The 71,613-nt window shown below is 43.3% G+C and overlaps 3 protein-coding genes across 4 annotated transcripts; 2 read left to right on the top strand and 1 right to left on the bottom strand.

Annotated features, from left to right (window-relative positions):
* Positions 1–15,728: 15,728 nt before the first annotated feature.
* Positions 15,729–36,662, bottom strand: hormad1 (HORMA domain containing 1). 2 transcript variants are annotated; one of them, XM_015949880.3, is made up of 15 exons: positions 36,611–36,662; positions 36,061–36,123; positions 33,069–33,213; positions 32,888–32,951; positions 32,679–32,715; positions 31,242–31,262; positions 31,082–31,108; positions 30,944–31,011; positions 29,755–29,909; positions 27,849–28,006; positions 27,643–27,708; positions 26,116–26,176; positions 19,224–19,276; positions 18,996–19,079; positions 15,729–16,124 (listed from the first exon to the last, which is right to left on the bottom strand). In XM_015949880.3, exons 2-15 carry the CDS (start codon positions 36,091–36,093, stop codon positions 16,029–16,031), a joined length of 1,068 nt encoding a protein of 355 aa, XP_015805366.1. In that variant the 5' UTR covers positions 36,094–36,123; positions 36,611–36,662; the 3' UTR covers positions 15,729–16,028. The 2 variants fall into 2 exon arrangements, with proteins under 2 accessions (XP_015805366.1, XP_015805367.1); XM_015949881.3 differs by having other exon boundaries at positions 29,755–29,906.
* Positions 36,663–36,799: 137 nt separating this feature from the next.
* Positions 36,800–47,929, top strand: ensab (endosulfine alpha b). The gene is made up of 3 exons (XM_015949883.3): positions 36,800–36,989; positions 39,022–39,144; positions 47,743–47,929. The coding sequence occupies exons 1-3, from the start codon at positions 36,933–36,935 to the stop codon at positions 47,911–47,913; spliced, it is 351 nt and encodes a 116-aa protein (XP_015805369.1). The 5' UTR covers positions 36,800–36,932; the 3' UTR covers positions 47,914–47,929.
* A 3,801-nt stretch (positions 47,930–51,730) lies between these two features.
* Positions 51,731–53,604, top strand: mcl1b (MCL1 apoptosis regulator, BCL2 family member b). The gene is made up of 3 exons (XM_015949882.3): positions 51,731–52,343; positions 52,521–52,759; positions 52,902–53,604. Exons 1-3 carry the CDS (start codon positions 51,878–51,880, stop codon positions 53,016–53,018), a joined length of 822 nt encoding a protein of 273 aa, XP_015805368.3. The 5' UTR covers positions 51,731–51,877; the 3' UTR covers positions 53,019–53,604.
* Positions 53,605–71,613: the final 18,009 nt, after the last annotated feature.

Here is a 71,613-nt window from a genome sequence, read left to right as displayed (position 1 = left end):
CCCTTCATATCATTTTTCACTCGCAGTGGAACAATCGATATGTAGAAAAGCACCCCGGTATCATGTATCATTGTGGAATATGTGATATAGATTATGGCCCCTTCATGTTTACAGTATTATTCTTTTGTACTCTTCATTGTTTGCACATAACTTGCACTCACCGAGCGTTTCGTCAGGTTGGGTTCATTTAAAACAGAATTCTGTAGAAATAAGGAGACAAATGCACATTTAACATCAATGCGTAAAAGCTCTTAAACCATTTTCTTCCTTCTCAAAGATTCAAAAGCAATTTGCATACTTTGACCAAAGCATGATCTCTACATCTCTGTGAATTTATCTGGCCGGTTTCACGGTGATACAGAAAAACCAATATCCTCACACTCCAAATTTAGCCTATATATTTTGGACCATGACTATTTGAATAGCCCTTGGTTTGTCAAATCAATATTTTCATATATGGTCAATGGTCCTTTGGAAATCACAAGGGCGACGTAAATATCTTCCATGGAATTTATGTTTTGGTGGAACATTCTATGATGTGAAACCTGAAATGTTCCCATAAAACAGATTTAACCACTATTTTTTGTTTTACTGCATTATATGGCATGCCGTAAACGTGTAAATACACTGTAGGCACAACAGGAGAAGCCGACTCTGTATCAATCCAGAACAGAAATGGCGGACAGCCCTCTCCTCCTCTTTTGTCCTTTTCCATATTTCTGCTTTGCTGTTCTCTCGCTGCGAGCTCAGGTCCAGTTTCATTGCATTATCTGCATGTCCGGCGCATCCCTGAGGGGCCGCAGAATGACCAGTGGCCCTGCTGACCCTCAGAGCTGCTGTCACCCTTCATCACCCCTCTGTCCATCTTGGATGGTGTGGTCACCTAGCAACCAGGGCCAGGGTTCGCCGCTCATGGACCAGAGGCTATTGGGAAATCAATCGATACGCCTCAGCCCAACCCAGAGAGCGGGCTGGCTGGCTTCCCCTCCCCTCCTCCCTTGTTATGGCCAAATGAAGACGATGCAGTTCTCACTTTTCCACACCTCGCTGTATGTGGATATCCTGTTACAGGATAAGAAATGCCTCTGCTTGCCAGGGGGCTCGCGGCTCTCGTCGCTGATGTATTTGTCCTGTCAACCGGACTCCATTTCCACCAATGTTTGGATTGAGAGGCGGAGAGGCAGCAATTAATCAAATTTCAGATGAGGATTTGGTTTCTTTCACGGTATCGACCGTGAAGAAGTGTTGACCGAAGATTACGTCGGTGCACAGTTACAACTGACCCTACTCGTCGTTCTTTCGGCACACTGAAGGAGAGAATAAGTCCAACGTCCTCGCTTGGTTCAAACCGCGTTATTCCCACATGTGAATCTGATTAGAGACCCATCAGACATGAGCACAAAGATCACTTTCATTAGAACAATGATAAATGTTAAAAGGATCAGAAGACCCCCTCGACCTCCTGAAAAAATATGATTTTAGTTTTAAGCTCATAGAGCAATCGAGAAGGTCAGATCTGTTTAGTGGGACCCCTATTTATTATGAAAGGTTCGTCGTTACATCAGGGTGGGGTCGGCGACCTTTGATCCTTTTCAACCACTGTGGGAGGATGGGCCCAATTCGATCACTTTAAACAGTTTAAGACAAAAGGTTTCTGATTGGAGGAGAGGATGCAGAAAAGATGGAGGGCTGCGGAGGAAGGGTAATCGGGAGGAGTTCATCTGTTTTTATGTCAGATTTATTTAACTGAAGAGCTCAGCTCAAACAGCATGGCGGTCCATCCTCAGCTGCATGTTTCAGGAGAGGTTTTGTCTAAAATTGTCACAAAACTTCAAATTTAGTGATTCTGGTGTCAGAATGTCATCTTTTTTTATATTTGCTCATGTTTATGACCAATGAAACGGCAGGTCTCTAAACCAGGCCACACAGGGAAACCCTGAGAGCCTCTGTAGGGGTAAACATTGGAGATCTTTTGAGGTGTAAACTCTGCAGCTGCAGTGCCCCCTCCCACCTGAAACCAGATTACACCATCAGATTTTTTTTTCACTTTTATTATTCTCAGCGCCTGCAACTAAGAAGATGATTCCACGTCTGCTGAGGGGTTTTTGTAGCTCCCCAGATGGTCATGCAGCACGTGGCTGGAGGTGGGGTCTGAAATGACCCCCCAGCTGGACACTGCAGCCAGGTCACTGATCTCTGGGCCTCCCCTGACCCCCGCCTTCTACTTCGCCTTTTTGAGGCCCAGCTGCCGACTCCATAGTCCCATCTTAATGGTGTTGGATTGCCATCCTCTTCACCCCCCTCTAATGCACGCGCGCGCACACACACACACACACACACACACACACACACACACACACACACACACACACACACACACACACACACACACACACACACACACACACACACACACACACACACACACACACACACACGCCAGTGACTGGCCAGGCCACAGGGAGTGTCCAGCTGCCCTCTTCTCCTCCCCTCCATGAATCCACTGGCCTTTCACTGGACAGAGGAGAGCCCCGAGGGGTGGGCTCAGAGTGTAAAAGGGATGCCCCCCCCCCCAGTAAAAAACAGGAAAAGAGACAAATGAGAGTAATAGCCACAAGGATGAGCCACATAGGCATGACACTGACACGGATGAAAGAAAAGAACCTTTTAACCATAAAAGTGGAATAGTCGCCTCTGGAAATCGGAGGCGGCAGCAAATGCATTAGCGAGTGCCAGGGTGTCTCACTCATTGTCCCTGTCTCGTGGAGTTTTGGAGACAGTAGTGGGGGACAGGGTGATGTTAGATGAGCAGAGGGAGGGGTTGTGAGGCCTAAAAGCATTCTCGGTGACACAGAAACACATGCATCCATACCAAAACACTTTTGGGTTGTGTGCCGCTCCCACAGACCGGTACAGTTGGACGACTTGGCATGGGCCCACCCTTAGCAGGGGGAGTTATGCCTCTGCTGGGCTGGAGCCTGGCTGCCTACTGAGAGAGGGGGCTTCTGGGTTCGCTTGCCTGGAGAAATGTCGATAAATCAATAGGACACACGTCACTGCAGGCCCAGAGAAGCCACATGAAACTGTCATTGATCGGCATAAGGTGGAGTGTGTAGGGGGGGGGGAATGGGGGGAGTAAGGGAAATGGGGGGGGGTGTTGGTTTGGGAGGGGTGAGGCTGTGGGGGAGGGACAAGCCTAATACACACAACCAAGGGGTCATCTGTCCCCTTGCATGCTCCCTCATCTGCCTCTTCTCCCAACAATGAGGGCCACTGCAGGGATGAGGTGTCAAAGGTCGCCGTAGTGGCAAGCGGCCCCTGACCAACATTGCAGAGCCACGTGCCCGTCAATAGGTCTCTGTCACAGCTCACAAAACTTTAAAGCCTCAGAAGACAACCACTGCGCTGTCCTTAGTGGCGTAGCTCGCCACAAGCCCGACGTGCTGCTCCATGCTCGGGTTTCACGCTGCTGTCGTTCAAGAAAATCCATCGTGGTTTTATGGCTGTCATTTATTTCTGACATGGAAAGCACAAGAACAGGCTGCCACCGGAGACGTGTGTGTAAGTGTGTGTGCGTGTTGTTCTTGTGGCGTACAGTAATCAAAGAAACCACCATTTCCTCTGCTGGAGAAATGCTGGTAACCACAGCAGCCTAATACAGGCGCACCGACCATAGCAAGAAGCCACAGCTGACTGCCTCTCCTCCCGCTCCTTCTCTTATTCCCTCCTTCCCAATCCTGCTTTTTCAGCAGTCGTTTCGATTGGCGATCAATAAAGCACATGATCAACACAGGCTCCAGATCATGATATCCATCCTCTTCACTTAGTTGGAGCCCATCTCAGCGCCATGGCACCACAAGCCTCTGGTTCAAAAGGGGGGTTGGAAGTTCAATGCCTACCACAGACAGACTGATGGGGCGTCAGGTGTAGTCTGGGTGTCAAGTTCTCCTGACAGTCTGTCTGTCAGCTAACCCCGTCCGCTACTGGTCCTGACTCTTCACTATGCGTCTGCCCTTCTATGGAGTCTCACAATTGCTCATAGTGAGCTAATGGCTGTTGCGTTGATCATCTTAGCTCGACCTCTAAATTGGGGTCAACCAGAAATGGGAAGGGGTCTCTGATGTCGGGGGTGGGGGGGGGGGGGGGGTGGATTAGCAACTGAAGGTGTCGTCTGTGTGTGTTTGGATGAATAAGAATGCGGAAACCCAGGCATGGAGATGTGCACTCACTTTGCTGCAACCTAGTTTGCCTCCGAGCATCCTTCAACCCACATCGGAAAGGGGAGGAGGTCACCAAAATCCCCCTGACACCCCACCCCCTAACCCTGCCCTTGCCCCCTTTTCTCCACCACTGATTCCCAGCGAGCCATTAACCTTTATGTAATTCCTTAAATTGTTAAAGTTACCGCAGGTCTGGAGCGCCCCCCCCCCCCCCCCCATCACCTTTGCATTCGTTTCCCTGACACTTTCATTATCACAATAGGCATATGAAACAGACAGGTGCAAAATGCATGGCAGCCCTCTGTCCTTGCTCGGGCGGTTGCCATGGAAACGGCTGATAGAGTAGGTTATCGATCGCTGTGTCCAGTCCCCCTCCGTTCCCCTACCGCCACCCCCTCCCCCCCTCACTGACTTTTTTTCTGCAGTGATGGGCGTGGATCAATAGCCTGTATATTGTATGATTTTCTCGCCCCTCGTCCTCCATAATAGCAAAAAGGGAGCGAGAATTGGAAAAATGTAAGTGATACTATTTAACTAAAATGTAGAGGAGCAGGAGGAAAATGTGAGTTTGGATGATAAAATAAAGAATACGGATGCACTGATGACGTGTATATAAATACACGAGATAAAGAAAGGAAGAGGTGAAAAAGGCTCGGCATCCCCGAGCCTTTGTTCTGCCTTCCTGTCACACTCACTTCAGAACCACCGCTTCTCTGCTCCCTGGCACTCGTTTTACACTTACACGTCACGGCACATTTACCCACATATGTACGAGTTTATTTCAATTTATCCAAATCTTTCCCCTTTTATTTAAATGGAGCCATCAGAGTGAGCCAATTCAAGCCTTTAAAAATGTGACGATGAATGGAAGGGCCGCTGCGGACCTGGGGGAGCTCGTTTAAATCTCGCCTCAGGGATCCCTCAAGCGAGGGGTCATGGTTGAAGTCATGGAGCAGCGGATTTAAAGGTGGGCACTCCTCAAGGTGTCTCTGTCGCCCCGAGGCACGGTCATCACAATTCCAAGAGAGGTGGAAATAAAAGGGTGCTAAGAACGCAAAGGCTTTTAGACACTTCTGGAGAAATTAGTTGGCCGGCTCACTGATGGTCAACAACCTTGGCTTAGCTACAAACAGCCCACACGCCCCTCTTGTCTATCCTTCTAAACGACTTGATCCCATACATCACAATTCATCCCCACGATTCTCTGAGCACTGTTGATATTAGGCTGACAAATGAAGCTGTAAGGATTCCAGAATCCAAACTCTGTATGTCCGTGTCTTCTCCTCTGTGAGAGTCAGAGACTTGAACACCAAATTTACTAAATAACGGAGGACACAGCAGGGCGGAAGCCCAGCCTATATGTGTCACATTGTTCAATTTTCTCCTTTGTCAAACGACCGATATCATATACAGTCTGTCCCCCTACACACATGTGTCAATACGTTTGGTCTTCACTGAGAGGAATGTGCCCTGAGGCTCCCATATAAAATTAGTGGACTGCTCCCATGTTGGCTCCCTTTCATGCCCCACTTGCAAAGCGACCAACGATGCTGTATCAATAATTCAGCCACAATTTAGATGTAGTTGGGCCACATGTTTCGGGTCAGTGGTAACGAGTGCTGTTGCCGCTGGATACCTGATCTGTCTGATGGGCTTGTTTCAGCTTTTTGTCCAAATGGGCCGTACGACCTTCCACTTTAGCTGGACTAATGTACAAATGCGTGTGAGCCTGTTGAGCTCAGCAAAGATTTAGCTTCCCCAGAAAAGCGTGGGCTGTCATCACATGTCATGGTGGATCTTACAACCTTTAAAGACGTTTGAATTCTTCCCCTCGTACTAATGAGAGATTTTCCATTTAGGTGCTGAAAATAGTGGAAAAGAAGACATTTTTTTCTAACATATGGTCTAATAATCAGTCATGGTAAATACTTATATATATATATATATATATACATATGTGTGTGTGTGTGTTATATATATATATATATATATATATATATATATATATATATATATATATATATATATATATATGTATGCATATGTGTTATATATATATATATATATATATATATATATATATATATATATATATATATATACATATATATATATATATATATATATATATATAACACACACACACATGTGTATATATATATATATATATATATATATATATATATATATATATATATATATATATATATATATATATGTGTGTGTGTGTGTGTGTGTGTGTGTGTGTGTGTGTGTGTGTGTGTGTATGTACAGTCTATGGTATAAAAGACATTATTTTACAATTATTATTCTCATGCTATGCTGTTTATTCTTAGCCTGACCAGCATGCCCCATGCTTCTTTATGGGAAGCATTGGGTCTGGGAACTCTTCTATTCAAATAACCCCACGCCCTGAGAATTCTAACCGAGCCATACTTAACACACACACCGGAACGTTGAGTTTCTAATAAATAACGAAGATGGCACCTGAAGAGGTGTTCGCTGTGGCTCTTTCCTTTGTTCTGAATGATTTGGACACATCTTTAAAACAACAACAAGTATAAGCACTATATATTTATGTAAATATTGGAATAAACAGCATAGAATTAGAATAATAATTGTAAAACCTGTTTTAACCCTGATGGCCGGCTAGAGGTGTGTGTTCATGAATTAGTCTTTGCTTCTAGCCGTAATCATGGAAGTAGGGAGGAGGGCTTAAGGGCAATACATTTTTTCTCCTCTAGATGGTGCACTCTTAGAAAAAAAAACACTAGATTTCTGCTTTAATGTTAGTTTTTGACTTTATTTTTACCAATTGTTGTTTTATGATCCTTATTATCCCAAATTGATGAAAACATTAAATCAGAAGTTATTAGAGCAAAACCACACTGATTAATGTGATGCACATTCATTCATTTTCTTATCTGCTTTTCCTCATCAGGGTTGCTCTAAAGTGGTACTTATCTTCAGCAGTCATCGGACAAGAGCCCGGGGACATCTTGGACAGGTCACAAGTCCAACAAATCGACAAACACGGAGACAAACCACAAGTCACACACCCTCGATGTGATACCACGGCTTTGAAAAGTCAATAACTAATGTTGTTCACAGTGTCACAAACAAAGAAACCCTCAGAACAAATAGAGCTTTACAGAATCAAACTTTACAATATTTATCTCCAGTGAGGTTGCAGCTATATGTGAAGCCCTCGAGTTGATGATAATTTGACACCTCACACCAAAGCTCATCCTAAACAACCACATGTGTTTTTTGAGGTTTCATCTAAGAAATCCACAGCGTCCTCAAACAAGTCCTAGGGGAACTTCTCCCCCGCATGCATCCCACCAACACTGCTAGTTGTCTGCCCTCCTGTCTTAAGCCAGCCTTGGGGTGGTGGAGCAGCTAATCTTGCGCTATAGATGAAATGGAAATCCGCATGTGTATGAGCACACTGGATTGGAGGAAGGGGCTGGGAGAGGAAAGAAGTGGCTGCCCTTGCACCTTGGCTAGATGAAAAACCCTCAGCCTGGAGAGGCAGAGCAGAAGTCAAACTCCTAAGGCCGTAAGAGACAGACAGACAGAGAGACAGAGAGAGAGAGAGAGAGAGAGAGAGAGAGAGAGAGAGAGAGAGAGAGAGAGAGAGAGAGAGAGAGAGAGAGAGAGAGAGAGAGAGAGAGAGAGAGAGAGAGAGAGAGAGAGAGAGAGAGAGAGAGAGAGAGAGAGAGAGAGAGAGAGAGAGAGAGAGAAAACTACAAAACTTTTCATTCCCGCCTCTAGCAGATCATAGTCAGACTTTGGATCCAAAGTTGTTGTATATGAATGTATATTCAGTCTACTAGAAAACTTTTAGGAAGCTGCAAGGCTACAGTGAGCTGGTGTTACAATGAAAACACTTCTCACCATATGGTTCGACTGATAAGCACCCATTTGCCCACAACGGTGGTGTCCGATCTTTGTCCTGGAGGACCAAAGTACACGTTTCAGAGGTTTCTCTAATTTAACATGGCTGGTTTCAATCATCAGGGGCCTCATTTATCAAGCTTGCTTACGCACAAAACGGGGTCGGAAATCTGGGTAAGAAACTTTCCACGCAAACTTTGGGATTTAAAAAAGAAAACTTAGTGGAAAAATGTGCAAACTTTAAGTTGACTAAGGACCTGGCTTACGCACATTTTGGACATGGAGAGCACCTGCAGTGCTGCTGCTGAGAAGGATAAAATTATGAAATCCTGCAGCATTATCACTTGTACTGCTTCGTTTTCACACAGAACAAGACCCCCCCCCCCCCCACACACACACACACACACGCGCGTACACGCACATGCACGCACACGCACGCGCACACACACACACACACACACACACACACACACACACACACAGCCTGAAGCGCAGAATACGGAATGCAGAATATCAGCAGGGGGACAGATTGAGACAGAATGTCATGCGTCTGTGACAGTGTGTGTGTCCTGTCACTGTGACTCGATTGATCATGCGACCTGGCTACTTGGACAGGGGAGATCTACGTTTGGCTGACTGGTTAGCACGTGTGACTTTCACCTGGGAGTCTGGGGATCTAATCCCGATTGGACCATTTTTTTATATCCGCCACAGATCTCTCAGAAGAATTCACAACATTGACGGCTTCAGCAACGTTGTGCCACTCCGTGGATTTTCTCTTATTTGTTTTGCAAAAGCACTTCCTTTCATTTCTTCACCTCACCCACAGGTACCTCAATTTCTGCTTCTGTGAAATTGCGCTTCCTTGATCTGTCTTGATCTATGGTCGCCATGTCATTGGCGGAGCGCTGCAACAGCCGGCTTATGGATATGCATGAGATCCACAAGGCACTTTGCACTGACTATTTATGGCAGTAAGTGGGCGTGGTGAGGGCGGGATGTGACTAAAATGCAGCTGAGAAACATTCTAGTTAGTCTCCGATTTATGAAGCGGAGATTGCGTGCAGCTATGCGTACTCCATGTTTGATAGATCACAAACCTACTTGGCATAAGTACATTTTTTTGCTGAGCTTAAGTACGGTTTTAGTAAGGATTCTATGCAATGTTTGACAAATGAGACACCAGGTGATTAACAGCCTTCTGCAGAGCTTGGTGAGTTACTGAACAGGTGATGTAACCAGTGAATCAGGATTGGACACCACCAATCTACACAATAACCTTTTATACACATTAAAGTCAATTGCTTTTTAATTAATTGTGATTCTTTTCTTTCTGATGTCCACATGAACCAACACAAAGTTGCCGAGCTTATTAAAATGGGGGATTCTCACAAATAAACAATTCTGACTTGAAGTTCCTGCACCAAAAAAAAAAAAAAAAAAAAAAAAACATACGGCGGTGAGTGATGGACCAGAACCTGAGGATCCATAGAACTACGGTTTCATGCAGCAACCTTTTAATCTTAAGCTGACTTTGCAGTGAAGTGATGTCTTTTATTTAACCTTTAGTTCACCAGGTTAGTCCCAATCTAGATCTAGTTTACAGCAGTGATCTGGCACTCATCCAAATTACCATAGGGTTTCCTTTAAAAAGAGGTTTGACTCTACATGGGCTTGCTGGTTAAATAAATCTTTATTGAATTGAATAAGCACTTTAAAAATTACCTTGTGACCATCAACAGTCTTAAGGCCTGGAAAATTGTTTTTTCGAGTGTTGATGTCCTTCCTGTTTTCCCATTTATGCTCTAAGAGATGCTCCCATTCGCTAATTGGTCTTGGGTTATGACTGGTAATACCTAAAGGTGCAATATGTAAGAATGAAGTAAGAAAGACATCCTGTGGTCAAATGTGGTTACTGTAGCCAATTTTTCAAACACGAGTGACTCTCTCACTCTTGTTTCATGAGCTCCAAGGCAGTAACGAATCAGCACCAGAAGATTCTTGATGGGTCAGACACATCAGCCGTTTTTACAAAACAATGCCGTCAATTTGCCACAACAACTTGGTGGCATCAGAGAGCCTGGTCGTTGATGAGTGGTCAGACCGTGCCAATAATGTTGCGCAATCATGTCCTTTTCACCAAAGATTACGTGATGATGGCATAAAGGGGATATGGGGCGGCCTTGTGCTGCCACTGACTTCTGTTTATCTTGGACATAACTTCCTTTTTTTTGCAATCAAAGCCGTGCTTGTTAAGTTTTTTTAACAAGTTGTTCCTAAAGGTGTCTGTCCCTCACAGTCTCTGGTAATCTGACTTCCAGCACTAATGGAGAGAAGCTCCAAGAGCGCTGCAGCGCTACAGATTATTATCTCAGCTGATTCTGTTTACAAAAACAAAACTTACGACCTGTGTTTGCTTTCAATTTCAATATAGTTGATGGTCAAAGCTCGGCAGTAACTCCCCACATGATCATGACACCTCCCTCTGCCGTTTATAGGACAGACAATTACCGCGATATTACTACCAAGTGAGGCAAAATGAAAGCCACTAAATTTGCGCATTGCTATGCCAGCATGGCGTGTTTATAAGACACACTGTTGTGGTAATATTATGCAGATTTGCTGACATGGTGGGCTAGTAAGTTGTTAAGTAGATGAATACATTTCGCGGTAATATTGAGTTGTTGGTCATTTCAAAAGTAGCTTGCTATATTTTTAGAGCCAACTATTTGCTTCTAGTTTACCATTAGCATTGTTAGCTTAATGTTATCCTGTAGCAGATATTAGAGTAAAACAGAAAAGATGCCGTGGCTTCTTAGAAATTCAAGACATAACTTCTGGGTCACTCTTGTTACTGGCTTAGGATTTTTACAAAACAGGCTCTGCTTTCCCGGCCAGTCAAATTACAAATGCAGACGCCGCAGCATTAGCTGGCACAGACTCTGCTACCTGCATGCTCACAAAATGTAAACAAAGACTCATGTCCCTCTTTAGCTTTTTTGAAAAGAGTAAAACTGGCGACCCCCTAAGCTGCATGAGAAGAAATTCTGTTTCAGTGTAACCGTCCAACACCAGAGTGAGATTAGGTATGCAGTTTTTATTTTTTGAGTATAATCTACAATTTCCAAAACCACAGCAAATATGAAAAGGTACATATTTTTCATCTGTTAGTGTTTGGTTAAATGTGCAGAACTTACCACAGGAACTCTTAATTAGTTCCAACCCATCTGAAGGTATTTCATTTAGCTTATTTAAAAGTACGGTAAGTAAGGATTTTATAGTGAAATAATCACCAAACAGTCTAATGTATTAGTCATGTTAGAAGGAAGTCTATGTTGGCAAACCCTGCTGCATCAGCATTTGTAATTCGTCACTGGCCGGCAAAAAGCAGCAATGTTGTAGACAGAATGTTAGCCAGTAAAAGGAGTGGCCCAGAAGTTATTTCTTGTACCTCTGAGAAGCAATGGCATCTTTTTGTTTTACTCTAATATCAGGGAAGAACGGCTAAAGGCTAACACTGAGCTAACAACGTAAACATTCAATTACATACAGTAAAATGTATTTATCTACTTATCAACTTACTGTGTGTGACTCGTCTTTGCTTGTCATCTAGAATCTTATGGCACTGGTCCGTAAGTGGAAATTCACAAAGATGCAGTACCCAAATTTGACCACAAGAAGTAATTTCTTCTTCATGCACCTTTAAATCTTTTCAGTAAGGTAACTTTGGGTTCCCAGTGAAGTGTTTGAGCATTCTGCAAATTCTTCTTAAACATCAAGGTCCTCATAGTCCTCCAACCCCCCCCCCCCCCCCCCCACACACACACACACACACACATGCACACAAAAAACCACCTGCTTTCTTATTGTTTTTCATTATGATCTCAATCCCACCTTACAAATTCACTTGCTTTTGCAGTAAAAACCCCAAACTCATTGCCCAGTTCTGTGTGCTATATTTTCTGTCCTTCTTGTGTGTTTTTTTAAAACTACAGTAAATCCACCCATTTAGATTGATCAATACTGAGAAAGAAATCTGCAGCAGATGCCTGAACAGCTGATGCTAGAGGTCGAGCGTTTATGAGTACACATTGAAGTATGTGTGTTTTTGAAAAAATGTGTGAAAAAAGCACTGAAGTGATCTATGTTTTTCTGCACCTCTGTGTGCTCTGCTGGCACACACTTGATGAGCTCTTGCTTTGAGTGAGTGGAACAACAAGCTTAAGTGATGAGACGGTGCGGTCACATGACCACCGCTGCCATTGTGGGCCCGTGGCTGGCTGGGGGGCTGCGTGGCACCGTGACATATTGTGCAGGTATAAGGCAGTCAGTAGTTATTCATCATCCATAATGTTAACAATTACAGCATGTCGATAACAAACCCGGGAGTAAAATGAGTTTGTGCATTCAGCTACGCCTGCGTGGCAGCGGTTCAAGGTCAATCCCTGCCGTCCCTGACAGGAGGGATGATTCCCAGGCCAAACCGCAAACACACACATCTTCCTTCAAGGTCAAGTGTGCCACTGTTTGGAACAAATAGATACATAAAACACTCAGTCTTGTAGGTGGGTAAAGTAAAAGGCCAGACCTTGGGCTGGGATAAAGTTGGCCAGCTGCTTTTATATCTGGTGCTGTACTTGTATTTCAGCTTGACACTTTATCACCTCACACTTTATCTAGCCTCTCTACTCGCTTTAACACGTGAAGCCCCTTTAACGCAAAATTTTACCATTGATTTTGTCATGTGAGAGTTCACTGGAGTGCAATGTGGAAGGATGACAAATTGTGTTTGTTATTCAGCCTGGTGGCCAGCTGAATTTGGACTCGGCAGCCTCTCCTTTAAGCGGATCTGTCAAACATACCATGACCAAAGCTTCTTTCACCTATGGACGGTTGAAAAAAACTAAAACACAGAGAGTCTTTGTGTTGGAGCAGAGACAGGACAAGGCTTGGGCGCATGGTGAGAGGATACACTTGATTTGGAGTCAGTTAGCAGCACATGCCTATCGTTATGGACAATAGGGCGAGGGCAAGTGTCTCCCTCCCCTTAGCGCTCAGCTCTCCCTCACCCTGTCTCATGGCGTGCTTCCCCCATGAGACACGAGCCGGGGGCTAGGCGCTCTGATGGCCAAGCGTGACATTTAAACCCCTGCCCTGCGGTAGTTTTATGTGGCGTTGTAGAGAAGGGGGTGCACAGAGGTCCATCTGAGCACAGAGAAAGAAAAAAGGGGGTACGGACGGAGGCTCACCCGACATACTCCCTATTGCTTGACATACGTGTACCACTCACCCCTACCCTCCCAAACAGAAATCTTCAGTGTGTGTATGAGGGGGGGCTATTGTGTGCAGGCCTGCTGCTGAAGAAAAGGGTCCTTTGGTGGTAAACAATTCAGCTGTCCACTCTGATCACAATGGGAGCACATCCCATAGCTTTGAGCATCTGTTTCAAGAAGGTGTCGTTCCCCTCGCTGCTTCACTGCTCCATCCAAATGTACACAGAGTGCAACTAAATCCCTGAATCTGCCGGACCACCACCACCTGCTCGCACCCCCCCCCCCCCCCCCCATCATTCTGTACTCTGATCAATATTCTCGACTTCACTGCAGAATGTCTCAAACGGCACGTTGAACAGCCTTGTGTTGTTTGTTCGACAGCGTTGCATTGTGCACGATGCGAAGGCCAACTGTATGAGTTGATTGAGGCATGTATGAGCAAAAAGATGAGTATGAGAGCAAGAACCAGTGGTTATCTATGGAGCCTCACTCCTGCATGCCTAACTGTGGCTGCTTATCGCCCCCTTGTGGTTGTGCAGAATATAGTCCTTTTAAATACAAATGGCTACCTTTTTAATGTCAAGTATACACACCCCTGACAGATGTTTAACTTCAAAACTACAACTAATGTAAGAGAAATTGCCTAATCAGAAAGATTTAGTGACTGATTCTAATTTTTATATTGTGCTGAATTTTACATTTTGGGTGAAATATTTATATTTACGCTGACGTTTCTTTAATTCTGCAAACTGAATTGTTGTAGGTGTATTTAACATAACACCTCATGCTCAGTCAGGCTACAATTAAAACTCTTCTTCATATGATGCCCTAGAAAAAAAATGAGTCAAACTGTCACATTAACATGTCAGCAAGAAAAAAAGAGAAGGAAAACATATTGATATTTTCTAAAGTCTTGGGGGTGTCCCATTTAAAACAACTGATCTCTTGAAATGTGCAGGATATTAAAAAAATCCAGATTAAATTCACTTCCTTATCTTGAATGTACGGAATTCCATAAAATCCAACTCATTGTTTGTTTTCTCTGGTTTTCCTCCAACGCTCCTGCCCACCTAATTCCAAAGGGCTAACAGCAAACGGAACACTCTGCTGGGGAAGCACTAATCAGCTCGGAAACATTTGCTGGCCTTCTGGCAAGGTCACAAGGGTCACGGTCTTTGGGCTGGATGTCCACTCCGTTTCAGGCTCCTCCCCCTCCAACTGTACAGTCCAACCCCCCCTTGGGCCCAATAGGCCCTGCAGGCACAATCATCGCACCACAACTATAGGCTCACAGAAGCTGGCTTTAATCTACACGGAGCCCAGGGATGGATCGAGGCTGTCTGTCCATCAGCCTGTCAGTGTGTCTTGCCTTGAACATACAGAGGAGGCCCCTGAACAGCGTTATCGACTCAGACAGGCTGAACCCAGATCTGCGATTGGTCTGCAGAGGTGTCCGGCCAGTCCCTCCTGCTGTTTGACCAGCTGATTGATCTGTTAACACGGGCTGCTGGATGTGTGTCCCTGAATTTAATTTCTGAATTCATTTCTGGGAGACGTGTTTGTACAGAAATGATGAAGAGCTCCACCATCTAAGGCAGGAATCGAGGGCAGAAGTGAAGTAGAACTGAGATTTCTTTTCTCGCAATCATTGGATTTTTGCTCGACGAAAACACTGATTTACTTTCAGGACAGACTGCTTTGTTATTTGTTACTAAAACAGCTCGAACTTCTTATTTTCCATTCTCAGTGAGCCTTTTTCTTGCAAGCTGATATATTTTAGAATCGTTTTGATTCTGATTGTCCAAAACCTTTAACGTCACCATGTTTCAGCATCTGAGAAGCCTGTCGTTAAGTTAATAGGATGTGCTGAAAAAGGCCACTAAAGTCAGACTGTGATGTTAGGAAACCCTGATTCATTTCACAGCTCATAAAAGAGCACCAATGGGGGTGGGGGGGTCCACCACAGATCTACTAAACATCTCTGCTTTATGCTTTTCTTTTCATAAAAAGACAGGATGTGAAGAAACAAATTGCTGCTCGGAAGCAGGGACTGATTTGATGGAGTCTTTTTCACCCTGCTGGTGTGCTGAAGACATGGGAGGGGGTGCTTGGATATGCATCACAAAGGCTTCCTGCAGTATTGATCTGCAGTGGGTTAAGGCAGTCTATCAACAAATGTCCCTCTCTCTGGGAAAAACAATGGGAGATTAAAAACACACAGCTCGGCGGGCGAGAGGCTGCTGACGGACCTTTATCTGGGTCCAAAGGTCACGGTGTACAGATATAATCCACTTTCACTTAACGGCTTCATTTAACACACCTCTCATGCAAATAGTGACTTTTGGGAATGAACTTTTATTTGTTGTTTTCTTTCACACAGAACATTTAGCAGGTTTGATGAAAGCAAAGAAACACCTGTGTTTTATCGACATTTGAGCTTTACGACCACGAACGGTAACAGCAAACTTCACGTTTTGGAACTACGTCTCATTCAAACGAGCCAAGAGGAACACAACCTAACGCTGCTTCAGCCCAAACTTCACAACAGAGTTTAAATCTCATTAAAAAGACAAACATTTAAAACTTTTAAGGTGACACAACAACAAAATGATGCGTCTGAGGCGACTACGTGAGGTCAGCAGTGATCTTTGGGCTCGCTGAATTTGCGTCTCTTCCAGATAGCAGAGGCAGTTGATGATTCCTGGCTGCAGTGGATGTTGTACTTTGAAACCTGAAAACAGAAGAAGCGCGCTGCTGACATTTAGTGAGCCGTATCATCCCACTCTGAGAAACCAAAGCGATCAAAGCTGACTCATACGTGAAACAAACGGGCTCCTACGCAGTTCAAGAAGAATCCCAAATCCGTGCTCCACACCTTTGTGTTTAATTCAGCTGTTTTATACATTGTCTTAAAACTTGAAGCCTAAATTTTTTTAACGCATTTTCTAAACTTGTTTAACATGAAGGTGTGTTTTAAGCAGGCCACTTTAAGAGAAGCACCATGTAAAGATTTCCTGTTAACTAGCTGCTTTTACAAGTTTATAATTATGTTTAACAGTAGGTCCGCTTCCATTACCGGAACTTCAGGGTAGATTTACAGGAACCTCCTGACACGTGCGTGTCTCCACTTCACCAGGCCGGCCAAACGGCTGTTTTCAGGAACATTCGGAGTACCTGATCAGGGGTAGGTACTCCAAACAGCCCGGTGGAGTAGCTCAGCGGGACCTTTGGTTATCTCACGCTGATTAGTTTTAATTCAGAAGGAAAAACATCAGACATTGTCCAAAACAACTAGCTATAGTAAATTAGAAGATTCGCTGGTGAAACAGAATGGAAGCAAAAGAAAATAAGCGCAAATCCTCTTAAAATCTAACTCCCAGCACCGGACAACAGGGAGGAATTCCCCAACAGCTGTTACTAAACTCCCAACACTGGGAAACAGGGAATATCCCCACGACTTTCTTAATGAGACTTTGTTGTCTCAGAGTGCTGAAAAAAACTGTACTTCTTCTGGTCATTGAACATCACATTTTACATCACACAGCTGCTCTCGTCCTCTGAATGGATTAAATTATGATTTACTTGGATAGAATAAAACTTTTAATGTTATTAATTAGAGATGTAAGAAAAAACCGATATGGCAAAATATCGCAATATTTTTTCCTGCAATATTATATCAATATTCAAAAGCTGTGTATACATTTGTTGGAAGAATTTACATGCAAACATTTGTGTATTTATTTATTTTTTTGGTGCAATTTAAACACCGACTGCTAGTTGGCAGGAGTGTGCAACAGGTTTTGTTTCCACCAATGAAATGTAAATCCCTCTATTATGGTTCAGATACCTCATGTTAACTCATTCACTGCCATTGACGACTAAAGTCGTCATTTTAGATCCAACCGTTCACTGCCAATGATTTGCATTTTTTTACTGTTTGAGCATCGGAACGAGCCCCCGCGCTGAGAGAACAAACATCTCAGCCCTGAAGCCGATCTTCATCCACATACGTCACAGACCACATGATCAGGAAGCAACACATCCATGTGTTTGGAGATCATTTTGGGCCGTTCCTGTAAAAAAAGTGAGGCGCAAACCGGAAAAGCGTCTGCGGATCACAATTCGACAACGGATTATGAAAGAACGGATAACGCTCGAAACACACGGATCCTTCCTGATGTAAGAGGTGAGTCTCCTCTTTGTTTTGGTTGTTTTGGCATCGACATCATGCTAGCGCAACGTTCTGTGACTCTTAAAAAAACAGTAAAAACGGTGAGAAATGCTGGCAGCGAAGGCCGTTAGCTATCAGGAAACGGCTGGCAGTGAGTGAGTTAAACATGTTATGAATCAGTTTGGACTGTTTATTAAATTTTCCTGCAATAATTTCAGTCTAAAAAAAATCGCTAATGTCGTCTGGCTGAATGCATCGCAATATATTTATTTATTTATTTATTTAGGAAGTGGGTCAATACATATTAATGAACATTTCAATAAATGTAAATATGCCAGATTATAGCCTTGGGCTAATTTCCATCTGCAGACCCTCCGGCAGGTTGATGTTAGACACAAAGTAGTGTAAACATACAGAGATAGTATTTACAAGTCATGTGACATATCGTATCTTCTCCCCTGCATCGTAATACTTATTGCATCGCCAGAATTTCACCAATACACATCCCTATTATTAATGTTACTGTGGACACTTGAGGTGCTGATCAGTGACATCACTCACTGCCAAAGCAGTCGCGATGTGCGGACGTCTGTGCAAAGTTCTGAAAGGGCTGAATATGAATGGAGAGACAACAGCTGAGAGGACCGGTACATCGTATCTCTGGGTTAATTTACCCATTCCAGAATTTACCCTGACGTTCCGGCAATGGAAACACAGCTTGTGAGTTAATTTTTATCTTTGTCGGTTTGTTCACTGTTAGCTTTCTGCTCACACACGCCCACACACACATACATATATTTAGCAGAATTTACTTGAACATGTAAAAATGCAGACTGGCTTGTCACATTAAAACCAGTGAAAGGTTTAAAAACAAGGCTGAGGCTAGGGCTGGCCGATATAGAAAAAAAATGTATTGATAACATTTTTTTTATATTGATCGATATCGATAATTATTGAAAAATATTTTAAAAATTGTAGAAAATATATTTTATGTGCAACACTGGCCATTTTATTTTGGTATTTTTTCTCTGCCTCTTCTCGCTGAGACACCTTGCTGCCTCATGCTCTGCCTGGTGAAGTAGCGTGCCCGAGTCTGTGGTTTTGATTGGTTAAGAGTAAGTAGTGAGTCTAAGTATGCAGCAACCTGATAGGTTATAATGAAAAAAGTAAACTTTTTATTGAAGTTTTATCGACCCATTTTTTTTCCTGTCACATCACATGTCTATCGATAGATATATTGAACTATTGAATTATCGTCCATCCTAGCTGAGGCCATTTTAACTCAGGAAGACTCAATACAGATGACATTGGTGACATATTTGTTGTCATAATTTAGCTCTACATGATATTGATAATCAATGTGGTGTTATTGTTAAATAATCACAACATTAGCAGGGGGGACAAAGCGGACACTGTAAGTGATTAACTGACCGTTGAGGACTTGATTATCCGCCCACTCCTGGTCCTCTTCAGCCTGAGCTCCAAATCAGAATTGTTCCCCACCAGATTGTCCGTCTGACAGAAGAAATGATCCATTATGAAAATAATGTCTTTTTCTGCCTATCTGAATATGGAATTCTGATTTTTATTTTTCTCTCAGGATCAGCATCACTCATAGCAGCTTGAACCTGTTCATTGCTCTGTCTGTGCTACACGCACCTCTGCAGCTTCCACACAAGTCTCGTTCCTCTCACTGATGCTCATCTGGATCTCTTTAATTCAGAAGAACAGATACATTCAACTTGTTTCAAAACAAACACAAACACAGGTCCTTCTAAAAAAATTTGCATATTGTGATAAAGTTCATTATTGTCTGTAATGTACTGATAAACATTAGACTTTCACATATATTAGATTCATTACACACAACTGAAGTAGTTCAAGCCTTTTATAGTTTCTAATATTGATACAGCTCATGAAAACCCAAAATTCCTATCTCAAAAAATTAGCATATTAGATCCGACCAATAAAAGAAAAGTGTTTTTAATACAAAAAAAAAAAAAAAGTCAACCTTCAAATAATTATGTTCAGTTATGCACTCAATACTTGGTCGGGAATCCTTTTGCAGAAATGACTGATTCAGTGCGGCGTGGCATGGAGGCAATCAGCCTGTGGCACTGCTGAGGTGTTATGGAGGCCCAGGATGCTTCAATAGCGGCCTTAAGCTCATCCAGAGCGTTGGGTCTTGTGTCTCAACTTTCTCTTCACAATGTCCAACAGATTCTCTATGGGGTTCAGGTCAGGAGAGTTGGCAGGCCAATTGAGCACAGTAATACCATGGTCAGTAAACCATTTACCAGTGGTTTTGGCACTGTGAGCAGGTGCCAGGTCGTGCTGAAAAATGAAATCTTCATCTCCATAAAGCTTTTCAGCAGATGGAAGCATGAAGTGCTCCAAAATCTCCTGATAGTTAGCTGCATTGACCCTGCCCTTGATAAATCACAGTGGACCAACACCAGCAGCTGACTTGGCACCCCAGACCATCACTGACTGTGGGTACTTGACACTAGACTTCAGGCATTTCCCTCTGCCCAGTCTTCCTCTGGACTCTGGCACCTTGATTTCCGAATGACATGCAAAATTTGCTTTCATCCGAAAAAAGTACTTTGGACCACTGAACAACAGTCCAGTGCTGCTTCTCTGTAGCCCAGGTCAGGCGCTTCTGCCGCTGTTTGTGGTTCAAAAGTGGCTTGACCTGGGGAATGCGGCCCCTGTTGCCCATTTACTGCACACGGTGGCTGTGGATGTTTCTACTCCAGATTCAGTCCACTGCTTCCGCAGGTCCCCCAAGGTCTGGAATCGGTCCTTCTCCAGTCTTCCTCAGGGTCCGGTCACCTTTTCTCGTTGTGCAGCGTTTTCTGCCAAGCTTTTTCCTTCCCACAGACTTCCTACTGAGGTGCCTTGATACAACATTTTGGGAATAGCCTATACGTTCAGAAATTTCTTTCAGTGTCTTACCCTCTTGCTTGAGGGTGTCAATGATGATCTTCTGGACAGCAGTCAGGTCAGCAGTCTTACCTATGATTGTGGTTTTGAGTAATGAACCAGGCTGGGAGTTTTTAAAAGCCTCAGGAATCTTTTGCAGGTGTTTAGAGTTAATTAGTTGATTCAGATGATTAGGTTAATAGCTCATTTAGAGAACCTTTTCATGATATGTTAATTTTTTGAGATAGGAATTTTGGGTTTTCATGACCTGTATGCCACAATCGTCAATATTAGAAACAATAAAAGGCTTGCACTACTTCAGTTGTGTGTAATGAATCTAATATATATGAAAGTCTAATGTTTATCAGTACATTAAGACAATAATCAACTTTATCACAATATGATACTTTTTTGAGAAGGATCTGTATACCGTAAATCCTCTAATACAGGCCCGGGCCTGTATTTGACTCAAGCTCATCAAGCTCCAGGCCTTTATTGGAATGAGGGCCAGAATTAGAGGCAGGCCTCTATTTCTATTTGAGCAAAATGAACTAATGGTTCGCTGGAGTTTTTGACAATTAAAAGTGTGCCCACATTTTCAAAGTTAAACACATTTCTTTTAACAATGGTAGTTTCTGCTTCAGCCCTCTCCCCCCTCCCCCTGCGCAGCAGCCGCAAACTCACTGATGCGCCTGCAGCCTCTCGGAGTTCCTGCTGCTCTAAACATTAAAATAATTATTTCATTTTCTGTTCCTCACTTCTGATGACCTTCAATGGTGTCTGTTTGTTGCAACAGCAGGTACAAAAACTAACTTGTTTTTATTTGACTATTTTTCTGTCCTGTCTGTTTATTATCTTCCTGCATCTCCTCTCAATCCTAAAGAAAAACTGCTACCTGGGTTCATATATATTCACCTCATGAGTTACCTTTGAACTGCAGTTCTAAAAGATCTACCGACCGCAAAAACAGCGGAGCGCTTGCTGTTTGGCGGCTGTATCAGTGATCAGTGCGTCGGAGGACAAGGTGATGCGCGCAGCGTCCCGCTCCACAGCATGCAGCGAAACACATCAGGCGCAAATAAAAGACAGAAAACATTAAAGGAAATGAACTGACATGAACGATCGCGTGTTAAATTAGTTTTTGAGGTGGCGACACCTGATTGTTACTGTGGCCGTGCTCAGGAGGCAGATCTACCGACCGCGAAAACAGCGGAGCGCTCCCTGCTGTGATCTGTGCGTCGGAGGACAAGTTGATGCGCCCCGCTCCACAGCGGCGATACACATCAGGCGCAAATAAAAGACAGAAAACATTAAAGGAAATGAACCGACATGAACGATCGCGTGTCAGTACCTACGGTCTGGCACTTGAGTTTTACCCCCAAAAGGAGAATGTGATCATACGATAATTCAATAGGGAGCGTGGTTTCACAGACGCGGAAGTGATAGCGTCGGTGCTCTAGGGAAACCCCCGAGCGTTCGAGCGTCAACGAAGTGACACGGAAATGCCGGGCTTTCCAGAAGTAAGTAAGATAACTTACTATGAGCTGATAGTTCGTTGGATTGATCGGTAGGTTGGAAACTCTGATCGTGAATCTGAAGAAACGATGACTGAGTGGTGAGCTGAAAAGGCGACTTCCGTTTATAGCCGCGGTTTGTGACGTAGGTGTGATGTGAAGGGAATCCCCGCGAGGGGCATGCTGGGAGTCCCTACTTCGTGGATTTTCACCTATCGCGGCCAGGTCTGGAACGCATCTACCGCGATAAACGAGGGATTGCTGTAGTTCATACACCCCCTACTGCTGCTCCCCAGAGTGTTCTGCAGCATAATCAGCACGTTCTCTTTGAACTTGATAGAATTAGCATGGTTAACTGACACCGTGACTCTGTGTGGTAGGAGCGTGATAGAGGATCGTGTCTGTAGCGTTACAAAGCGTTGAAGAAAAGGCCTACAAAAAGGTCTGCGTGAACTTCTACTGCCTCCTGCTGGTTGATTTGGGGACTATAACCCTGCCGCTGGGACGCTCGTACTTGCTTGTTACCACATTCCATCCGGCCACAATAAGAGACCGGCCATTATTTACCTCCGCTGACTCCGACACCGGCCAAAATTGGAGACCCGGCCTTTAATTGAATACCGGCCTGCATTAGAGGATTTACGGTATTTGTCATTTTCATACATGTATAGCAAAATTCATTATAAAGTTTTTCCTCAGATTATTTACCAAAAGCACCAATATAACAACCTTAAGAGTGATTATATTATGATATATATATATATATATATATATATATATATATATATATATATATATATATATATATAATGTCTTCATTGAGAAAAAAACGCTGTTTGTTTTGTGACATAAATATTAATAAAATGAATTTAAATAAAACACTACATCGAGCAGCTGTTTTTTTAAGGGGATGTGCAGAACTTACCCAAGCAAGTTTTAAAATTAAAACTAATGTTAGTGAGGCACAGATGACATACCCACACTTTAACGAGTACACCTCTGTAACCACAAGGTCTATTTGATTACTTTAGTCTCATTATAAAGGTAACTATTGTGATATTTTTTTGGGATGTGTAAATATTAGTTAATGTGTTACTGATGAAGTGTAAATGAACATGGAACACTGTAAAATTGTGTACTGAACTGAACACTAGGTGGCAGCAGAGCACCTTTTATAGAGGTGTAGTGTAGAGTTCAGGTGAAGTTCTGCTGTGAGTTACGAGATGAATGCTGTTTGTGTGCTTGTCCCTCCTGCTGTAATTGTCACGCTGATGGGCAGGAGGTTTGAACCCAAGATGCAGGACACCAAATCACTCAGACAGGAGCAGAAGTAAAGAAGTAAAATTCTTCATTTTTTAAGGTGGAGGTTTAATCCAGCGGTTAAAACACAAAAACTGACGTTCAAAAACAGGAGCAAGGACTCAGGCAAAAACACGGGAGGAAACAGAACAGCTCAGACACATACAATGGACCGACAAACACTGAAGGACAAGACAGGGGTTTTAAACACAGAGGGAGGTGATCAGGGGAACAGGTGACAGGTGTGAGTAGTGAGAGCTGGAGGGAAGGCAGGTGCATACAATAATCTAAATGGTGGAAAGAAACAAGCAGGAGGGCAAATAAACCTATAAAACACAGATAACTAAACTAAAAGACTGAGGGCAAATATAAACAACTAATAACTAGAGGGATAAGGGGAACTAATATAAAATCAAGTGGGGACTAACAGGGAGTGATTAGGAGGACACAAGAGGAGAGCCTAGAGTGGGAACAGGAGGGGGCTGGGGAACAAAGAGACACAGAACATGACAGTAATAATGTTCAAATGAATAAAGTTACTGCCTGCCTTCTTTCTACCAACTACACAACATATAAAACAGTGTAAAAGTTTTTTTTTCTTTCTTTTCCTTATGAATAGCGAAGTTTCATGATGCATTTAATTGTAGTTTTAGTTGTGTTTGGAGCATGTAAAAGAGGTTAATACGGTCTTGTAGTCAAGGCTCTGCAGTTTCTTTAGAGGTGCAGCTTGATGATATTTTTGATATATAGGACAGATTTTATGCTAGGCTCTTTCGCCACCTTATTGGGGGAGTTCGGACTCAAGGGGTTATTTTCTAACGCATTTTTAAATATTAATTCATCGTAATTGACGTGGTCAATTCCCACCTTTAAATATAATAAAAAAAGCAACTGCCTAAAATTAGAGGTGAAGCATAGGAATAACACACACATTAAAAAAAAAGAAAGTTTAAGAAATGGAAAACTGATCACAGACTAAAAACCAAGTTTTAATAGTATGATTTCATGACAGATTTAAATCGAACAAGCAACGGACCGTCACAGAAAGTGGAATTGTGTTCCAGTTTTATGAAGTATCTTTACTTCTACTTGAGTACATTCTGTAGTTACTCTACCTCCTACTAGGGGTTGTATGAACTAGTCGACTTCACTGCTCTGTAGTGACTTTTTATGCCTGTCATCGACTAGTCGCTGTCACGTGATAATGACAAGATGCAGTCCTCGGAAAAGACAGCAGGTGACGAGCCCCTGCGCGTCTGGATCGAGGCGGAGGCGACGCGCTGTGCCAGAGCGTCGGTACTGACACCCGCCGTAAAACGAACATTTAACCAAATTGTGACCTTTTCCCTCTTGCAATTTTACCTTCCCCTCACCCCATCCTGATCTTAACCAGCTTGCGCATGCAAAGCTCTGATCGTTGACGCGCTCCAGACATCTGCGTCCTGAGCACGGCCACAGTAACATTATCAAATCAGGTGTCACCACTCAAAAACAAATGTAACGCGATCGTTCATGTCGCCTCATTTCCTTTTGTTTTCTGTCTTTTATTTTTGCCTGATCTGTTTTGTCCTCCAGTGACGCACTGCGGCCGGCGAGCAGCGCGCATTCCGCTGTTTTTGCGGTCGGTGGATCTTTTAGAACTGCAGTTCAAAGGTAACTCATAAGGTGAATATATATGAACCCAGGTAGCAGTTTTTCTTTAGGACTGAGAGGAGATGCAGGAAGATAATAAACAGGCAGGACAGAAAAATAGTCAAATAAAAACAAGTTTGTTTTTGTACCTGCTGGTTGCAACAAACAGACACCATTGAAGTTAATCAGAAGTGAGGAACAGAAAATGAAATAATTATTTTAATGTTTAGAGCAGCAGGAACTCTGACCCCGGCTTTCCACAGCAGCACGTTACTGCAGCAGCACGTCATAGCTGCTGATAGGAACCGCTGTGGTCAACAGAACCTTTTCCACCAGAGCCGTCAGCAGCGCGAGTCGGCCGCGTCTCAGGAGCAGCATGTCGCGGCCTTTACGCGCCGGTTCTATTTTCTACGCGCGACGCCTCTGAAACGGGTCAAGTTCAACATTTTTGGGGAAGGAAAGACAGGAAATCGGACGCGGAAATGGAGAGAAGATCCAGAGATTTTCAGAATAAAGAACGTACTGCCTTCCAGTTGCTTTACTTTAAAAAAGGTTACTAAATGTGCGGCCCCGTGAGAAGTTATCACATAGCTAGCGGTCTCCTTTGTTTTTCAGGTCCGTATTGGTGATTATAAAACGGACAGAACATAAAACACAAACATTTTGGAGCCATATTGTAGTTTTCTCCTGCTTGTTGTTGTGTTTACTGACGAAATCACTCATGTCACTTCATGCGCAGTCGGTGAAAGCTGCTCCCCTGCTGCTTCGCGTCTCGTGGGAAGGGCCAAGCAGCAGCTTACGCGAGCAAGACGTGCTGCTGACGGCTCCCGTGGAAACCCGGGGTGAGAGGCTGCAGGCGCATCAGTGAGTTTGCGGCCGCTGCGCAGGGGGAGGGGGGAGAGGGCTGAAGCAGAAACTACCGTTGTTAAAAGAGACGTGTTTAACTTTGAAAATGTGGGCGCAATTTTAATTGTCAAAAACTCCAGCGGACCAACCGACCCCCCCCCCCCCCCCCCCCTTCAGGTGTATGACGTCATCAACGACTAGTCGAAGTCAACTCGATTTTCATTACTTGACTGTCGACTTTAAAAAAAATTGAGTCATGCAACCCCTACCTCCTACAGGCTATTTCATTTCTAAATTAACATTTTTTTAGTTCAAATAGTATTCTATATAAATACCTGTGTTGTCCACATCCCTGTTCTGGTTGTCAGGCTTCTCCACATCTTCGGGCACGCGACTCTGAAAGTTAAGAACATACCGTCTGAACTTCACAGTAAGGAGAATGTCAACACAACCCCTTCCTGAACATCTAACTAGAGAATCTGATGGGGTCCTATCAAGGAAATCTTTATACAGACTGGTCATTAAAACGTATTCAACTTAACATGGCTCCCCGATCTTAAAGAACACGTCAACCCCAAATCCAACTTTTTTTGCTGATGAACTATATAAATGAGTGTCTAATCGTGCTGTAGACACGTGTAGTCAATAATTTGGCACTTTAGTGCGTCTTAGTTCAAATGTAAATATTCTGCCTAAAACTGTCAGTGTTGCACCATCGCCAGGTAAAAACTCTGCACCACATTTGAATTTCAATCTGCCTCAGCTATTGGCTAAGAGGTACACTATGACGTTGGCTGGTACATTATGATGTCACAATGCTGTTGTGAGCCTGTTTCTGGCCGTTTCTCAATACTCAAGGATGCTAGTATGTTCTTGTGTACTAGGCAAGTATGTTCTTGGCAAGGACACCAGAAAGTCTGTTCTACAGAGTACGGGAGGACGAGGGCGGCATTTGGAACAGAACCGTACTCAGTTGTGTCCTGGCAACAAGTGCTGCTTCTTGCTACAGTTTAAAAAAAAAAGACCCGACATAAAAATAAAAGTCTCGTTTGTTCCTTAAATAATTAAATTACAACAAAAATGTGTTATTTGTATTATGTTTGGTCCACTTATGATCAAAACTATAAAAATACTAGCATTTCCGGCTCTTTAAAGAATAAAAAAGTTTTTTCATCAGAACAGACCTACGGTGTTTTTATTTTGAGTGGGTAAACTAATTAGCATTTTGAAGGATCGTAAAACCCAAACACACAGCAAAATTTACAGTTTACACACAATTATTTACAATAACAGACAACTATTTTATTTATATTTCTAATATGAAACATTAGTTATTAGCTTTCTCCTCAGACGTTCGTAGTTTAACGGTTTGCGACGCATTGCATTGTGGGAAACTTTGCTGTCCCAAGTCTGCAGAAGGATGCATTGATGCATCCTCGATACAATGAGCGGACCAAGAACACATCCGGGAACTCTGAGCGAACTTGCCATTATGCATGCTTAGGACTGGAACAGTCCTTGGGCCATCGTTGATGTGGTGTGCATATTGAGGAACAGCCTGTGTGTATTTGTTAGCGGCTCCGCCCTCTCGGTCTGCCAGGAAACAGCATTTGTTGCATTTTTCAAACATGAAGTAGGAGTGGAGTAAGTTTCTTTTAGGGGGTGACTTGTTCTTTAAGCATCTGATGGTTTTCACCTGTGACCACATGTGTGTTTGGCAAGAAGAAAGATCCAAACAGATAAAAGCACAGAAACAGGAACTCTCGTAGCATAAAGCACAAGTAATTTGTGTTTCCCTAAGTTTATCTTCAGACTTCACTCTGCATTTTAATAACAGCTTGATGTCTGCGTTGTGTGCAAACCTGTACGAAACCCTGGTCCTCAATCTTCACAACCCATTTCTCCTTCACAGAAGAGATCTCCTCCACCTGTAAGCATTAAAGCAGAGCAGTCAAAACCCTTTCCAAAGGCCTGTTTTAGTTGTGAAATCGCATAAATGTAGGAAAATGTTTTCCATGAATGACATTTCTAACTATCTTACATTCTAGAACTAAATCTAAAATTTGACCTGCTCCAGTCTCCGTTTCTCAGTGGCCATGTCAAACTTAATGCAGTGAAATGGGGTGGCCACCTCGCCCATGGTTAGTCTAACTGGCTCCTGCTCAAAATCCATGGTGTCACCTTCTGCCTCCTTGAAGCCGGGAGGCTGGTAGTCGGGAGGAGTGACTAGAAATAGGGGAAAGAAAATACTCACATAAACTTACAGAGAAAGAAGTCAATAAGATGTCACTTAAAAGTGTGAAGCGGTCCCCACCTCCACCCGAGGGCAGACCGGGAGGTGTAGGATAGAGCTGAGGAAAATAATCAAATAATCGATGCATCGAGATGCGGGCATAAACGGTTTTGCATCATAGAAGAGTACCATAATCAATCATAGCGGAATGTAGTTTTGGATTTTTAACAGTGGCACCAGCGTGTAGAATCCAGATCTGTCAGAATGGGTGTTCTCCACATTTACCAGGTAAGAAACTTTGCTCCGCCTTTATGTGGTACTGCAGGGCTGAGTGCTGGAGTTGTAACCTGAAACCCGATCGGTTCTGTTGAATTTGGGTCGTGAATTATGTTAATTGAGTGGGTTGTCGCGCAGCGCACTCCGCTCGCTCAATCAGTGACAGAGAGAGAGAGAGAGAGAGAGAGAGAGAGAGAGAGAGAGAGAGAGAGAGAGAGAAATTGTCTGCTCACACAAGAGAGAGGATCGGAGGACGCTCCTTCAAACACGCATTATTATTTTCATAATTTCATTATTATTTCTCCTAGAAGCGCTCAGTCAAGCCGAGTGTTGTGATGTCGGGAGATCCGGTCTTAGGGGGGGAGCGGGGTCAGTGACGGTGGCTGCAGCGTAATCATCTGTCTCTTTTATTTAGGGACACAGAAAAGTTAAAAGGAGAGAGAAATAGAAGATGGAAGTTTTTGTTCCACTTTATTCTTTTGTTTCATGATGATAAACTGATGTTAAATTCAGCTTAAAGAGAAACTGGGAGGAAGCTTTGGTTCATTTTAAGTTACAGGATCATGTTTACTGTCTGCTCCTCCAGAGACAGCATGGACATGAGGGTTACATGGTGACGATCCCACAGAACAGGTTAGTGCAGTCACACAGCCGAGCTGGAGGGGGACAGGTGTTGTCCTTCTTTATATTGCAAACTTGTGTGTTACGTGCATTACAGCCAGCGATCCAGCAGCACACACACACCCAGTCCGACAATCATACCCCCCCCCCCCCCCCCCAAAATCACAGATGGTCCAAAAATGTGCCCAATCGCCCAACCTTTTACCAGACCTTTGAAAATAGGGAATTATCTTTCCTCTACTGACTGTTTAATGCAAGCTGAAAAATAAGGTATACAAATGTGGTATAAATACTGTATATATCCAGATTATTATACACTTGGATACAAGAATCCATCCATCCATTTTCTGAACCCGCTTGTCCGCGTAGGGTCGCGGGGGGGCTGGTGCCTATCTCCAGCGGTCAATGGGCAATCAGGCGGGGTACACCCTGGACAGAGAGCCAGTCCATCGCAGGGCAACACAGAGACACACAGGACAAACAATCATGCACACACACACACACACTCACACCTAAGGACAATTTAAACAGAACAATGATCCTAACAGTCATGTTTTTGGACTGTGGGAGGAAGCCAGAGTACCCGGAGAGAACCCACGCATGCACAGGGAGAACATGCAAACATGCAGAAAGATCCCAGGCCGGGAAGCAAACCCAGAACCTTCTTGCTGCAAGGCAACAGCTCTAACCACTGCACCACTGCGCAGCCCTGGATACAAGAACATCATCTATTTGCAAAATCTGAATATATGCATGAAATAAAGTGGTTAGCATGTAATAATTACTTGAGTTGATTAATAATTCAATTAAACTGAAAATAAAACATTCTTTGGGCTTGTCTCACCATCGTCGTAATAAGCCAGCTTCATGTTGAGGCAGACATTATCAGGCAGAGGACCCAGGTTCTGCATCAGCGTGTAGAGCTTCCTCACCAGCAAGATGCTGGCTTTCTTTATGCTTCCACATGACTCCGTTGACACCTTTTGGATGGTGTTGCTGCTGAGGACAAAGTGCACAAAAAAAAAAAAATAAAATAAAAAATCCCAAAAGCTACTGTGGCAAAATATTAGTCATTTCAGATTAAGTGTACCACTTTGTCACATTTATCTTTAATACTCTATTTATTTATTTATTTATTTAGGAAGAGGGGCAATACATATTAATGAACATTTCAATAAATGTAAATATGCCAGATTATAGCCTTGGGCTAATTTCCATCTGCAGACCCTCCGGCAGGTTGATGTTAGACACAAAGTAGTGTAAACATACAAAGATAGTATTTACAAGTCATGTGACAGAGACAAAAACAGTCATCCCATTATACTAACACAAACAAATGTCAAAGAAAGTGGACACAGAGAACAACATAGACAGCAATAACGGAAACACATCAATTGTATTGCACAAACCCCGATACTGCATATGCCCTGACTGTCGTGAGATTACATTCACCCATTACACTAGCAGTTGTTTCCCTTTTAATACTGTACCAAATATTTTCCCGGACAAATAAAAAATATAAGTATTAGACATGATCACATGTTTGTGTGTCCCTCAGCCGCTGTTTTAAGCGACTCTTAAAGATGTTAAGACTGGTACTTTCCCTCACAGATAGTGGAAGACTATTCAGACTATTCTATCTGTTGTGATTATAGTGAAATAAGCTAATTGAAGACTGTCGAGTCCTTCATTTACAAAAACGTCTCAATCTCAACAGAAAGCCAAAATAATTAACTGAGCTGTCCTTGTTGGCGTCAAAATTGTGATTTTTTATTTTTATTTAAAAAATGCAACAAAAAAAATTGTATTGCAATTTTATTTTCTAATTTAACTCGGCTCTAAATGAACATATTAGCAAAAATTTGAACGTAAGGATATCGCCCTACATCTACAGCCTACTAGAAGAAACAAAATGCATCATTCTAGAAATGCAGTTGGGGGCCCAACAAAATCACTTTGAGGGCCGCAAACGGTCTCTGGGTCACACTTTTGACATGCCTTAGCTAGATCATCAAGAGCTAAAACAAAAATACCTTTCAAAATCCAGCTGTGTCCCCTTTGTGGTGTACTGGATTTTAAACTGGTAAAACTCAGTCACTAGCTGTAAGAACAGATAAGTTTAGATAAAGATAATAATGTTACATTTTCTGTGCAACTGCATGAAGAATTACCTTGGGGTTTTCTGGATCGGTATAAATCTGAAATACATATAACAAATGTACAAGAATCACCGTCCTGAACATTTCTTTAGTTTTGTAATTTCACAGAAAAAATAAGAACGTAAAGTTGTGTTTGAATTACTGGCAGTAATCAAAAATGAGTAACACTCACAGATATTATAACTGTCCGCAGCTGGTAGAAAACAAAAACATGAAAACACATTAGTTAGTATAAACAAACACTCTGCATTGATCTGGTTTTATTTAGTGTCAACAAAGAGATTTCTTCAGTTTTTCCTTTTTTGTCAGGCTCAAATGTTTCAGATCAACAAAAACTAATTTAAACATTAGAAAAATAAAATCTGAGTACGATCAAAAAGTGGTTTTGAAATGATGATTTTACTCATTTAAGTTGAGTTTCTTTAAAGCTTAAATCCAGTGTATTTTTTCTCAGAGGGCACCGTCTAGAGGCAGAAAAATGTATCGCACCCAATGACAAATGGGCGGTTCTCATCGCTGCCATCTTGGCTGTGTCACACATCATGTCACATCCAGACAATCCAAAAATGGAAAAAAGAGGTGAAGCTGAGAGTGTGGGAGAAAATGATTCATACCCATAAACCCCATGTAGCTACGAGCTAACCCGAAGTTACGCAGAGCTTAGAGCCACTGGGGGGTAGCTACGAACTACGAGGTTTTTGGGCACTTTTAGCCAGAAAAACACAATTGAGTGACTCAGAAGTAAAGAACACAATAATAACTGAATAAGCTGCTAGTGTTTCTGTGGTCTCCAGAGAGAGCTCCACAGCTAGCCAGAACAACTACAGCCTCGCATGGCAAGTCGGGCGGCAGTGGAGCTTGGCTTTCCCCGGAGCAGCCAGCCACCTGCGTTTAGCAGCTGTTCCCAGCCAGGAGACGGGACAATCCATGCACCCACATTGCTCAGCTGCCTCCAGAAGGCTGGAGGGGCAGATTTGCAGATCTCTGATCACAGGACCGTTGCGGATGAAGGAACAGCGCGAGGGAGAGCCGGCAGACTTGCGGTAACAGAACACGGTAACCATCCCTTCTGCAGCGGCGACCTCATGGATCTTTGACCGCGCTGGGCCAGAGGAGCCTGGAAACCTTCCCTAGCCTCGGCCAGCTTACCTAGCTCAGTCACATTAACAACACGTTTGTACTTTAGAATGAGGCATGATGTGAGAAGATCTTTTAGTCTACTTTACGTTGTCAAACTGATGCCTTTATTTCTTAATACTCCAAGCCTGCTAAAGATCAGACCAGGCTTTGGCCAGTGAAACTGACCTCTGTTTTCTAAAAAAAAATTAATTTAATTGTTATTTAATTCAAAACAAAACAAGGAATTTAATTATCTTTTCACATAAGGCCAGGTTGGTTTGCAGAATTTGCCTACATGGCATCGCCATTAAAGAACGCCACTTTTTAAATATCTACTGTGATTTTCTTTGTTAGATTGACATTTGGTGATCTGAAACATTTCAGTGACATAACAAGCAAAAACCCAAAAAACTATGTAAGATGAAAACTTTGTCAAAGCACTGATTTCACAAATGATCTCACTGATAAAAAAAGGTTAAACGTGACTTACATATTTCTTCTGAACGGCGTCAAAACAACCCTGCATCCTAGAAGTTTTATCCAAACATTAATTAATTTGCCTCCAACATCTTTTAACATGTAGTGATTAACTAGTCCAGTAAGACAAGAATCATTAGATCTGTTGGCAATTATCTTTTTTCTTATTTGGCAAACATGCACCAGTTTATTTACTCTTAAATGAACTATAGTGTAGTTTACCACTGAAGTATCCGAGAAGAAGCAGGACAGTCACGCTCTCCTTTGAGGATCATCACCTGCTCATCTGCCATAGGATTCAAGAAAAGTGGGAATTTTCCTAATAAATATTTCCAAATAGTACATGGAAACAATATGTTTCCAGTTGTGTGTGAAGATCCAGATGTGTTGCTTGTAATCTAACCTTCAACATATTTGGTCCCATAGGCTCGCTTTGGGAAAATGCCCCTGAGGTATGTGATGCCAGAAACTGCAATGGCCAGAAGCTTCTTTACAAAAATGAGGGATTGTTGCTCGGTTACGACCTCGTTAGGCAACAGCTGAGTAACCTGCATTGGTAAAACAAACAAATCAGAGACAGTTCTGCTCATTTGTGTTGTTTAAAAAGCTCATTTTATGTGTGTGTACAGTCTTGTCATTTCAGACTCAGTTATTGGAAATCCTACTCTACGTTGTTTCTGCACTTCTGTACCGATTCTGTTTGATTATTTAAATTCAGCTTTTCTTCTCTTCTACCATTTATGTTTGAAATGATCCAGAACGCTTTGTTTGGTGCATGCATTTGTAACATTAAAAACACTGAAACAAACAGAAATATGGTGATTATAAATAATAGCAATACTAGGAGTTACTCCCACAATGAGCTTAAATATAAATAATAAATATATAAATTAATTATTAACTTGCTTTGTGCCCACCACTCCACCTTTGCAGTGGTCTCTAGTATAAATGAATGCCTTGTGAGTTGATCTGTGAGGGAAAAAACCTCAGGCGCTCCTGTTTCAGGAACAAGAAGCAGGGTTTCCCCCAGCGCTATATAAGCCCAGGCTTTGCTTGGCCACCCGCCAGGCTAAGCGTCATGCCCCGCCCCCCTCCCCGACCCTACCGTGTCTGCTGACACGAACGGCGCAACAAAACTAGAGCCCTCCATCAGCTGATACTGGTGAGAAACAGCAGTGGAAGGTGTGCAACCCCACCCCACCCCACCCCTGCTCTCACAGAGGAGCGCTGCACTGATCCAAACTCCAAAGAGTAGCAGTCCACATGTTCCTGCGTGTAGCTTCCACTGTTGCTAATTTTCCTTTCGTAGTCACTCCCGTCACTAGTTATTTGCATCAATCCCTGGGTAGTCAATTGCAGATGGGAGTCGTAGGCATTCAAGTAGTGCTTGAAGACTGTTGAAGGCGGAATTTGGTCATAAGAGTCTTCCAAAAGCTGTCGCAGAGCCAGTCACACTGGACAGCCACAGACTTTAGCCGTTTTTACAAAACGATGCTGTCAATTTGCCACAACGCCATGGCGGCATGAGGGAGCATTAGGTTGTTTATAAGGTGTCAGTAGTGGCAGTAATGTGACATAATCATGTCCTTTTCATAAAAGATTAGGTGATGGTGGCATAAAGAGGGTATGGGTCGGTCTCTGCACTGCTGCGGACTTACGGGACAGACACTTGTTTGCCCGGCTTCAGATGAAACAAGGACAAAGGGGAGGAGCATGTGTGCTAACATTTTAATCACTGACTGTGGTCATCCTGGATTTACAAACAGAGGCTCAAAGAGACTCTCTCCTCTGGTCCCACCCAGTGGAGAGTGTTTGCTGCAGTAAGGTCATGGAAAAAGATTGTTGGCAACAATCAGTTGAGCTAGTGAAATGTCAGAGTTGTGAACTTTTTACTAAACTGCTGCAGGACATAGTTAACTGAGAAAATTAGCCTTAAGAAATAGGATTAGTAATCTGGAATTTAGACCAACTCATGAAAAAACACAAGAGAAACACACCAACAAAACCATACACAACAGTTAGAAGCAGACTAGTACACCCAAAAGCAAGATACCAGCTGGACTTAAATGTGGAGTTGTTTACGAAATCCCATGCAAACTCTGCAATAAAACATACATAGGAGAAACCGGACGCCAAATCAACACACAAACAATAGAACATAGAAAGGAGTGCGAGAAAGAAACAAGTCGAAGACACACAAGAGCAGCAAAACAAGAAGCAGAAAGTACAATAAAGAAGTCAGTCGTAACAGATCACTGCACAAGAGAAAACCATGCAATGGACTGGGACAACACAAGGATCATAAACTCCGAACAACAAGAACAAAAGATGGATAAAAGAAGCTATAGAGATAAGGAGATGCGGATGTGGGACCATGAACAGAGATGATGGAGCCTACACATTGGATCGTGCATGGGGCTGCATCATCGAAGAGGGGAGAGCGGGCAGCTGAGGGCGACAACGTCCTCTGCTGCCCACGGGTAAAACGGAGTAGGAAGTGACGCCACCATCCGTGTCAGCTCTGAGGATGTTTTGCAGTCGGCCAACAAAACGTTAGCAAGGTAAAGAAAACCCTTTCCTGTGTTTTAAAAATAACCAAAAATGGAATTAGAAACTAAACACAGTAAGAACACACCAAAGATATCTTGTTCATGCTGTCATTATGGGATGTTGGTTGTAAAATTTGGAGGTTTTATTTTCCATTATGGAATAAGGCTGCAACATAAAATGTGAAAAAGTGATGCTATGTGAATACTTTCTGGATGCACTGGTGTGATGGACAACTACAATTCATAACAAATTATCTGTGAAATATCTCTTGATTTGTCTTAACCTTGAGGCCAAAATGGTTAATTTGATATTAATCATTCCATGCATTTTGAGATGATCTACTTTAAATAATCCTCTCTAAATGAAAAACATTCACATACATGTAAATCTAAAATGCGATTCATACATCTAACTTTGCTGTGAGCCTAGGTGTGTTAGGACCACGAACAAATTCATTATGAATTTCATTATAATTATTATATTGGGGCAGCAGTAGCTCAAAAGATTGAGCGGGTTGTCCAGTAATCGGAAGGTTGCAGGTTCAATCCCGGCTCCGGACAGAGAATTCTGCTGTTGTGACCTTGGGCAAGACATTTAGCCCACCTTGCCTGCTGGTGGTGATCGGAGGGACCGGTGGCGCCTGTGCTCATCAGCCTCGCCTCTGTCAGTGCGCCCCAGGGCAGCTGTGGCTACATCGTAGCTCATCACCATCAGTGTGTGAATGTGTGTGTGAATGGATGAATGATACACTGTAGTGTAAAGCGCTTTGGTGGTCTTACTCTGAGAGGCGCTATACACGTGCAGGTCATTTATCATGTATTAAATATATTATTCAGTATTTTTACCTGTGATGACTTCACTTGCTGAGTGCATGCCATGGCCTTGGTAGATGATGAAAAACACAAAACCTGCAAAAACATAAAAACAATGTATTTATGTGGGGAAGTACGCTGGATCAATAGTTTAAATCTAGTAATTGACCTTGCTAATTTGCAAGTTGCTATTTTGTGTGCTAGCTAAGCTAGCTAATTTAATACATCTCGGCTGTTGGCAACGATTTTGGACAAATTTAAAGTTAATTTATAACCAACACGGGGATAATGTTTACAAGATGGACCGGGTGAGCTAAATAAAAAAAAACACTTTGCTATAATTATTGCGTGTAAAAACGTCTTTTTTTTTTTTGCCATTTACTTGATTAGCGGGAGTAACGGTCACTAGCAAGAAGCCAATCGCTGAAACCAGAGAGCCACTTTTAGGCGCAAGGCAAAACAATAACATCTACTACTTATAGTACATTATATTTTTTATTTTGCTCATTTACGAATTTGGAATAACGTAATTTTACAGTAAAACGTCCAACAATTTAATAATTTGTGTTGTTCGTGTACTTACTTTCGTTGCAGTGTAGCGCGGTCCCGCATTACCCGAAATTCATTGGGTTTAACAGCTGTCAATCACGCAGCACGGCCTAGTTAGCTGTTTCTCATTGGCTAAAGGAAGGAAATGATTGCGCTCATTGGTCAAAGCACATGTCAATTACAAATAGACTGACTCCCTCCAAGGAAGACGTCACATCTCGTTACGCCATTTTTGTTGGGGAGCAGTCGTGTTAAGAAAATCAGGATTAGGTCCAGTGCAGTTTTGTGAAACGGTAACTCGTTTAATCGGCTCTTTAAGTTGTCTTCGAGCTGGACAGCTGCTTGTCCACCACACCATGTCATCAGAAAATCTCGACTCGGACACACAGGTGGACTACGAGGATGAAAAACAGGTGGGATCCTTGGCTGCTAACCGCAAAACATGCTAAGAAGTGGCTAATATCAAATAGCACAACTGAAGTGTTTTCGAGATGCTGAGAGAATAGCAAAGAGGCATAACGCGTCTCCAAAAAGACGTGTATAATTAATCATAGGTTTTGACGTGTGTAGTGGGGAAAAACGGTTGCTTAGATGTCATTTGATTCGTTGGACCGAACCTTTGTGTGTCACTTGTTTTGTCCCCTTCCCTATGTTATTGGCTGGGAAGTCTAGAGCAGCTCAGGCCTCTCTTGTCTGTACTGTGGGTTCTAAGAATCGGCTTGGGGCGTCTTGCAGTCTCTAAATGCAGACATTAAACATGCTGCTATTTAAAAATTGTAAATACTTTATTTAAAAAAGGGGGCACAAGATGTTATTCCTGAGAATTCCAGATGTTTTCCTGACAGTGACTACAAATTGCAGCATCTCTGCAACTACGTCATTTTGATGGTGCAGATCCAACCTTTTTTTTTCAAATTGGTAATTTATATTTTGGCATCTAGAAGTTTTGCAACTTATTTTATACTTACCGGTATTACGCTTGTTTTTTTTTCCCATTGCAAGCACTGAGGTACACAAGGAGATGTTACAAAGTTATAAGTGTCACTAAAGTAATGAAACATTCATGCAACTTTGACTTTTATTATTTTTAATGTTTTTTTTAAAGAAATGTTTTTAAATTTGGCTAATCAACGTATTTAATTTTTAAAACAGGAACTTAAGGAAATCTGTGATTATTGGTATGCAGTCCTGGTTTTTAAAACTTAATATTTGGTGCAGGTTTGAAAAGCTGACTTTCTTGAATATCTGGTCTCCGCCATATTTTTCCAGGTTTCCATGTTTTTCTTTTGGCCGGCTCTGGGGTTTTCCACCTGTCGACCTCCTAGATGACTTGCTGGATGTACAACTTACAGAAGTTCCGTTACATTATTCAAAAACATTTAGGTAGTAAGAAACACAAATTTAATTAAGAAACTGCAAAAAAAATTTCAAACATATGTAAAAGAACAGAATCAACAAATAAGTTTTGGATATTTATTTAGTGAAAGACATTTTAATATTTGTGACCACATTTTGAAAAGTAGAAATGTGTTCTCCAAAATCTGCCTAAATCTTTACAAACACAGTTACTGAATACATTTTATGTCTACATATTTATTAAGTTGACTCAGGCCTCACTTTTAGACCGTGATTGTTTGTGAAGAAGTCTTTTTTTTTCTCACGCATCACTTGGAAGAACTTTCATGCGGGAAAATATATGTAGCTTTAACCAGTTACTCAAACCACATGATTTATTGACACTTGCTAGCTTAGAAATGTAGACCTGCAGGTCGATCTAGCCACACTCCTTTATACCCTCAGGAGTGGCATCGGTGTGAGCTATTTTGTGTCGGGCTAATCGCAGCACTCTCCATTGTTTGGGGGGGTTTAACACTAGAGGTGCAAAAGAGAAAATTAACAAAGATGGCGTCAGCTTGGGAATGATGCTCATTTAAAACAGCTTAGGCATCAAGTTTGGTCGATTTAGACTAGTTTTTCTTTGAGACATGAGCAGATAGAGGTACTTAAGTCATTTATTTAGAAAAGGGATGTATTTGCTTTTCTTCAGTGGTATGTGGTGGACTGACCCATTGACTGACATCGATTGTTGTTCATTGGCTGATTGGTCGTCGTCCATATTGCCCAGCCCTACCCCAAGTTTTTTTTTTTTTTTTAGGGGTGAGCACATCCTCACCCTTACCACCTGGACCGCAAGGGATAAAGCATCAACCTTACCCAATGATCCCCTGTCCCGGAGGGGACACTCGATTGGAGTGACTTAAGTGACATTGTCCTGTGCTCCTGGAATAGTTTTTTTTTGTAGATGTGTTCAAAATGTGGGCAGATTGTAAAGACAAATGGTTTTGGCATTACCTGCTTTTCTAGTCATACGAAACCTTTTGTCTAGTCATCGTTTCTTGTGCAACAAGAGTGTTTGAACCCCGATTTTTGTTTCTCTCTCTACAGGACTCCCAGGAGAAAAATGCAAACCCGATGAAAGCAGAGGAGATCAAGCTGAAAGCGAAGTACCCCGGCCTGGGCCAGAAACCTGGTGGCTCTGACTTCCTGATGAAGAGGCTGCAGAAGGGGGTGGGTCAACATGGTTTGTCAATGTCAACATTGTGATGGGTCTAGTTTTACCAATCATGTTTGTTGACTCAAAATTAACTTAGAAAATCTTTTTTCATTTTCTTTCAAGTGATGAGATAAAATATGTCATGAATCTAAAGCAAAAGTTAAAAAAAAAAACAAGCTTTTGTTATCTGTTGGTTGATGCTTGGTGGTTAAATCCACCCAAGTACAGGGGGAAATATGTCTTTACTAATTAAACCGTTTTAACTAGAGTCCAGTGGAGTTGTAGTTGGGAGAAGTAGAAAAACGGCCAATTTAATGAGGTTCTTTCAGCTTCACTCTTTCACCTCCTACCCTCTGTGGCTGGATAAGCTGTTGCTCTTTCCACCTCCTCGTACTGTTAAAGCTCTGAAGAACTTGCACCTCCGTAGGCTGCAGAGACTTGGTGTGATAGTTGTGGGAAATCACTGGTTAGGAGTGGGAGTACCTATGCAGGCTCTGGGAGAATTCAACTAAGGATTACTGTAGTTCACCATAAGATTATGAACACCAAAAAAAAAAGAGAAAACCCAGATTTATAGTCTAGTATCTTCATGTTGAAGGGAATTAAACGTATTTATTTGGGGATTATGATGTCATTATTAGGCCTGTTTCCACCATCTGACATTCTGGGAGATTTTACCGGACCTTTGCAGATTTCTATTTCACCGGACCAGCCCAAAGGACAATTTTCCCAGGCTATTTCAGGGAATATCTGAACTGGGGTATAGGGCTGCTCAATTAATCGAATTTTAATCACAATTACGATCTGAGTTTTGAACAATTATGAAAAAACAGGCCGATTATTTGCTCCTCCCACTTGCGCTGCCCTGAGTTGCAAATGAAGCACTCCTCCCACAGTGTTGCCAGCTTAGCGACTTTGACGCTATTTTCAACAGCGTTTCAGACCCCCTTCTTGACTTTTTAAATCTAAAATGTACCTGGCGAACACTTCAGAAACATCTCAGGTAACCCTTAGCTACTTTCTGGATAACTGTCGTCGACATTTCCTGCAGGTTAGCTAAACACTCCGCCTGCGCTCCGGACCGTTCTTCAGGACATTAGGAAAGGGAATGATGTAGTGATGTGTCGGTCGCTACAGAAACGGCTCTCAGAGCCGGCTTCTTGTTGGATTAACCAGAGTGAGTGACACACACACACCGTACCTGCGGACTCCTGAGCCGATAAAAACGGTTAAATGTGCGCGTGCTGCACGCTAAACACACGTGCAGCTTGTCCCTGATTGCTGAGACCGGGTTGGGGGGTGGGGGGGGTGCAGCTGTGGTTGGGACAATTATTACATTAACTGATGGACTTGTAAATAAATAGTTTATAAATAAGGTAGAAATAACTTCCTCACGCTGATAAATAATAACTAATCTCTCTGAGGACACGGTGCTAGTGCACTCTGCTACAGCACATTGACATGACTCAATAAATATTATGCAACATTTTGTGAACATCAATTTGCATGTATTTGTTATAAATGCCACAGTATAATTCTTGCTGTCAGTATTTGCAAGATATTGGTATTTGGGTCTGTACTGGTTAGACTTAAATGAGTTAAACCAAGGTCTATAGCCCTTGGGTCATAAACTATGAGCTACAAGTATATTGGTCTTTTTATACTGGGAATCAGCAGTTATTTTAGTGATCATCTTGTTTCTTATCTATTTTTGTCCTGATTGTGCCCTGAGCAATTGTTTGACTGAATAAAAACAAATAAATCAACATTAATTGAAAAATCGTCCTAAATAATCGTGATCTCAATTTCAGTCACAAAAATCGTGATCATTGTTTTTGCCATAATCGAGCAGCCCTACTGGGGTATGTACTCGGAAATAGTCTGGTAGAGTCACTGAGTGTGACTAGTAGTTAACTCGTGCTGATTGGTTGTAACTCAGTAGGAAATATCAGTCGCCCTATGAGTAGTGAATGTAAAATTGGAAGAGTTGTGGGTGAGGCGGAGTGAATGGGAAAGAAATACTGCTGCTTTAAAATTGCTGTTCTTAAAAACTTTAGGTTACTGTCGTAACCCCGGTTCTCTGAGTAACATGAGTGAGATGTCTCACTATGGGATACGCCCCTCCGCGGATTCCTCAGAAGCACTTATCTCAATACGCCAATCCTGATTGGCCAGTGACCGTGACGTACGCGTCCCCCTGCTACTATAAGTAGCAAGCGTCCCAACGTAAGCACTATTCAAGATAAACACCTCTTCTCGCTTCGCCCAGCAAGAAGGGTTGTCTGGTGAGACATCTCACTCATGTTACTCAGAGAACCGGGGTTACGACAGTAACCTAAAGTTCTCTTTCTTAACATTCGTTTCGATGTCTCACTATGGGATATGGAGACTCCCGTATTGCCAGACAGCTTATCCAGCGATCACCAACCTACAGGGATACGTCTTGGCCCGCCAAAGACCCCACACTCAGAATCGTGTGAGTCATTGCAGGGACCGAAACATCAAGCTTATAGAAGCGTGCAAATGCAAGTGGAGAAGCCCAACTTGCTGCAGCACAAATCTCCTGGATTGACAGCCCCCGAAAAAGGGCCCAAGAAGCAGACAGGCCCCTAGTAGAATGGGCCCTGAGCCCAACAGGAGCCTGAATGCCCTGACAGGAGTAAGCCATAGAAATAGCCTCCACAATCCAGTGGGAAAGCCTCTGCTTTGTGACGGGTTTCCCCTTACGAGGCCCACCCCATGACACAAAAAGCTGGTCCCCCCTGCGAAGGTTCTCCGTCCGATTCACATACTCCTTGAGCGCGCGAATCGGACACAGCTTGTGCCACCGCTCCTCCTCAGGAGAGGAGAAGGGTGGCGGGTAGAAAGCTGTGAGGATAATAGGAGAAAAGGAGCCCACCACCTTAGGCACAAAGGCAGGGTTGGGCTTCAGGGACACCTTCATGTCACCGGGTGCAAACTGGGTGCAGGATGGGTGCACAGAGAGAGCCTGTAAGTCACTAACTCGCTTTGCAGATACCAAAGCCAGGAGTAGCACCACCTTAAGAGACAGGATCTTAAGGTCCAGGCCGTCCATAGGTTCAAATGGAGGCCCGGAGAGGGCCGACAGCACCAAGGACAGATCCCATGAGGGCACCAGGGGTCGAGACACAGGGAGAAGCCTGCGCGCGCCCCTCATGAAGCTACACACCAGGGGGTGTTGACCTGCCAGTTTCTTCCCAAAACCCAAGTGTCGGGCGGAAATGGCTGCTAGGTACACTTTAATGGTGGAGAAAGCCTTCTTCCCATCCAACAAGTCTTGCAGGAAAGACAGAATGACGTTCACCGGGCATTGGAAGGGTGAGACCTCCCTGCCCTGACACCAGGCTTCAAACACCCTCCATTTACAGTCATATAGGGACCTAGTGGAGGGGGCCCTAGCATTCTGAATGGTTCGAATGACCGCCTGGGGCAGCTCTGCTGACACTAGCCCGCACCCCTCAGGGGCCAGGCCCACAGGGCCAGCCGTTCTGGATGAAGGTGGAAGATCGAGCCTCCCGCTTGGGACACCAGGTCCCTGCGAAGCGGAAGTTTCCAAGGTTGGCCCTCCAGGAGCTGGAAAATGTCCGCCACCCAATGCATAGCTGGCCAGTATGGGGCCACCAGAATGAGAGTGTGGAGCTGGGTTCGTACCCTCAGCAAGGTGGGTGGTATCAGGGCCACTGGGGGAAAAGCGTAAAGCAGTCCCCGTGGCCAGTCGTGCGCCAGCGCGTCCACGCCGAGTGGAGCGTCTCGGTCGCGCAGAGGACAGTGAGCATTCTCCTTGGAGGCAAAAAGATCCACTACGGCTGTGCCGAACCGGATCCAAATCTGTTCCAACACTGCTAGATGCAGGCTCCAATCCCCGTACAGGGGTGTCCCTCTGGACAACAGATACGCCCCCCGATTCAGAACACCCGGGACATGGGTGGCTCTGATTGAGAGGAGATGCCTGCTGCACCATAGGATCAGTCTGCGTGCCAGCGTGTGTAACCGCACGGAGCGCAGCCCCCCCTGGTGGTTTATATAAGCCACAGTCAAGGTGTTGTCTGTTCTCACTAGGACATGATGGCCAGAGAGAAAAGGCAGGAAGCGCCTCAGGGCTAGAAAGACCGTGAGGAGTTCCAGATAATTTATGTGTGTCCCCCAGAGCTCTCTGCTCCACACACCCCTGACAGAGCGACCCTCCAGGAGCCCCCCCCAACCTGACAGGCTCGCATCTGTCGTGACCACTTTCCTCACGAGAACCAACCCCAAAGGCACCCCCTGTGCCAAGAGGGAGGGGTGACGCCAACAGCGGAGCGCCGTGACGCACGCTGCAGAGACCGTCACCCTGCGCGCTCTGTGGCGTACTGGAGAGAGACCCAGAGAAGCCACCCAGCGTTGAGAATCTCTCATGTGTAGACGGCCGAGTGGTACCACTGAAATAGCCGACGCCATGAGACCCAAAAGCCTGAGGCATAACGCAAACCGCACCGAACTGTGTAGGCGGAAGCGCGCCAGGCAGAACGAGAGCGCGTTCACGCGCGGTGCCGAGAGACGGGCCGTGAACGCCCCTGAGTCCAGATTCAGACCTAGAAAGGTTATTTTCTGGGAGGGGAGCAAAGCGCTTTTCTGCCAGTTTATTCTGAAACCCAGACCACACAAGTGAGGGATCACAACCAGCGTGTTTGACGCTGTCTCCTATCTGGACCGTGCCAGCAGGAGCCAGTCGTCTAAATACGTGGCCAGCCGAATGCCCCTCCCTCTCAGAGGGGCGATCGCCGCCTCCGTACACCTGACAAACACCCTCGGGCTCAGCGAGAGGCCGAATGGGAGCACGGTGTATTCGTAACACACTCCCTGAAAGGCAAACCTCAGAAATGTCCTGTGTGGAGGGTACACGGGAACATGAAAGTATGCGTCCCTCAGGTCGATTGAGGTGAACCAGTTGCTCTGGTGAATCAGACGCAAAAGGGATGAGAGCGTGAGCATTTTGAATCTGTACTTTCTGAGGCATCGGTTCAGGGCCCTCAGATCCAGGATCGGGCGAATCCCGGTCCCTCCCCGCTTCGGGACCAGGAAGTGCCTGGAGTAGAAACCGCTCTGAGACCGATCGGGAGGCACAATGCATATCGCTCCCTTCTCCAGCAGGGAGGAGATTTCTCCCTGAAGGATGTGAGCTGACGACCCCTGGGCGTGGGAGAACACTACGCCGGAGAATCGAGGAGGAACAGAAGCGAATTGGAGCCTGTAACCCCCCGAAATTGTTCTCAGCACCCAACGTGAAGCAGAAACCGCTGTCCATTCCTCCCTGTGAGTGGAGAGCGGTGACACAGCCGTGACACACGGAGCACCAGCTCCCTCCAGAGGTTGTGGGGCAGCGGTGCTCGTGGCAGCCACTGCGCATGCACGGGGGCTTTGTGCTTTGACGGCCCAGGCTTACGGGGACGACCCGTGGCGCCGCCCCCGCCTGGAACCGCTCATGGGTGACATTTATATTGATTTTTGCTGCGCCCTTGACATCTTGTCTGGATGCGACAGCGAACCTTTTAATGCTCCTTGAGCGTGACATGTTTGTGAAAAACAATGTGAGTGCTTGTGACGTGTGCTTTGAGCCGGCACCGCCGGCTGCACGTCCTGGCCCCACCCTGGACCGCTCGGGAACTCTGCCGGAGGGGTTCCGTGAGGGGGGGGAGAAAGCACCATGGCAACATCCAACAGGAGGAGCTGGCGAACGGGGAACCGCCAGCTGCAGCGTCGGGAGGGAAGAACTCCGACAGGCTGCCCACTTCTTCCTCCTCACCTGCTGACCGCCGTGTCTGGTGGATTGTCCCGGTGGCGGAGCAGCTTGGTTGCCGGATCCCTGAGGCCAAACTGGTCGAGGCTCTGAGCCCGAAGGAGCTGGTTGGACAGCTTGAGGCTTCGGGCGCTTTGGGATCCGGAACTGAGGCTGGGCTCGGGCAGCTGCCTGAGGCAGGTTCGGCCGAGCCGGCAGCGCCGGTGAGGGTTTACGGGGAAGGCAGAGATGAAGGGCTTCATCCGCTTTCTTTTTAGCCGCACACCGTTGCTGCATTGATGCCAGGGCAGAGCCGAAAATGCCTTCAGGCACGATTGGCATGTCCAAAATGTCCTCCTTCTCTCTCTCAGAGAGGTTGGTGAGGTTCAGCCATCGTGCACGTTCTTGAAGCACCATCATGCCCATAGCTTTAGCCGTAGCATGGACCGCGCAGCGCTGCACACGCAGGCAGATGTCGGTCAGTACGGTGATTTCCTCCCGCACCTCCGGGTCCGGCTTCGTATTCATGTCCTCACAGAGCTCGGCTTGGTACGCCGAGAGCATGGAGGAGACATTCAAAGCTCGGACCGAGATGGCGGCAGCCTTGTACGCCCTCTCGTTCAGCGCCGACTGGAAGCGGTCCGCCTTCGCAGGGAGAGCGGGAGGCCTGGAGGAAGTCGCCGAGAGCCGTGGGTGCAGGTGGGCTGCAACCAGCGGTTCCATCGGCGGCATGCGAAGCATGCCAGCCGTCTCCATCCCTTCGAAGTCCAGCGAGGAGGCTCCTTGGACAGGAGACCTGGAGCTGAACGGGTGTTTGTCCCAGGAGGACCCCACTTCTTGGAGTAGCTCCGGGAAGGCGGGAAGGAGGGGCTTTGCCGCCCTCGTGGCCTGAGGCAGCTTCTTTCCCTCGTAGCGGGATCTGACAGCCTCAGTGACCACGGTGGGCCAAGGGATGTTGAGCCTGGTCGCAGCGCGTCGGCAGACTGACTGCATGTCCAGGTGGGCGGCCGGAGAAACCGCTCCATCCCTGGGAGAGGACGGAAAGCTAGGCATGGAGGCCTGAGCGATGGGGAGAAAGACGTCGTCCTCCTCGTCCTCCTCTGAAATGAGGAGTTCCGAGGTGTCCTCGTCGTCTCCGTAGTCCAACTCCAACACATCCTCGGCGGGGTGGCTCGGACCGGCCAGTTCGAGCTGTGAGCCCCAGCTGAGTTCGGCACACGGTTCCGGCTCCGGGAGGACATGTTCGCTGGCGTCCCCAGGCGGTGGCCCAGGGGCCGGCAGGCAAGGGTCCTTCCCCGACAGGCTAGCTTGGCGCGCTAGCCGCCGGCGAAGGCTCTTCAGGGTGAAGCAAGCGCAGCTCTCACATGACCCGGGGACTTCCAATGCCAGCTGGGCGTGTTCCAGCCCGAGGCAGCTCGAGCAGACCCTGTGCGGGTCTTTGCTTGAGATTTTGTTCCCACAGGTACAGAGGCGAGCTCCTGCACCGTCGACTCCTCTGGTGGGAGGAGCGGCTTCCATGTTGGCTAACTGGTGTGTTAGCATAGAACGAACAGATGCACTGGAGTGTGAAGCTGCTCGTTATGCCCCGAGCCTATGGTGAAGGTCAGGACAGAAGGACGGTAAGTTAACGTTCGGCGACGGAGAGAATATTAGAAGGCTCCGTCTGTGAACAGTTGAGCTAACTTACCTCAGAGATAAGCGACCACCGAAGCGAGAAGAGGTGATTGAATAGTGCGTACGTTGGGACGCTTGCTACTTATAGTAGCAGGGGGACGCGTACGTCACGGTCACTGGCCAATCAGGATTGGCGTATTGAGATAAGTGCTTCTGAGGAATCCGCGGAGGGGCGTATCCCATAGTGAGACATCGAAACGAATGTTAAGAAAGAGAACTCTATGGCCAAACCCCCCCCCCCCCCCCCCCCGTAATTCATGGTGCTTGGATAGAACCTCCTTTTTTACGCCACACAGTCGCTCTCCCGTCCGCCGAATGGATTAAAGTACCACGTACTTTGTCAACATAAAACTTTTAAAGTTAGTAAAGCTGCAACAGCAAAACACTTTTTTATGCCTCTAAACAATGTTCCACCAGAGTAGCTATACGTCTATTGTGGATATTTGAAAAGAAATATAATGAAGTGGTTCTCTCACATTTGTCTAAAGTCCTCAGTCAAGAACACGTTTCAGACCAAAAGCAACTATTGGACCGTCTGTTTGTCGGTCCCACCAAACCGCTGCACTTCCCTGGGTCCTCCACTCATGACACACTTGTGTATTTTGGCTGAAAGGGCCAAACCATCAATCTCCCGGTCACTTTAACCCCTCCCAGAAATTTCCCGGAAGTCCTATTGTTGAAGCACGGCTAATAAAATGTGTTATCATGCTTGATTACTACGGTGTGAGTTAGGGGTGGGCAATATAAACGATATAAGGGAGAAACGATATAAAATTGGGTAATGATAGAGTTTTTGGCTATATCGCAATACCGCGATAACACATGACGTCACTAAGATGTGCACCCTGCTGACATTGGGACAACAGAAAGGCCGTGACTGCAAGCATGGAGTGGGCGTAGGAGGAGGCCTATATGCCTCGAGTGGCATATATTTGCCACATGAGGATATTTAAATGTCATTTTGACATATATAAACAGAGGAAAAAATATATTGCAATATATATCGTTACCGCACATGCTTCAGATTATATCGTTATATAGATTTGAGGCCATATCGCCCAGCCCTAGTTTGAGTTCTGACCACAACAGTTACTGTTCAGGATTTTACTTTTACTCTTTAGATATGCTAAATCTAACAACCCTTCATCTTTTCCTTTCACAGCAAAAGTATTTTGACTCGGGCGACTACAACATGGCCAAGGCCAAGATGAAGAATAAGCAGCTTCCGGTGGCGGGACCTGACAAGAACCTGGTGACAGGTGATCACATCCCCACGCCACAGGATCTGCCACAGAGGAAGTCGTCCTTGGTGACCAGCAAGCTAGCTGGTTAGCCTTCATCATCTCAAAGGCACCCCCCACCCCCACTCCGGGGGATCCCAGGAAAACATCCCTCTTCAACCTCACCTGTGTCCCCAATATGTCTGCTCCTCCCCTCCTTCTGCTTCCTTTTTCATCCCCAGGCACCACTGGCTTTAACATATCGGGCAGAGTTGTATAAGTTAAGACTCCCGTTTGCTTGTGTGTGAGCGGGGAGAGTTGGGAGGGATGGAGGTTTGGGGGAGCCACAGGCTGCAGCCCTCTCTGCCTTTCCACCACGCACATCTCCATCCTCTCTGCGCACTCTGCTCTGCCGCCTCCCTTATATCTTGGGTTTTCAGCGTTCCAAGATGCATTACAGTAGGCGTGTGTCATCAGGCAGGGTAGGACGGGGTGAGTTAATGCACTTTGTATTCTGTATAGTTCTGTTGAGTTCTTTTTCATCCTAAATGACACCAAAATATTGTTTGTAAGAGGGTTAGGTATCATAGTCACAACTTGTTTAATGTGTTTTTTCTGTCCTGGTGGCTTGCTTCAGCGGTCGGTGTTGAAGTGAATACTTGCTTATCTACCAAATCTGTTTGAGTTAACGTGTTTGTTTTATTTTCCACCAACACCCTGGTGGGAAATGAACAGAGTGTACTTTGCATCTCACCCTTCGGTAACGTTTTTATCCAAAGTAACCTGGGGTCACCCGCTGCAGTTGCAGCAAATGGGGATTTCAAGTGTTTTCTTTGCCTCTGTTTTACTCCCTTGCTCTTGTTCTCTTTAAATATGCTGCATGATTGTAACATTTAAGAAAAAGCCTAGACCTGCTCTTTTTGTTAAATGGCAGTGGGACATCTGCATAGTGAATAAAAAGCATCAAAAAGAAGACACGAATCGAGCAAATGTCCGCAGTCACACTTGTCTGAACATTTAGCTGTCCCGACAGTCCATCCACGCGTGTTGGCAGCCCAGAGCAGAACCTTTGCTTTATTATCCCAAATCTGGGGGCTCTGCTGTTTTCAGTGTTTGGTCGGTGGTTCTTGAGTTGCATCAAGTTGTGTGTTCACCATGAACCGTGGGATTAATGGGGAGAGGGTTATGGTCGTGAGGGAGGAATGCACGTAATTGGTGACAAGCGTGGTGCTTTGAGGACAAGTCTAGAGAGTACACCCTCCAGAACTGGTAGTTCAAAATGGAATCACTGGGGGGTTTCATTCTGGGATTTTTACACTTGGAGATTCTTTGCTGTATGTGCAGAAGGTGGAGACACTTGTGTTTTCACCGAATCATCGACACGGCGTTGCGTTTTCATGAGGCAGAAGGGAAGAGCGCTATAGCCATCCTGATGGCTCGCCCTCCTTTCAGCTACAAAACTTTAGCTCCACCTTAAGGACCGTAGTTTTTCCAAAGGGGATTTCTAATCGGGGTTTTTTTTTTTCCCCCATAATAAAACTTTCACATCTTAAACTCAAATCAGTTATAAAACACTAACTAAATGAATAACATTTGACCTTCTTGGAATACAGATCCTGTCCCGGCATACACGTTTTTCTTTTCCTCCCAAACTGTCACTTGGCTCTTTTATGTCAGGCTGTCAGTGAGTAATGGCAACCTGATCAGTGCAGCTTTGAGAAGCAATGTGGGACACTTCATATCTGCAGGAGCACACTTAGCAAAGCTGAGAGATTTCATAACTTGATGAGGGGGCAAAGTGTGCGTGTGTGATGTACCGAAGTCCCACCTGTTCTTGTGATTCGACCTGTGAAACGGGTCAGAAGAGCGATCACGTCTCCAGACTTTGAATGTGCAGCCTTCACACATTTAAGAATCGCATCTGGATTCTTGCACTCTTTGAAACTTAAGTGTAGATCACTGCTTCAGGGAACCTCCACAAACTCACACTCCAACATGTAGGCTACACCATAGGACACCACTACTTTAGCAACCTCACTTTCAAATGTGTCAAATTTGCAGTGAGTGAGAGAAAAGTGACCTGTTATGGTGCTGTATGAATGCAAAGCTTATTTTCTGTTCAAACTATTGTAAATAGACTTTAACAGGATATAACGTTTTGATGTTTGCCTCCCACGTTTTGAGTTTTTTTGTAGCTTGAGCTCATTTTGATCCGGTGGTTCCTTTCTCCTCGGTTTGACACTACTTCTACTGTAACCTGTTGCATCGCAGAGGCTTTGTGAATTTGTATCATATGAAAAATGTGTGTAAATTCTTCTGATTCAAAGACAAATCCAAAAACAAAACCCTGTAAAGAACACCTGTCCTGTTTATTTTAACAAGCCGATCCATTTTTTTTTTGTTTCTCTTGAGTCGCCGTTGCAAAATTTTCCAGCTTCAGTGGCGAAATCGACTCCACGTGAGATTGTTTTTAACTTTCAAGAAAACTGTTCAGTGGCTTTTAAAAAGTGCATTATTGGTTTTGATCTGATTTGTGGTGAGGCCAGAGCTGAAAACTCTGAAATGCTTTATTTTTTATCGTTGTAATTGGTGATATCAAATAAACGTGTCATTTGGTTTAAAACATTCATTTTTACTGACGAGAAAAGAAGCTGCAAAGTGAAAATGCACGAAACAAAAGTGGATAGGGGCTCTTGAACGCTACTTGACATTTAGCTCTGCACAGAGCAGTTCAAAAAGAAGAAACAACAGAGCGTCTTTTAAACCCAACAAACGGGGTGTGTGTCATTCAGCCACGATAATTACGTGCCAGAATGTAAATGACAACATGTTCTCTGAAGTATTTCTGTGCTGCTTTTACCTCACATGTTTTCTTGTTTTGCAAGTATATTTCTTTTCTTTCCTCTTTCCTTTGGACTTTTGTTCTCTTATTGGATAATCGGTATATTTGAATCTGGTCCAAAAGAAAAACAACTGTAGGAAAATCAGGAGCACCCTTCCTTCCAAGAAAAACAAAACAAAAACAAACAAAAAAAGGGGGGGGGGGGGTAAAAAGAGGTTGACTTGAGAACACAAGTATCATTTTCAAATTTCAGAAAGTACAGGGGTACTTGATGTTTCTGTTGTGTGGAATACAAGAAGAGGATTTTTGTCAGTATTTAAAATAAACTTTTACATTAATAATTATTTGCATTTTGATCATTGATCATCTCACTTATTCATTTATTATATGTGGATGTATCTCCTCTGCATGCACTTGTAAATGATTATAAAATCATTCAGAAGCTAAGGAATAAAACTCCAAATGTTTGTGTCAAAACCATCGACATTAATAAGATGGAAAGGTGAGGCAACGGCCACTAGGTGGGGGTATAACTATTGGGCAGTAGTCAATAGGTCAATACACATACCGTATGGAAAATTCCAGGCATTTCTTCACCTTGGCGACAATAAACAAGACTCCCAGACAACAGCTGTAAAAAAAAAAACTGGCATTGTGATTATCTTATGAGGTATACTACAATAAGTAATTTTCCCTTGTACAATAAAAAGATAATCTAATAGTTATGACATACAGAGAGAGCAATACTTTTAAACCCCATTTATTTAAATGGGGCTAGATTGTAGATTTTGACATCAATTTGATTCAAATGGCAAAGATTCAGGTTATTTGAATTCACTGGATGCCATTAATAAAGACCATAAACAAGAAGAAATTACGGATCTCTAAGTTTTCTGTTTATGACAGCTTTGAATGTTAATTAAGACAGTAAATGTTTAATAAATGAGATATTTTGGTCGGTATATTAAATTTTAATAGAAATTCAAAGAAAACAACGTATTGAGTCCGTAAAAGGACAACGGAAACGTGTCACAGAGAGGCGGAGTCAGCAAATAATATAAACCCTGCGTTCAATTTTGCTCCGCCTTCTTTGCCTTTGGAAGCGAGCCATGTAGTAAGAGCGAACAGCGCTTTAAAACTCATAAAAACGAAGACTAGCTTTTAAGAAATTAGCTAGCAGCAAATTTAACTTTCACTATTTTTTTGTAATCGGCGTGTTTTTAGTTTAATCAAAAATGCTTCAACGGAAAACCCCCAGCTCTGTCTTTGGCTGTCTTTTCTCTCAAAATGGAGTCGTGGATGGACCATTACACTACGGACCGGGAGATTCCCCTCCTCACATCGCAACTGGCGCCACGTTAGACTCTGCTAATGGGAACGTAGAGTCCGGTGACGGCCCCAAACGCCCGAGCAACCTGGAAGTGTCTCCGCACAATGGATTTGCTGCTAAACGCTTCAGCCACGAGGAGGAGGACGGCTCTCTGCCGTGCACCCCGGAGTTTCACGCAGGCAGCGAGACCGAGGTCCCCAGCGGTCATGCCGGAGATGAGGCGCTGGCGAACGACACCAGACAACTAATCAACCGCTTTTTTATGGAGTTTACTGGACAGTTAAAGCCTCAGTGGCGCGATAGCAGAGAGCTATCGACAATGAAAAGAGTGGTGAACGACATTTTGGAAAAACACAGATACGCTTACAAAGGTGGGTATTCGCTGTGTGTGGACTAGGGCTAGCTTCGCCCTAACGGAGCTAATGGTTTAAGCTAGTTTAACGTAAGAAAAAGATGAATCTTTGAAATAAAACTAATTTAATAAGCGGAAGTACGGTGTGGCTGCTTAAACAATGGCGGATTTCTGACGTAAAATTGTATTTTTCCAGGTATGGCTGCGAAATGCACTTCCGATGACCTGACGTTCATCAGCAAAGTGGCAGAAAACATGTTTTCAGACGGGATCACCAACTGGGGTCGGATCGTGAGCCTGCTGGCCTTCGGGGCGGTGGTGGCCCAGTACCAGAAGGACAACGGGAGGCAAAACAACGTAGAGCTAGTCAGCCATGAGGTTTCAACCTACCTGTTGTCTCAACAGAGAGACTTTCTGCTCAGAAACAACTCATGGGTGAGTTCTAGCTGAGAGACAGGACGTGGAAACATTCCAGGGTTACGTAACTGCCCTTGGTCTCCTCATAGTCTGGTTTGTTCTGTTGGTGGACCTCAGATCTCTTTCTAATGTGCATTTTCTCTCTTAATTGCTTTTACAGCAAGGCTTTGTGGAGTTCTTTCGTGTAACAGACCCAGAGTCAACAGTCAGGAACACACTGATGGCCATAGCTGGGGTAGCAGGCATGGGGGCGACTCTAGCCCTGCTGATCAGGTGAATCTGATGGACTCAGAGACTTCTTTATGGACTCTTTGTTGTAATTTCATCATATCCTGCTTTTGTTTGGATGGAAGAAGGAAAAGAAGCAAAACTTTTTTTGTGGGCATCTTCTCCAGCCTCCCTTGTAACATGTTGTATTTAATTAAAACAGATTTATTTTTTAAATAAATGTAAAATGTAAATATGTGAAGCCTTGAAATTGCTCTATTAATCAGGTTTTTTTTTTTTTTTTCACTCACGATTGCTCGTTCTTATGTAGGTAGGCTGTTTTGTTACAGATCATGTGCCATGTTAACTTGAGGGATATATTTTTTTTATTTTAAGTTGTTGCAGGCATGACACCAGTTTTCAGACAGTTCCCTCAATACCTTCATATTGATGCCTGAATGACCGGAAACTAAAGATGTGGAGTTTCTATACTTGATATCATAATTGGATTTTTGCACATATGCAACTTGCTGGACTTTTTTTTTTTTTTTTTTCCCCTCCCTTCCTCCAGAAAGACCTGGACACTTCTGGGCGTTTGGACTTTGTGTAACAAGAGGTTAAAATAACTCCTGGACAAATAAAGAACTGGCTCCTTACTAATTGAAGTCAATTGTGTTTGAGAATAAATTGCCTCATAACAATGAGCAATAGTTTAGATTCAGGAGTGAGCCACAAGAATAGAGCAGGGGTTCAAACTGATGTGTCTCTCTGGGTAAAATGAAAATTGCAAACAAAGACGGATTACATCTGCCTCCTATATTGCTGTGGTGGATTTTTTTTTTTAACACCACATTTCCAATACAGCACTGGCTGCCATTTCCTAGAAATTTGAGACTAGCGCCTCTACCTAAAAATGTGCTAAGCTGCAGCTGTTTTTCAAAGTTGCAGTGTTGACATCTCTGCAAAGCTGTTGCACCAGCTAGACTCATGTAGAGTTTCCTGTCTTGGCTGACATCTACCTAGGACCTGGTGACTCAAGTCACAAAAACATGCATTTGATTGGGTGCAGGGACAATAGAACTATAAAATACTCCTATCCTCATTTTTTTACTTGGACCTGTTGGAGGTCCTTATCTCTGCCAGGACCGTATCAATCTTCAAATGGAGGAAATCCTTTATCTGTGGCTTCGCCCTTGTTTGTTCAACTCCTGCTGTAGTCTGGGGTTACAGAGCAAACATATTTCATCAAGGTCTAGAGAGGAAATGTAAGAAGTTGCCATGGAGACAATCCACAGCAGACCTCCTCAGGTTAATGAAGTTGGCCACCACCCTAGTTACCTGGGAGTAGTTCATTGTGAGAAATGGGCTGTTGTGCTTTAGGGAGTGGAGACAGTCTAACAGAGCAGGCTGTTTGCAAACTCGGCTGCAGCATCTTGGAGGTGAAAATGCAAAATAATTCTGCCAGAAAACCTCCTAAAGCTTAATTTTATGTGTTTTTAAGGTTTTAGTAGTACTTGAAGTGATTTGCATGACTAGGAAGGGAAAACATGTTTTGCACAGTTCATTTATGTGCAAATCCCCACCAGTATACAGAGCTGGGGGAGCTCATAACCAACCTCACCTTGAAAGTGCATGAATCAGTTCTGGTGAAAAAGTTCTCCAGTGAACTAGTTTATCGTGTCATATTTTCCAGCAGCAGTGGTTTGTTGTGGGAGAGCTGCGTCTGCTTTATGCAGCTGCAAACTGAAAGCACCGAAGAAATCTTCCAGCAGTTCATTCCTGGGCAGGGTTGGCTCTAAGGAGTGGTTTTGAAACTATTGTCTTCAAACATTTGAGTATCGATGGGCACAGGTGATCTGAGGAGAACCATAAAACTGAAAAACAATTTTAAACACTAAACTCAGACTTCACCACACACTGGAGTATGTGGACATTGTATTTACAAAGTTTCTAACTTCCTGGTGATCCTGGCAGGGAAGTGTGTCTAGATGCATATGTGGGTGATTTTAAAGAGAAGTTTCATAACTAAATGAGTCATTTTGATTGCTTCATTTGAAAGCAGCTTTTCTACCAACCACCAACCATGTAACTTGAGATTGGAGGATCTGCCTTTCACCCTATTGGCTGAGAGCCGCTCTACTTCCCTGTAGCAACAACTCGCCCCCCCCCCCCCCCTTTTTTTTTTTTTTTTTTTTTAAGGCAACGTTTCTGGGAAATCAGCTGACGCACAAGTTAATCTTCCTCTGTGGTAATCTAAGCGCTGCTAGTTGTTAGAAGCCCCAGAATACTGAGAAACATGACCCTGATATGTAAAGATAGGGTTACGTTTTTGGGTCTGCAGCAGAAGGGAAACAAACTTTAAAAGTCCACGACTCAGCAGCCAAGAACAAACTGTCACAAGTTTCTGAAGCTCATTTTCAGAGTTAAAGACTTCTTTTGAGTGTTGTGAGCTTTATGAGTTTTTAACTGAATTGTGACCCTCATTCTGTGTTCTGCTGCATAAATATAAGTACATAAAAATGTGCAAATTTGTTAATCTTACTTGATACGTTGCATCTGCTTTGCTGCAGTTACGCCAAAAACTGTATCTATGCTAACTAGCTTCTTTGGAGTCCGTATTCGGTAGCCATCTGGGTGCATTGGATATGCATGTGCCAATAATGATTATTACTTATGCATAAAGTAAACATGCATTACCCAGTTTAAAAACAATCAGGAGTTGGTTTTCATCTTTAGCTGCTTGTGAGACACTTTAAAGTGGCAGCGTGTAGTTTGCTAGCGCTAGGCGGCAGCACATACGTTTCAGGGTAGTTTTGCACCATATCGATCGTGACTGTCACTTGATTAAAATAAATATGGTAAATGTTACCTGTGGAGCAGAAAGCATGCAACCTCGGCATGACTCCTTCAGTTAATTCTGAGATAACGCAATGCCGATTGTAGTTTTCTGGTGCTGTAGTTTCCGAATCTGCGCCTGCTAATGATGTCATACTGCTCGGCCAAAATGTACTGCATCTTTTTTTTATATTCTGTTCTTTCACGTGTTTTGGAAAGAGTTTATGAGTTTTGGTATTAAATTTGTGTTTTACTACCTAAATGTTTGTGAAAGTGGTAACCTGCGTAAGTCATACATCCAGTCAAACATCTAGTGTGATGTCATCGACAGGTGCAAGACCCCGAGCTGGCCAGAAGGAAACGTGGCGTCTATGCCCCCAAAGACTCTAGACCCTGTGACCTTTAGACCTGCTTTTTATGGTTATATGTTACAAAGCCGCCAATATTTTTCAACAACTGGACATCGTTTTATTCATTTTCAACAACGTTTCGATGGATGTTTCCAGAGAAAAACAATAAAAACTACACATTGTCTCTTTTAAGGAAACATTTTGAAGAACACCTGGTTTTTTATTTTTTAAACGTCCTTAGAAGTCTTTGTTGTTTCCGGATTTGCAGTATGACGCATCTGTCTTACAGCTCTGTTCATTATCATTGCGTTCATAACCTTATTGTTATTAAACAATGACCCTATTGTTCAGACAGTCACTGTAAAAGAAAGGCTGTCAAGAGATCTTACAAAAATAGCTGGAGATCGAAGGTCAAATGGCTCTTTTTTTTATCCATGGCTCAGTCTGAGCTCTTGGTGAGGTGATACTCATCTCAGATCAAATTCTATCCAATAGGTGTTGTGTCATGATCCTAACCGTCCAGAAGAGTCATCCTGTCCTTTGAAACTTTATTCTTTGACTGATGACCACGGGGTGCCATTAAAAGATCATTCATCCCTGCTGGCGGTTGTGACGCACTTTCTGGGCTCTTAAACCCTGGAACTTGATGCTGTTGGTGATTTCATGAGATCTCTGATCAGTCTGTGTGTGCAGATGCAGGTGCATCATTTGGATGCTTTATTCTCTAATGGACAGTGTTTGCAGTTTTATAAATAGATTATCTATCCTGGCATGTAAAGGTATGCAAAGTACAAGAAAGCTAGAACTTTTTTGTTCACAGAACCTACAGCATGAGGTTACAAACTTTTATTTGGCTTACCAAAGAATTTCTAGTTTGAGTTTTATTTTCTCATTTGAAAATAATTTGGCTTATAATTGTGTGTGGCACAACCCTCCAGCTTCATGCAAAATGTCATGCAAAAGCCAAGCTCTGCACCTCCCTTTTTGATTGTCCCTCCTTACCTTTGTCTTTCTACAGTGGACAATAATGTCTTTGACTTCGTGTGTGTTCATTAAATGTGCAGTATGAGAGGATTTTCTCAGTCATTTTTCGTCATGTTGCCTGAAATTATCTTTACATATACATGGCAACCAATAAATCACGTTTTGTAAAAAATTAATGATTTTAATCGCCTCTGAAGCGTAAAACCCTGCAGAAACAACATCCAATCATTGTGCACGTCCCGTTCCTAATGATTGGACCATAACCCACCCATCAAACTGCCCTCTGAGTGTCTCTCACCTTACTACATATAACCCTCTTTCTGCTTTAACTGCACGCTTTAGGCTCAGAGCAGCCAAACTGGAAGTGAAGCCAGCTGAGCTGTTTAGTGTCACAGATGGAATGTTTCTTTCTGTTTCCAAATGAATTTTAAGGAGTTGTTTAACAAGTCTGATTCTGTTTTTGCTGGGAAGTGTTGTTGTCTATGAACACAGCTAATGAGCAGGCAGAAAGGAGAGTTCAGTTTGGCTTCTGTAAATTCCTACTTAGAGGTGGGGTTTCACTAAATTGTCGATTTTGCTGAGCTCTTGTGGTTTTGGTGTTAAAATTAAGACCTTGTCCACACGTAGATGTTTAATTTTCTAAACAAATATCCGCCCATCCAAAAAATAACGTCCACACCACCTCACCACCAGCATGCGATGCTGGACTTTTGCGATATTTGTGCCCCGACACTTGGTAGCAATATTACTGCAACGCCAGACTTGTGAATGAAGATTATGCATTGGTGCAACATGAAATTACTGCAAATCCCTGGGCTGGCAGTGATACTGGAAATGAAAGTAAGCTGAGATGGTAAACTGGAGCGATGCAGATCTCCAGGAGCTTCTCTGTTAGAGCAGAAGCTCAGATAACCAGACAGTTCACGAGGAATGTGGCGGACGAACACCTTTACGATCGACTTGTCAAAAAAAGATAAGGAGCACGGCTTCAATTGCAGTTAAAACAAATTATGAAAAAGATAAAGGGAAGTCAGTGACAGCACAGAGACCACCCCCATACACCCTTTATACCACAATCACAGATTCTTTTGTAAGAAAGATACGATTGCACCTCAGTCTGACCACTTATAATCCACCAAAGGCTCTCAGAGGCTGCCTCAGCTTCACAGCAAATTGGCAGCATTGTTTTATAAAAGAGGCTAAAGTTTGTAGTGTCATGCAGCGTCATGGAGCCATCGGGATAAACCGGCCAGCCAGCACACAGCTCATTTAAAATTCATGTTCTGGTCGTGTGTTTTTTTTCCATGAGGTTGTATTTGTCCATTTATCAGGGCTGCTTGACCACAAGCTCCAACAGTTTCATTTTGTTTTTAGAGGCTCAGTGAACAGTTTCCTATTGTAAAATAACATTATAGAACATTTAAGTATAATCTCTGCAGTTAATTTCACCAAAAATGAATGAAACTTACCGGTAGTCTGTTTTTACAGATTTTAAACTGTAATCTTGTTTGGTAGGAGCCTTTAGTCATTCATAGCAAACGCTCTGGGACTGCACAGAATTGTGCAATCTTGTGTAATATTGTGCTTGTTTTTATTGTTCAAGATTTTACCAAAACTGCTATAACTTCCTTATTTCACTACATAAGATGATCTTATTGGCATAAGAGGTGGTGGGCAGCAAGTATTCCTATGCTATTAGCCCTTACATTGATCTCATATTCTGGACAATAACTCGGTTAACAATGCTGAAAAGTAGATAATGCAGCAGAGCCTTATAATAGGACTCTGGTAATTTAGAATCAATTTTATGAAAACATTTTAAAGGTTATATTTAAAGTAAATATTTGACAATGGTTGCATTTTTTGTACAATTCTTCTAATGTAGCATGTTGATCAAAGCCATGTGCAAACTTCCTCCAAATAGTTCAATAGAAGCTGTTGCAGTACTTCAAACTAGTGATGCACCGATATGAAATTTTTGGGCCGATACCGATATCTGATATTACAGTTTTTCTCAGTTGCTAAAGCACAATTCCTGAAACCTTGCTCCCTTCTCTCAAAACATTAAACACAAAACCTCAGCTTCAAGCACGATTTACAAAACCTCTCATTCCTCTTGCAAAATCAAACTTTCGCCTCAATAGCTGTGCTCAAAATCAAACACTACTCTCAAATCATAAACAAATTACTCAAAATTACATACACCATCAAGCAGTCAGTAAACAATACAACAAAAAATAGAAAGCACAATGTTCAGGGCCATGCAATTTGTTAATTGTACCATATACAGCCTGCAGTCCATTGTGCTACAATGTTCAATGACAGTGGAAAAAAATAGATAAAATGAAAAACACCAAAGGACTAAACAGGTTATCAATGGGCCTCTTCTTGTCTGTGGGCTGGGTCAGGCCACAGCACTTCGACATCACATGCAATATTTTCCCTCCTGAGGCTCAAATTGGGTTGCACTCTAAGTCCTGCTTCCCTCATTGTCAGCCCATGGACAACAACATGGTCTATGGTTGTTGCTCAATTTCATTGGATATTTCCACTCTTTGTCTTGCTCTTCCTCTTCATTCTCCTCTTTCTCTTTCTTGCCCTCCTCCCCACCCCCCACCTCACATGCACCCGTCCTCGTCCTCTCACATGAATTCTTCTATCCATTGTCACACTTTCTCATTCCCACCTTCAACAACCGGTTTGCTCTCTGAACTTGCTTATATTGGTTGTCACATCATTTGAAACAAGTGAAATCTAGTTCGACTGATTGTGTTCAATCAATGACATTTGTGCTCTCGTTATGGGTAAATGTGTGCCACTTGTGTTTACCGTTATGGACGACATGCACATTAGTTTAGAGTTTTGCTAAACCGTGTGAAATTGTTTAAGGTTTTGACAACAGGCTCAACAGTTAGCTTAATGAGTTCAAGCAACTGAGAACTTTCTTCAGTCAAAAGATTTTAGTGTTATAGCAATTGAGAAAAACTGTAAGATCACTGTTATGGCCGATAACCAATATTTGCAGATATCGATATACTGACATTAATGCTTCTAAAATCAGTAGATTTTGTATAGAATGAAAATTATTAAAGCTGGATTTACGTTATTATGTACACACAACACACACATTGTCACGTTCTGTGTCCCCTTGGTCCCCAGCCCCCTCCTGTTCGTCCTCTGTGTCCCCCTCGTGTGTCCCCTTGTGCTCTGTGTGTCCCTATGCTTCTCCAGCCCTCTCCAGGTTCTCCTCATGTGTCTTCTTGTGTTCTCCAGCTCCCTCTTGGCTTCCCTCATGTTTCCTTCTAGTCACTCCTGTGTAGTTCCTATTGGTCTGTATTAGTCCTCCTCACCTCTCTAGTCATTAGTTGTTTATCTTTGCCCCTAGTCTTTAGGTTTAGTTATTTAGTGTTTTATAGGTTATGGTTTATCTTCCTCTCTGCTTTAGTTCTTTCCCCATTTAGTTTATTAAAGGCACCTGTTTCCCCTCTAGACCTCACTCCTCACACCTGTCACCCGTTCTACTGATTGCTTCCCTCTGTGATTAAAGACCTGTCTTGTCCCTCAGTGTTCGTTGGTCCGTTGTACGTGTCAGCGTTGTTCTGTCCCTCTCGAGTTTTTTCCGAGTCCGTGCTCATGAGTGAGCTTTTGTTTTGTTTTGTTTTTGATCGTTCAGTGAGTTTTGAGAGAAGTCTTTTCCTTTAAATAAAGGAAGTATTTTCTTAAACCACTCCTGCCTTGAGTCGTTCTGGGAATTCTGCATCTTTGGTCCAAACTTCCTGCTCCTCAACGTGACACATCTACGGTTCTGAGATGATTTTGTTCACTGTTCACATGACTAAACAATTACACATCAGCCCTTCACCCTCTGAAAACAAATGGAGGCAATATGGAAAAATATTGGTTGTTAATATCGGCCCGGTTTTATTTATCGAACCGATACCGATATGTTAAAAAAATGACCAGTTGATACCGATATTGATGCAGATATATTGTCCATCCTTACTTCATACTAAGTTTTTGTGACAATTTTGTGAAAATTATAGAGAATTTGTGTTTTTTTAGATTGAAAGAATCTCAGTAAAATCTGCTGTAAGCTAAGAATAAAACCACAAATCTAAACTAAAAAAACATTTTTCTCATTTGCCTTGTTTTTCAATACTTCACTGACTGATTGTTGACATTGTTGATCTGTTGCACACATAGCAAGATTAATATTAACATTTTTTTATTGTTGATTTTTTTTATAATTGGGTCATTCTGTATCATTGTCACTTTTTTAATATACATAAATATATTTATTTTTTGTTTTATAAGTCATTACTATTTAATATAGTATAGTTTCCCTTTAGTAATTGTTGCGCAGGGGACCATAATTAGTGTAACACACCCTTTTATCCATGTGCAGCCTGCCCAGTATTTCAGTTGAGAAGAGCCTGTGTGCTGGAAGCTGTATTGTTGTTAATATGTGCCTCCTGCATCTGTTTTAAAGGGCTGTCCAGAGTCCAGGCTGACATAAAACCTGCGGTATGCTGAGTATTGTCTCCCGAGTCCTCCTCTACCTATGATGGCCGTCTGACACATGCTAGACACATTTCACTGCTGTGTTATTGTCTCCAACGTTGAAACAAAACGTTTTCTGTCCCCTTTGTGAAAATGTTTGTATCGAAGTTCAGTTACAAATGTAAATGTTGGAATCTTTGAATCTAATTAAATTATTTTAAAAATGTATTCCATTCAGTGTCACACTGTGGGCTGAATGTTGCAGAACGCGTTGTGAAAACATGAATCGGCTGCTTTGTGCTCTTCCAGAAACTCCGGTAACCCTCCTCTGTCGGCAGCACACTGTGTTCTTGTTCGCTGCGGATTTCACACATTCTGCTTGAAGTCTTGGACGGTTTCCATGTTTTCTTCTAGTCTGTTTATAAGACCGGCAATCTGGCTGGAAGGTGCTGGATGTTCCCAGCAATTTAACGGCCAACAGGAAGGAAATATCAGAACATTTTATCTAAGAATGGACATCACGTTAAGAAAAATATCTACTGTATGAAGCAATCCTTTAGTCACGTCTAACATTTCACAAATTGCAAGTACAAATACAAAGGAATGCCTTCATGGCAAAGTGGACAAGCTCTACGTAACTCAAATGTTTTAAAGGAGGCCAAAAACACAGTTGGAGTTAGTTTTGAAGTAAAAAAAAAAGAAAACAGCTTTATTTTATTCTTATTTAGACAAAGACTTTCAGAGAGATTTTATTTAGTTTTATGTGTTAAGATCTTACAGCCAAGATAAGAGTATAACAATCTATCCAAAGAAGACCCAAGTCGGAACCAAGCTGCAATCGAAACCTACTTAGTTGATCAGTGTCATTTACAGCTTTTCTGACCTCCATCGCTTCTCCTTTTTGTTTGAAAGCTGCAAAACAACCCAGCATGAATGATTGCTTGTTGTTGTCTCCAAGATCACTCACAATCATCTGTTGTACTCAAGTGTGACAAAAGTCATTGAACTCCAATGAATGGGTCACTTTGTGTTAAAAAAAGATGAAACAACGATGCTCACAGTCATGCTTTTATGAGATCATTTTGAGAAGTTGACCATTAGGCTGTTCATATGACCGCTTCTTGTTTCACCACGGCCATCGAGGAATCACGAATCTTTGAGTCATGTGATTTTTGTCGGAGAGGAGAGGTTTAAGACGTGAGCTCATTACCAGTCCGCTAACTGAACCCTAATTTCTTTCCTGTACTGACGCTGAGATCAGCAGAATCCGAACACACCATCAAATGAATAATGTGTGCACATCTCCGGCGCCTGAGATCAAAAAATGCCACCTAAGCACAACCACAGATTTCAAGTTGGGCAGCAGAAATCTGTGGTGCAGGTGGGATAAACAGGATGAGTCAAACCTTAATAACAGTATGCTGCATCTTGAAGTAAAGCTGTCTCTAGTCCTGTGGCAAAAAAAAAAAAAAAATCTTAGCTCAGCTTTTGTGACAACAGCAATGTGAGGAGAAATGTAGGCGTCACTGAAAAAGCTCTCTGCTGTTCATAGAGCTCTAAGTCAAACTGAACAATACAAATATACTTACTCATTTTATTTATCTGAATATTTTAAAGGAAATTGAAATTAATCGACATCTGTTTGTTTTTTAATCAGTGGTATGTGGGAATTGGTGTCCCCAAGTATTTTAAGAGGGTTTCCTGCAATCATAAGGAAACCAATACTGTGTTCAAAACAAACCAAAAGAAGAAGCGGATGGGATTCTCCCAAGTATAACAAGGCCTGGAAACAGAACTTGAAATCAAATAAGCACTCTAAACACAAAGAGTTAGAGAATTTGTGTTTGTTTGATTATTTATTTTCTGTAAAAGCTCCTTTGAAATTATAAAACCATTTAAAGACTGACTGGTTACCTTTACTTCCTGATAGAACTTGGAATGATTGACGTCTTGGGCATGATGTATGGGTGACCAACACAACCACTGCTGGTTGACCTTCAAAACTCCTGTTTGAGGGATGGGATGCCATTCCACCTAATAATGTGACCAGACTGATGATCAGCATAAGGAGAAGGAGCCAAGCTGTTGTGTCTGCAGGTGGATCTTTTAGATAATAAACGAAAAGCACTCCAAAGCTACAGGTCAGTCACACACTGGTGGGGACGTTTACATGACTGGTTTGCTTTCAACCAACATCTGAGCTGACTTTTGAAAGCTTGGAATGTTGAGTAGTTCCTTATGAGGAGTGGGAGACTGTTCCAAACCCATCCATCCATCGTCCACTTATCCAGGGTCGAGTCTTGGGGGCAGCAGCCTAAGCAGAGAGGCGCAGACTTCCCTCTCTCCAGCCACTTGGGCCAGTTTCTCCGGGGGGAACCTAAGGCATTCATTCCCTGGCCAGTCAAGAGACATAGTCCCACCAGCGTGTCCTGGGACTTCCTTTAGGTCTCCTCCCGGGTGGACGTGCCTGAAAAACCCCACCAGGGAGACGTCCAGGAAGCATCCTAACCAGATGCCTGAGCTACATCAACTTTCTCCTCTCGATGTGGAGGATCAGCGAATCTACTCCAAGCCCCTTCCGGATGGCCGAGCTTCTCACCCTATCTCTAAGGGAGAGCCCAGACACCCTACGGAGAAAACGCATTTTGGACGCTTGTATCCGCAGTCTTGTTCTTTTGGTCACTAGCCAAAGCTCGTGACCACAGGTGAGGGTCGGATGACAGATCGACCGTTAAATCGAGAGCTTCACTCTTCACCACCACAGATTGCTACAACACCCACATCACTGCAGACGCAGCACCAATTTACCTATCGATCTCCCGCTCCATCTTCCCCTCAATCGAGGACAAGACCCCGAGATACCTAAGCTCCTCCACTTGGGACAGGACCATGTCCCTGTTCCAAATCTTACTGGTCTTTAGTCCAGAGGCTGTTTGTCTGTATGAGACTTCACATTTGCCCCTAGAATAACATACATTTTTAGTATCTGTTTCTCTTTGTGGTACAGGCTGCTCATTTAACCAACATTAAACTTGCTATTTCTTGTTATTTCATTAACGTACCACTTTTTGATTTCTTCAAAACCAGCTTTGGCTGAAGATTTTAACCACTCACGCTTGTATCACCATGACCTGCATGACTTGATAACCTTCAACACATGTACCTACATTTCTATGTATTACATGTATTACATGTCTAGCCCAAGGACACAACAAGGACACAACAACAGCAACAGACTGAGCTGGACTCGAACCTGCAACCTTCCAATTACGGGGCGAGCACCTAACTCCTGTGCCACCGTCGTCGATATTGTGAAAAGGTTCAATGTTCTAGACTCAAAGCGCCACACTCTAACCAGCTAATGTATCCAAATCACCTGGAAAGGGTTCCTGAGCCTTTAGACAGTCTCTCAGTCTGAGCTGAATTATTGAAATAAATGGACTTTTGCACCATATTGTATTTTCTTTTTAGTAGTTTTACCTGTAGGGTTGCGCTTTGGTGCAGTTGGTAACTTTATTGCCTCGCTGCAAGAAAATTGCAGGTTCAAATCGTGTTTCAGCTTTTCTGCATGGAATTGTTTTCCCCATGCATGTGTGGGTTTTCTTCAGTTGCTGCAGTTTCCTCCAGAAGATCTAAAACACTAAATTGTCCCTAGGTGTGATTGTGTGACCGTTTTTTTGGTCTTTCCTGTGATGGACTGGAGATCGGTCCCAGGTGTCCCCCACCTGTCTAGCTCTATGACCACTATAGACACCAGCTCCCTGTGACCCTATTGAGGAAAAGTACTTCAGATAATGCAGCAGTCATTTCAGGTGTATAATCCTCATAATGACATCGGACTATGATGAATGCTTTGCAGAGCAACTGAAATGATTGTTTTCAGCGCGTGGTTCCCCATCTGCACACCTACAGTACGAACTAAAAACAATAATTAGTAGCTCTTCTATAAGATGTGCCATTGTTTTGTCTCAAGGTCTGTCTGTGAATGTGGGTCAGGGCTAGAAGTCTTTCATCCTCCCCCATAGATGACAATACCAGGGATTACCTCCGAGACAAAATAAGAGCATAAACTGATAACCACTGAAACAAAGGGGACTGCCAGCTTAAGGCTCTGCTGTCTTCATGTTACCAAAAATCCTGCGGTGAACTGATGGCTTCATGTTAGTCATTTTGTGAGGACAAAGAAAGAACTGCTCATTGTTTTGCAGAAGTAAAAAAAAACACATTTTGAACGCATAATCCACACGGGTTCTGTAATCCTGTTGATCAGTTGAGATTTAAAATACACAAATACTCAGTAATTCTTTTAAGATAAAATTCAGTTGAAGTTTCTGTAAACCAGAAAAGAGCTTTAGATTAGATCCTTCAGCGTGGAGATAAACAGCAGCTTATGTTTGGTTTTTTTGGTGCCATCGAGTCAACAAAGCATAAAGCAGCTGTTCAAATCAGAGTCACAAGCTTTGGCAGAACTTGGGTCATCTTGTGAAAAATAATATTGACACAAACCACACCTTCGTTCGGCAAAAACACACACTGTAGTTTATCTGAGCTCAATCCCTCGACACACAGTGGAGTGTCACATGTTTGTAAATCCACACAAAGAGCTGTGTTTCCTAAGGTTCCTGAGCATTCGCTAAACATCAGGATGTTTTAAAAAGAACGCTTGTTTCTGTTCAAGGGTTAAAGATGTTTATCTGTGAGAGGCAACAATCTACTCAGGGGTCAGAAAACCAACACTTTATCATTTTTTATGCACAAAAGAAACAGTCCCTTCACTTATAAATTTAGTTTTTTGTGATCGCACAAATGTGAAAGCAGTAGACTGATGGAACGTTTTAAAAAATTCAATGCAAAATACTACTATAATCTCTGTTTTGATACGCTCATTTATTGTTTATCAAGGACAAGAGCTAATTGTGAATGTTATTCATTTGCTACCATTCAGAGTAGCGGGTGTCTAACCCACAGGAGAAGGCTCTGGCGTCACTTCCTGTTCCGCTCCTCAAAGCCGAAAATGCACGATTAGTGCACATACAGAGGGGAGGGACGGTCAGAACGCAGTTTGATGGATGGATCAGGATGCAGTCGTTGAACGGGACTTTCAGAATGATTGGATGAGGGTTTTTTCCAGGATTGTACATTCTTGAGTTAATTACAGTTCTTTCTCTTTTGACAAAATATGTATTTGTTGCCATCAGTATGTGAAGAGCATTTCATACAATATGATAAAAAAATCTCCATAAAAACATCTACTACTGCACCTTTCATTATAATTTGGTTGATAATTTCTTTATATTGAGGGAAGGTCCCTTTAAATAGGACTAATATCTCTTCTTCTCTAACACTTACTTACAAACCTACATGTGCAAAGGGACCCAAGTGCTTGTACTGGCCTCCCTTCACTGTTTTCCTGTTTATTGCTTACATTTAGCTCGTTTTAAGTCTTAATGACTGGGCACCACCTTATCTGTCTCCATCACACTCCCACCAGAACACTTTTGAACATTCCCACATCCAGACTCAGAACCAGAGGCGATAGGAGTGTTTCCAGTAATGGCCTTCATGAACAGCTTCATATTGCTGCTTAAGATTCATGTTTTCACAATTTTCATTTCTGATTGTGTGGAATATCTTGATGTAGACCAAGGTTATTTGATCTCCTTTTATGCAGTTGTTTTGTTTGTTTCATAAAGTATTTTTGTTGCATTTGAGTTCATGTGCATTGCTTTTAAATTATTTATTGATTTATTTTTTTCATAGTCAACAAAAGTTGTTTTTGAATGTGCAAACCGAGCAGACTTGGCAGGAAGAAGCTGAAACTCCTCACCACCACCACACATTTGCACACCCAACAGCTACTTGCTTTTTACACCTAGGATGCCACATATCTTCATCAATGCTGCCGGAACTTCATATAGTGTTTACCCATAACTGTATCTTCCCATGGTTAGCTGGCCAGCAGTGGTGGCTAGGTCACTGACCATTAGCTCCAGGGCTCCAGCTTTCGTCTTCTCTTTTATGCCAAAGCCAACAAGAGGCTCTCTCTGCTGCCTCTCTAATCCTGCCCAATGCTGTTTTATGCTGTAGTGATTGTTGACCATACAGACTCTACTGGCAACCTCTAAACCTCACCTCCATTGGAACCAACCATTTTGCCACCCTTTCTCTCTGTAGTCCATGGGGAGAATTGGCATTTCCATCATTTCTTCTCGTAGGCCTCATTACCGCCTTCCTCCCATGGAACTCTCAATTCCTGAAGCTTTATCTTCTTTGCCTGAATTGACCAAATTACTGCTTCGGACCTCAAGGTGGTCTGGACAATTGGAGGAAACGTCAACTTCCTGCCTTGGTCTGCAATCATCTGCCATCATTGTGCTCTGGTTTTCGCTCTGGTACTCCTTGCTGGAGATACCTTCTCCCCTGCTCTGAGAAATTGCAATGGTAATGCATCTTGCACTTCTTCAAGATGTCCGCAATCACACTGAACACCTGGTCGTGCCACCATCTATACAACATGGCTGACAGGACAACCAGGATGTGTAAGTGTGCCTCTCAAACATTTTGCTGAGTAGGTCTTCCCTCAGCTCCCATGTTTCAATATTTACTACTACAAGTTCAAAGGCTATCTATGTGCTGGAAGTTATAGCCAACCATAGTAAAAGCTTATCAAGTCTTTATCTTATCAAGCGTGGGAAATTACCACGTGGGTGGTTAGTTTATGCATAAGGAACGTGACAATGTGAGGAATTTATGATCGGCCACTTGGATAACTGTCATGATTAAAATGTTTTATTATGCAAAAATGCTTTTTTTCACTTTTGACGTGAAAGCCTTTGATAATAGAGAAATGGATTTCTTTCATGCAAAATGGGTAAAATAACTGCAGCAATTAGATGCACCTTTGGAAATGAACAAAGTCTGAAATCCTGCCGTGCCGAGAAGCTGTTTTTATTTTAACAAAAGGTCAGTCCAGGCCTTTGAGTGTTGAAGCAAAAACACCTGTGTTTTCCACAGTCACACCTGACTGCTTCATTTAACTCTTGTCATAATGAATATTAACGACAGCTTTTCAACAGTGCAGAACTGACTACATGCCTTCGGTTGCACAGTTGTGCAACAAGTGTTTAGCAAATGCATGTACTAAAAGGAACTTATTGCCTCTGGATCAGTATCATTGTCTGTTATTAAAAACTATAACCCTAGCCTTTGGGGTTCCCTAGTAATTTTATATCCTTCCTGGTTTATTTTAATGTGTATTCTTTTTAGCACTGAGGAACTAGGAAGTCAGGGAGACCTAAATGCATGAAAATGACGCTATAATTTCCACATCAGCAGTGCTAAATGAAAACAAAGAAGGTGTTTGTCAGGACGTGCCAGTGAGTGGAGCGGAGGTGAGGATCCAAATGCAGGGGAGAAGGCAGGCAGGCAGAAACATTTAAGAGGGATTTTATTCACAGACACACAGAACATGCAAACAATGAGGAAACAAGAGACACAGAACTGGAGGGGTTTAAATACAGGAGGGCTGGGTGCTTGGGTGATTGGGAAACGAGAGGCAGGTGGGAGCAATCAACAGGGACACAGGCTGAACCAAATGGGGAGACAGGACAGGGTGTGACAGCGTTGAGATAGACACTTTTATGTTTCTGTATGGATATATGTTTTGTCTTTCATAAACTGACAAATGCATTCCCTGGATCTCTTTATTTTAAATCACAATTGGAATACCGTATGTCTCATTTACATAAAATGAGAACCGTATTATAGCAAGCATTATAGCTACCAATGGCATTGCTTGACCATTAAGCCCTTTGGGGGCACTCACATTTGTCCCTTTTACTTTTGCACTTTGGTTTAGTTTTTGGTAAAAAAATAAAAAATAAAAATATGTTTTATTTTTTGCTGAAACATGGCTGAGCGTTGGGAGCTCAGGAGTTATTTCTAAACGTTTGCCCTTTGACTGTACTTCTTCATGTACCATGGATGGTCAATAAAGGAGGAATATTGACTGTTTATAAAAAACAATATCATTGTAAACAGCTTCGGATACTGGTTCCCTTCTTTGGGTTTGAACTCCTCATTTTTGAATTGTGTCGTTCCCAACGCTGGACGACTTCTAACATTATGCCTATACTGAGTGAAAACCTGTAGGCTCAGGTGTTTAACCATCTTACTTCATTTTTCTAAGAGTTTTCTGTGTGTACAGATGCAGAAGAACACACCGGATCTGGTTTCATTGCTTGATTTATCAGTTTTAAATATGGAAATCACGTATGTGTTCTGATCATAAACCTGTTTTATTTAACATTTATTCTGTCTTTGAGTCTAAAACTTGCGCTCCGCCAAGGCTGTCATACATTCAACTTTTCTACAGATGTGTTGATTTTGTAATATCAGGAGATTCATTCTTTGCGTGATCTGTCTAGTTTAAGAAATGTTTAGCAGTTGCTTTGTATCGTCTTATGTTTCCTAATGTAGAGTGCCATCCATGCGATGCCAGAGTTGTGGTTAGTCAGATGTTACTGAACAAATACATTGGATCTCTTGAGCTTCCTTCCTTGTTATAGCATCACATTCTTGTGCTTCCTATTGTCAAATCTGATAAAGCCTGGATTACCACTTGAGAGTTTTCCTCTCCACTGTCGCTACATGCTTGCTTGTTATGGGGATTGCTTTAAAGTCACTGAAACAAGTCAGTGAGTTGATGTAATCTGCTAGGGTTCTTTACATAGAAAACTTTTAATGAAATAGCATAATGAACTGAACTCAATACACTGATAAGTAGGTTCAAGTAGAATTATTTCTTTGTAAAATGCCTTGGGACGACTCTTAATGTGATTTGGTGCTATATAAATAGACGCTAAATAGTGGAATGCCTTTATTTTGTTTTGGCCCAGATCAAGGTACCTTGGACTGGATGAAGGCAGCTACTTGCTCTACAGAGATTACATCTACAGCTCCCAAAGCTTTCTTCTATTGTCAGTGCACATGGGCCTGGGGTCTCATTTATCAAACATTGCATAGAATCCTTGCTAAAACCGTACTTAAGCTCAGCAAAAAATTTACTTATGCCAAGTAGGTTTGTGATCTATCAAACATGGAGTACGCACAGCTGCACACAATCTCCACTTCATAAATCGGAGACTAACGAGAATTTTTCACAGCTGCATTTTAGTCACATCCCGCCCTCACCACACCCACTTACTGCTATAAATAGTCAATGCAAAGCACCTTGTGGATCTCATGCATATACATAAGCTGGCTGTTGCAGCACTCCGCCAATGACATGGCGACCATAGAGCAAGACAGATCAAGGAAGCGCAATTTCACAGAAGCAGAAATTGAGGTACCTGTAGGTGAGGTGGAGAAATGAAAGGAAGTGCTTTTGCAAAACAAATAAGAAAAAATCCACGGAGTGGCACAGCGTTGCTGAAGCCGTCAATGTTGTGAATCCTTTAGAGAGATCTGTGGCGGATATAAAAAAAATGGTCCAATCGGGATTCAATCCCCAGACTAATGGGTGAAAGTCACGCTCGCTAACCAGTCAGCAAAATGGAGATCTCCCCTGTACAAGTGTCCAGGGCACATGATCAATAGGGTCACAGTGACAGGACACACACACTGTCACAGACGCATGACATTCTGTCTCAATCTGTCCCTCTGCTGATATTCTGCATTCCTTATTCTGTGCTTCAGGCTGTGTGTGTGTGTGTGTGTGTGTGTGTGTGTGTGTGTGTGTGTGTGTGTGTGCGCGCGCGCGCGCATGTGTGTGAGTGTGCACATATGTGTGTGTACGTGAGTGTGTGTGTGTGCATGCGGGGGGTCTTGTTCTGTTTGAAAACGAAGCAGTACAAGTGATAATGCTGCAGGATTTCATAATTTTATCCTTCCCAGCAGCAGCACTGCAGGTGCTCTCCATGTCCAAAATGTGCGTAAGCCAGGTCCTAAAGGTTGGTTTATGCTTGACGCGTCCGCGAGGTCCGCGCAGCAAAATTG

This window comes from Nothobranchius furzeri, chromosome 5 (assembly GCF_043380555.1).
Source record: "Nothobranchius furzeri strain GRZ-AD chromosome 5, NfurGRZ-RIMD1, whole genome shotgun sequence".
Classification (NCBI taxonomy): domain Eukaryota; kingdom Metazoa; phylum Chordata; class Actinopteri; order Cyprinodontiformes; family Nothobranchiidae; genus Nothobranchius; species Nothobranchius furzeri.
The sequence above is the reverse complement of the archived record's forward strand: the minus strand, read 5'-3'. Positions and strand labels throughout refer to the sequence as shown.

Excerpts from the sequence above, each read along its gene's own strand:
- hormad1 (XM_015949880.3), bottom strand. The coding sequence starts at position 36,093 with ATGGCATGCACTCAGCAAGTGAAGTCATCACAG. Across the intron at positions 31,263-32,678 it reads ACGCCGTTCAGAAGAAATAT|CTGCGGACAGTTATAATATC; the intron begins GTAAGTCACGTT and ends GTTTTCTACCAG. Across the intron at positions 31,012-31,081 it reads CCGATCCAGAAAACCCCAAG|CTAGTGACTGAGTTTTACCA; the intron begins GTAATTCTTCAT and ends CTGTTCTTACAG.
- mcl1b (XM_015949882.3), top strand. The coding sequence starts at position 51,878 with ATGCTTCAACGGAAAACCCCCAGCTCTGTCTTTGGCTGTCTTTTCTCT. Across the intron at positions 52,344-52,520 it reads ACACAGATACGCTTACAAAG|GTATGGCTGCGAAATGCACT; the intron begins GTGGGTATTCGC and ends GTATTTTTCCAG. Across the intron at positions 52,760-52,901 it reads TGCTCAGAAACAACTCATGG|CAAGGCTTTGTGGAGTTCTT; the intron begins GTGAGTTCTAGC and ends TTGCTTTTACAG.
- ensab (XM_015949883.3), top strand. The coding sequence starts at position 36,933 with ATGTCATCAGAAAATCTCGACTCGGACACACAGGTGGACTACGAGGAT. Across the intron at positions 36,990-39,021 it reads ACTACGAGGATGAAAAACAG|GACTCCCAGGAGAAAAATGC; the intron begins GTGGGATCCTTG and ends CTCTCTCTACAG. Across the intron at positions 39,145-47,742 it reads TGAAGAGGCTGCAGAAGGGG|CAAAAGTATTTTGACTCGGG; the intron begins GTGGGTCAACAT and ends TTCCTTTCACAG.